General features: G+C 35.5%; 7 protein-coding genes across 8 annotated transcripts in view; 2 read left to right on the forward strand and 5 right to left on the reverse strand.

The window, feature by feature from the left end:
* The first annotated feature begins 10,730 nt into the window (after positions 1-10,730).
* LOC112084584 (probable pectate lyase 10) lies at positions 10,731-13,922 on the forward strand. Its single transcript, XM_024153755.1, has 7 exons — positions 10,731-10,842; positions 10,949-11,008; positions 11,101-11,169; positions 12,006-12,648; positions 12,956-13,059; positions 13,134-13,272; positions 13,403-13,922. Exons 1-7 carry the CDS (start codon positions 10,769-10,771, stop codon positions 13,622-13,624), a joined length of 1,311 nt encoding a protein of 436 aa, XP_024009523.1. The 5' UTR covers positions 10,731-10,768; the 3' UTR covers positions 13,625-13,922.
* A 47-nt stretch (positions 13,923-13,969) lies between these two features.
* LOC18013640 (putative kinase-like protein TMKL1) lies at positions 13,970-16,175 on the reverse strand. The gene is made up of 2 exons (XM_006418639.2): positions 14,763-16,175; positions 13,970-14,679 (listed from the first exon to the last, which is right to left on the reverse strand). The coding sequence occupies exons 1-2, from the start codon at positions 16,141-16,143 to the stop codon at positions 14,036-14,038; spliced, it is 2,025 nt and encodes a 674-aa protein (XP_006418702.1). The 5' UTR covers positions 16,144-16,175; the 3' UTR covers positions 13,970-14,035.
* A 5,272-nt stretch (positions 16,176-21,447) lies between these two features.
* On the reverse strand, positions 21,448-22,335 carry LOC112084406 (glutathione S-transferase T3-like). Its single transcript, XM_024153533.1, has one exon. It carries the CDS (start codon positions 22,333-22,335, stop codon positions 21,448-21,450), a length of 888 nt encoding a protein of 295 aa, XP_024009301.1.
* A 2,600-nt stretch (positions 22,336-24,935) lies between these two features.
* On the reverse strand, positions 24,936-28,738 carry LOC18013562 (B3 domain-containing transcription factor ABI3). Of its 2 annotated transcripts, XM_006418640.2 has the most exons (6): positions 26,528-28,738; positions 26,260-26,352; positions 25,994-26,094; positions 25,822-25,868; positions 25,638-25,714; positions 24,936-25,535 (listed from the first exon to the last, which is right to left on the reverse strand). In XM_006418640.2, the coding sequence occupies exons 1-6, from the start codon at positions 28,226-28,228 to the stop codon at positions 25,368-25,370; spliced, it is 2,187 nt and encodes a 728-aa protein (XP_006418703.1). In that variant the 5' UTR covers positions 28,229-28,738; the 3' UTR covers positions 24,936-25,367. The 2 variants fall into 2 exon arrangements, 1 of the variants encoding a protein (XP_006418703.1); XR_002898271.1 differs by lacking the exons at positions 24,936-25,535; positions 25,638-25,714 and having other exon boundaries at positions 25,842-25,868; positions 25,994-26,098.
* Positions 28,739-50,633: 21,895 nt separating this feature from the next.
* LOC112084407 lies at positions 50,634-51,617 on the reverse strand. The gene has a single exon (XM_024153534.1). It carries the CDS (start codon positions 51,615-51,617, stop codon positions 50,634-50,636), a length of 984 nt encoding a protein of 327 aa, XP_024009302.1.
* A 9,462-nt stretch (positions 51,618-61,079) lies between these two features.
* Positions 61,080-63,485, reverse strand: LOC18013563. Its single transcript, XM_024153454.1, is given in 5 exon segments — positions 61,080-61,732; positions 61,820-61,884; positions 61,886-61,947; positions 62,026-62,933; positions 62,936-63,485. Coding segments are annotated over 5 exon segments (2,130 nt in total). The 5' UTR covers positions 63,474-63,485; the 3' UTR covers positions 61,080-61,175.
* A 7,846-nt stretch (positions 63,486-71,331) lies between these two features.
* LOC18013558 (myrosinase) overlaps positions 71,332-72,089 on the forward strand; it is a 2,918-nt gene continuing 2,160 nt past the window's right edge. The window contains exons 1-4 of the mRNA XM_006418643.2: positions 71,332-71,535; positions 71,652-71,712; positions 71,808-71,869; positions 71,960-72,035. Coding sequence (XP_006418706.1) covers positions 71,362-71,535; positions 71,652-71,712; positions 71,808-71,869; positions 71,960-72,035 — 373 coding nt within the window. The 5' untranslated portion in view covers positions 71,332-71,361. The remainder of the gene's footprint in view (positions 71,536-71,651; positions 71,713-71,807; positions 71,870-71,959; positions 72,036-72,089) is intronic.

The following is a 72,089-nucleotide window of genomic DNA, read 5'->3' on the forward strand; positions in this document are numbered from 1 at the left end:
GAAAAAATTATTAGATCAGCATCTATAAGTTGTTGTTCAAGGTTTGAAAACATTCAAAAGATTTTTCTGAAATATTTTCACAATCATTTAAAAAAAAAAAAATACGGGCGCGACCCCTTTAGAACAGAGCTAGAGTGATATGATCCTGGGCTTTGATACCAAGTTGTAACAAATAAAGACGCTAACCAGATTAACAAACAATCAGTCCATATTTTAGGGTTTCATAGTTTAAAGTGTAATTCAAGTCATTGTATACCATTTCACTAACAACCATCAATCATCAACAAACAAGCAACAGAGGTCCAAGTCTTAACAGTTCTATAAACCCTAGCACGCAGATCTAAGCTTTGGTTAAAGAAAAGACTAACTAAAAATAAACATGCATGAAAGATAGGGTGAAGCAACTAGTCCTCACCTTGGCACAGAGGGATGCGATGAGGAGGAGGAGGAGGAGAAGGAGAACGAAGAGGAGATCCTTCACCACTTGATCCGATCTCAAAGGGAGGAGGAGAAGGAGGAGGAGCAGACATCTCGCAGCAAGGAGGAGAGTAGAGCTTCGGCTGAGAGGGTGAGGGAGGAGGCTGGCCGCAGCAGAGGAGAGAAAGAGAGGTTCACGGCAAGGAGAGAGAGAGAATAAGAAAACGCAAAATAAGAGGAGAAGAACTCGGCACATGGGGGGAGAGAGAGAGAGATAGAGAGAGAGAGCAATAGAGAGAGGAGAAAAGTGACTAGGGATTCTTTCTTTTAGGTTTAGAGTGAGTAATGAGAGATTAGAGAATAAAATAAGTATCTATATCTAGAGTTTAGTTTAGTTAGGCTAGATTAATTGGTTTTTAAGAAATAAAAAAGAGATTAATTAAAGATTAATTAGAGAAAATAGAAAATGAATTAGTTTAATTAAATTAAACTGGGATTAGGAATTAGTAACAACCGACATTTGGAAGAACCGAAGATCGGGTTGTTACACTGCCTATGTGAACATTATTGGTTATTCGATAAATCATGCGAAAATTGCCAAATCATTCCACTTACGAATGAAGCATGCAGTTGGTTTCATTACAATCAGAACATTTTGAAATTAGGATATATCTGTGTTTCTCTTCTCTTATGTTGGTCAACTCACCGACAGACTCACAAAATATATCCCTTGATTTTGGTACAACATTATAAAAAAAAAATTATTTACGTATATGCTCTGATTATTAGAGCCCAATGCAACTAGCATAAGGAACAAGCTTAATACAATGTTTACAAGCCCAAACACGTGCCAAGAAACCCATGCGTTTAAAGTTTTCTAGCAAAGAGATTCATATAAATATGCTAGTTATGAGAACAATGAATGTAACTTTGAGGGTTATCTCAAAACCAACCTTCATCCATAAATGATATCAATCTAAAACTTACTTATTTTGGTGTTCTTCATTTAAGTTCTCCTTTTTTTTACTTTCTTTGCACATTATAGAGCTCTAATAGATCACTATCTCATTTTATATCTTAGTTTTCTCTCTTTCTAAGCACGTTTAGGCTTGAATCTTATTTTGCTTAGGATTTACTTACACTGTTTTACATATATAGAATTATGGGGGAAATCGGCTGATTCCTACCTCAACTTTCCCAAATAGTGCAAAAACCGTACCTGAGAAATTTGATTGCCCGAATTCATACATGAACTCTTTAAAACCTGACATTTCATACCTGCACTAATTAGGTTTTGGCGAATGTATACATTGACCCGTTTCCCGTTAGTCAATGGTCTCATTCCGTTAACGGAGAAGAATCCCGTGCCATGTCGATTGTACTGTTGGCATCGGAACATAAAACGACATCGTTTAACTTTTTTTTTTTGTTCGCATTTATCAAAACGACGTCGTTTTGATATTTTTTTATTCGCAATAATCTAAACGACATTGTTTTGATTTTTTTTTGTTCGCAATAATCAAAACGACAGCGTTTTGATTATTGTGAACAAAAATAAAAATTCAGTAAAACAATGTCGTTTCATTTATGAGAACCCAAAACAAAATTTATCTTCTTCTTCGACTTATTCGTTCGTCTTTTTGGGATACCAGAAGAGAACCCGATTTAGGGCTGAGATTCATAGAGATTCTCGAAATCGAGTGAAGCAGAAGAAAGAGAAGCCTATTTTGACTTTGGAGATACATGTAATCTTCTGGGTCTGAGAAAAATGAGGTAATTCGAGATTTAGGGCTTTTAATTTTGGTGAAAAGTTTTCAATTTTTTAAAGGTTTTGAATTGTTTAATTGTTCTTTTGTAATAGTTTATTCTTAAAAGGAATTGTTTAATGGTGCATTGATATCATGGATTGCATGTTTTTCATAAACCATGGGGGGAAGTTTGAGAAATTTTCAAACGGCAATCTCTATTATGCAGATGGCTCTGTCACCGAACATCTGTCACCGGCTCCGTCGCTGTTTCAGTCTTTTTTGGTGAGTATTTATGGTCAGAGAGTATGGTACAAGCTTCCCTATGAATCTCTCAGTGATTTGAAGATTTTACTGGATGGGTTTGAGAATTTTGAGAAAATGTGTGAAGCATCGAAATAGACAAAAACATGTTGATATTTATATGGAAAAGGATGAAGACAATGAAGAAATTGAAAATGGTAACAGAGGAGATGACAATGAAGAAAGACGTGAAGATGGGCTAAGAGTTGAGGGAAATGAAAGTAATGGACGATATGATAAAAGTGGCGAAGACGAGGTAAGAGATGATGCTCGAAGAAGTTTTCATGTCAGTGGTGGAGTCCGAGAGGAGAGAAGAGGTGAAATGTGTAATGAGCTAGCTCTAGTGGAAGAGGTAATTGGGACATTTTTTGATGAAGAGGAGAACGATGACTTATATAAGAAAACACATCCTTCTTCGGACAATGAAGGTGAAAGAAATGGTGGCCGGTGCTATGAAAGTTGGAGAAAAGGAAGTGGAGAGCTCAAGATCAGCCAAGTTTTTGAAAGCATTAAAGAGTTTAGAGAGGCTGTGTTGGAGTATGCTTTTGTAGGTGGTTAGAATATTCAATACAACCGATGGGGATAAATCAAATCAGGTGCGAAGTGTGGCATAGAAAAATGCAATTGGAGAGTCTACTGCTCTTATGACGATGCGGTTGCTCAGTATATGATAAAGACATTTCAAGACATTCATACATGTCACAAAGACGGACGTTGCAAGATTTTGACCGAGGATGTCATATGCAACATGTTCATAGACGAGCTCAGATATAACCCTGACCTGATGCCTATATAGCGATGCAAGAGAGGATACATGAGCGTTACAATGTTGCTCCGTCACACGACCAATGTCGCAAGGCGAAGAAAAGAGCTTTGTCACTCATTGAAGATGAATGGGATGAGCAGTATTCAAGGTTAAAAGACTATCGAGAAGCAGTGTTAGAGTAAGTATCCTTTTTATAATTACTGGTGTATTTGATGGTTTTTTTTACTAATTACTCGTGTATTTGCTGTATGTTATAGAACAAATCTAGATTCCACAGTGGAGCTACAAACAGTTACTGCAGAAAATGGGAAAGAAGTTTTCGACACTTTTTACATTTGTTTTGATAGGCTCCGGAAAACTTGGCGGAATCACTCTCGATCCATCTTCGAAATAGATGGTTGCTTCTTGAAGTCGAACTCCAAAGGTCAGCTTTTGGCAGAGATGCCAAGAACTAGATATACCCTTTTGCATGGGCAGTAGTTCAGGTGGAGAACACTGATAGTTGGGTTTGGTTCATTCACCATCTGAAGCAGGACTTGGATCTTGGAAACGGTTTCGGTTTCACTTTGATATCTTATCGGCAGAAGGTTTTTCTTCTCTTTTTTTTTATATATTAAATGAGATATATTTTATTAGATGTTAAGGAAAGTGTATGTACTAACAAGAGATGATATTTCAGGGATTACTTAATGTTGTCACTCAAGAACTCCCACTGATTGAGCACCGGATGTGTGCACAGCATATTTACGGGAACATGAAGAAAACTCTTCCGAACAAGCCTCGGATAAAAGGGTTGTTCTGGAAAGTTATAGAGAGTTTCAATGAGGCTGACTACAAAGTAAATTTAAAGAAGATGGAGGAGTATGATGAGGAAGTCCATCGTGCATTCATGAGCAGAGAACCAGAACATTGTAGTAGAGCATTTTTCAGCACCACCTCTTGCTGTGAAGATGCACTCAACAATTTTTCAGAGTCATACAACAAGGCAATTGAAAAGGCGTGCAATGCCATTGGTTCAGTGTTTAGAGACTATGAGAAGACAAGCTATAGTAAGGATAGCACTTAGAAGGATTAAAACGGGGAAGCATATGGCGAAGCATAGTTTAAAAGTTGTTTTAGTCATAGCGTAAGAAGATCAGCATGTGGAACATTGTAGGTCTCTCCCCGGACGTGACTGTGTGTTTGAAGTTAGTGAGGGAGGTCAATCGTACAGGGTCAACATGAAGGAGATGATATGTAAATGTAGGCGATGAGATCTTACGGGTATTCTGTGCCGACATGCTTTGCGGGTTGTGTTTGATTAGAAGAAGAAATACAAGGTTGATGATCTAGTCTCGGATTGGTATTTGACTACTAAGTGGCAGGAGCAGTACATTGAATCTATTGAACCAGACAACGGTTCCAAGTTCTGGAGAGTTAATGGTGAACCACGACTTGATGCACCGAAGAGAGAAGTTCATAAAGGAAAGAAGAAAAAACCAGCAAAAAGGATGAAGTCAGTTACCGAGTCACCAACTAAAGGGAAGAAGGTCACGAATCATGGACAAACAATGCATTGTTATCGATGTAGTGCGGCTGATCATAACGCATGTAACTGTCCAAATGATGGAGTCCCACTCAAGCCTCGGAAGCCCAAGAAATCTAAAAAGGCGCCGACGGTGGAGTCTGAGTCTACGAACCAAGATCCTGAGTTTATGAATTTTGAAGGTGGAGAAGGCCCAGACCCTATTCAACCATCGCAATCTCAAGCATATGTAAGTGAATTCTCATGTTTTTCTCTTTTCATTATTGTTTGGTTTGTTGTTTGTGAGAGTTTTTTTGACATATCAATCATTTTGCAGCCAAGTTTTTTGGAGCTTTAAGAAAGGGAAGCAGTTTATGGAGCTTTAAGATGGAGGAGCTGTTTTTTGGAGCTTTAAGATGGGGTAGTAATTCATTTTATTATGATTTTATCGGTTATTTACTATGATTTTCTCGGCTATTTTGGTTTATCAAACAATGTTCCTTTTGATGTTAAAACAATGTGATACTCGGTTATTTTAGATGTTTAAAACAATGTCTAAGTTATTTTGTTGTTAAAGGCATTGGTGTCTTTTTTTAGGATAATACATCCATCGATTAATGTAAGCTCTTGCACAAAATCTAAACACCATAAAATTCTGTAAATTCTCAAAGTTGCTAACATAAGTATTACTAGCAAGAAGCTTACAACCATTTCATTACACAAAAACCCTCAAAAAACAAACTATGGCAAGATAAAGTAGGAAGAAGCAATCACAACAACTCCACAGATCATCATCTTCTTCAAAAACCGAGTATCCCCTTCCATTTGTGAAACTGCCTTCTTATACCCAGCTACATCTGCTTTCAGTGCTTCAAACTTGTTCTCATATCCACAAATTATGTCTTTCAGGAGCTCAATCTCATTCTCAGATGAACGGAGAACATCTTTCATGTCATCAATCTCCTCAATTATTGACTCATCAATCCACTTGAACAAATGATTTTTGTCCTTCAACATAATAAAAGCGTTACTAAACAGCTCCTAGAAGATTGTTCTTAGCTAAATAAATTGGAAATTCTTAACACCACTAATTCATATCAATGTTTACCGTGTCAGATCCTTTTGGACAACAATGGAACATCCTTCCTGGACTTTTAGATTTGCCGGAGGTTCTTATCACAGCAAATTCTCCACACCTACATGAAATCGAAAAGCCTCTGTCTCCTACACGAACACCACGCCTCATGCTCACACTCGACCCTGAAGTTTCCCCAACAAAATTCATTAAGTTATGAACCAAAATTTACCCGAATTCTCGAATTATGACCTGGCGAGATGTATTTTGAGAGGATTATTACCTGAATTCGCTGAGGAAGCATTGTGATTCAATGATTTACTCATTCTGCTTTGTCTTCGCTATTATCGTTAAACCTTAGCTGTTCTCCCCTAATTTCGTCACGTCGTCAAGCTCGGGGAAGAAGAAGACCTCTTCTTTATGTTTTCTTTTTTAACAGCAATATCGTTTTACTTAATTTTTTTTTTGTTCGCAATAATCAAAACGACGTCGTTTTGATTATAGCGAACAAAAAAATAAACAAAACGACGTTGTTTTGATAAATATGAACAAAAAAAAGTTAAACGACATCGTTTTATGTTCCGGTGTCAACAGTACAGTCGACGTGGCACAAGATTATTCTCCGTTAACGGAATGAGACCGTTGACTAACGGGAAACGGGTCAATGTATACATTCACCAAAATCTTATTAGTGCATTTATGAAATGTCCGGTTTTAAAGAGTTCATGTATGAATTCGGGCAATTAAATTTCTCAGGTATGTTTTTGCACCATTTGGGAAAGTCGAGGTATGAATCGGCCAATTTGCCTAGAATTATGGTCTAGCTATTTATACACTATAATTGTCTATAGTGGTTCATCAGTATACAAGAGAGAGAGAGTTCTCACCTTCACAATTTAAATACATTCCGTTGAAATTAGAATCTAGTGACGGATTAATTAATGGCTGTAGTCGTTTAACCGAGCAATCAACAAAGCCGTGCTTATAGTGTATTGAAAAAGGCATTTGCCTCAAGCCTCCAAATAATATAATTAATTTTAGGGCCCTTAAATACAAAATATCTTTTATGTTGTAGTGGTTAATGTCTCCTCCTAATTTGATATGCACATGAATTCAGCTATTCAAGCCTCATTTCCGCTTACAATAGCTACTTTTTTAATTAATTTTATATTCTAACTAAAATTTGAATGATTTTAATAATTATTTTTAAGAACAGTTTTCTATTTTTGTTTTTCTATGCTATAAGTTTAATTCTTTCTTAAGTTTTTAAGAATTTATTGTTTGTAGAAGAAAAAGATATATAACATTTATCTAAGAGATTTTTCAAAAAACTTAAAATTTATTTATAATTTTTAATATAATTTATATCATTATTGTTAAAATATTATAATGTATATGTATTTTTAAAATTTGCCTTAAGTCTCTTAAGTCTCTAAAATTTGCCTTAAGTCTCAAATATGATTGCCAATGGAAATAATAATAGATACGAATGAATTGGCTAGTTACATGAGGTATTTGACCAAACCAATGGAGTCGTGTTAGGTTGTCACTGATCGTATCACCACCAAGTTGCATTTGCAACAACCACACTTTCAATTTGGTTATATTTATTTGAAACTCAATTGGTTTTGACTTTTGAAACATTAACTTCTTTGACAATATCAGAACTTAGCTTAGATATATGGACTTACGATATGTAACATATGTCCAGTTCTATCCATAGTCCATGGCTCAAACCCAATTGCAACACTTGGAGATCACATTACAATTTTATATCATTTTAGAAAACGTGTATTTTAGTTAAGTGGTCGATTGGGTTGCGTTATTCAAACAAAATAATTGCAGCTAAATAGCTAGTTAATCAAGTGGATTATCTAATAAAATTAACCAAAGTAATATTCATGTGTCTTGATTAACGGTGATAACCGGCCAGCCATGTGGCTTGTCTTATGTGCCAAAAGTCAATGCCAAAACAAATGTGCTTCGAGTATTGCCCTCCTTAAACTTCCCACTATTTCCATATAATATAATTTTGTATGAACGTAATTTATAAGTATTTTTATTCACATAAAGTGCATAGATGTCTCTCAAATCGAAATTTCAAGTACATTCTTCTCAGGATCTATGATTTGTATGTAATTGTAACCATTCCATTGCATTTCTTTTTTCATTTTAAAAGTTATTTACATCGTATATGCGATTACGTTTTTCTTTGAGAAAAACCCTCACAAGTATCAGCAAGTGTAAATGCACATGGGGCACATATACTATGTTTTTTTTTTTCTTTTCCAGCCGCACAAATAATATGCTTACAAGATGTATAATTAATCTATGTTATATTAGTATTATATAACTACGCTTATAAAAAATTATCCATAATGAGTTGTCTTTTTCTGATTTGAAGCAAAAAAATTATCCACAATAGTGATGATAATACTCGTACGGTGCCCATATGGATGCATTGGCTTTATGATGGTGTGTATGAGTGTATCAATTAAACTTTAAGAAGTCAAATTGTTTTTTTTTTGTTTGTTGTTGTTCAAATTAATGTCAAATTGGCTTATATATATATATAGTTTTATTGTAAGAGGGTAAAAGAGTAATTTAGACCAAAATTTAGTTTTTTTATTATTAAATCAGAATAAATACAACTGAATTCGTTTATAAGTTGGTTAAAAAAGAACTAGTACTGAAATATTAAAATGTTCAGAATATTTTAAGCTCTTAATCTTTAGGTCTTTCGGGATTCTTGTGTGTCATCTTTGATATCGATTCTTCTCTATTTTATATGTGATCTAAGTTAGTTTTCGACAAGGTTTTTTTCCGATATAGGATCTTAAAAAGTTTCATTTTTCTAGTTTGAAGGTAGAAACTTTTCTTATTCTTTTATGAGGTTTCCACCGACTTTATGCTTATGGGCCTAGGTCAGTCCGGAAGTTCATCCGGCCCGTTTTCCTCGATATTTCACCATCGTTAACTAGATTTAATTATGTCGATTTTAGTTTGTACCGAAGAAAACCGGAAGTGTGGTTTTCACCTCCAATATATATTAAGGTCGGTTTCTATTTGCATTTACATTCTCATATTGTAATAGTCTAATCATCAGAACATGAAGAAGACTCAAGATAAATCAAACTTATCGATCCTCTTCATAAGAAATAAAGAAAACATAACAATGCATAAAGGTGCCTGGAGCATTTTAAAGAGGCGAGTCAATAGTTTTTTTATGTCGTGATCAGAGGATTGGAACCGCTTACTATGTTTATTTTATTTTTCCATTTGATTATACTTTATGGTTTTTTTTTTTGTCAAACCATTATATTTGTTTTTTCTATTTCGTCAATCCATCAAATTAGACATTCGTTAGAAAAACACCATAAATAAGTTCCAGTTCTATCCTAAGTTATTAACCAGTGGACCGTGTTTATCCGTCATTTCCATTTAGATTCATAAACTCATCGAGAAAAGTTAAAATGTAAGGGCGAAGAGAAATAATAGATATTCACCACTAAATCGTTGACTGTATAAATTTTTGGAAAATTAAACTGTATATATTATAATCTCTAAGGTAAGAATCCGACCAAAGATTACATTACATATGTATACTTTCATTTTTCATTCGTAGTTCATATAAGACTAGATATTGGCATATTGCATATATTTCTTATTTTATATTTGAGTTAGATTTATGGTTGGCACTTGGCATATTAAAAATAAATAAAAAACACATTAAACCTTGAATAAATTATCTGTTCGAACGTGAACTCATTGTAGAATTCGGTTCTTGTACAACCTATAAACCTTGGAACTAATACATTAAAATTGACTTTCCGTAGACAAATTAGTCACATGTTTTAGATTATTGTAATAAGTTTGGGCACCATCCCCTTTCTTTGTCAATATATTCTATCATTTATATGGGTATATACATTGTACTTGCAGCCCTGCTAAACATGCAAATATACATTAATTCATGCATGGCATTATCGGATTATCCATAACCACGACGTCAAAACTCTCTACTAAAAAACGTTACGTACCTAACCTCATATTTTCGCAAGTCGACGGTTTAATTGAGACTAGCAAATATTATAATGACTTCTCTTCCAAGTTCCAACATTATATAATATCCAAGAATAAAACTAGACGTGGTTCTTTTTTTAAAGAAAAAGAACTCGACGTGGTTGCCATGCAATTTGTAGTACCCGAAACGACGGGGCATAAAACCTTAAAATTATGTATATGATTTATTTATTATTCAAAATATACAATTTGTAGTGGTACAGAAATTTACAATTAAATATCAAACTCAAAATGATGGAAGTTTGATACCAACTTAAAATGAAGAAATTTAAAATTTCTAAGTAGCAAAGGTTGGTAATGCGGTATTGGATAGTTTTTTTTTTTTAATGATACCAACAAGCTGAGTAGTGATTAAGAACAAAGAAAATGATATACGCTTTTCTATTATTAAATAATTATAATATATATGTTTTCGGTTAAATGTTAAGCTATTATTAAATAATATTTGCTCTGATAAAAACCAAATTCAACTTAAAGATTTCAAGAAGTGTTATAGAATTCGGTAAGAACAAACTACAAGTGCAAAGTGGTTATTTAACTCCCAAAAAATAGTTAATTCGGTTAAGGCTGGAGAAATAACGTTTTGAAGTCAAACAATGATTCAATCTAATATCACGGAACAAAAAAAAAAAAGAACAGTTATGAAACGCCGTTAGCCCCGCCGTGAGAGAAATCCTAACGTCGAATCCAATAATAGTTAACGGAGTTAGGTGGCTTCTTCCTACCTTCGTTGCTTGCTTATATATATATAACCAGATTTCTCTCTTCAGCTTCTCCAAGTTACATCTCTCTCTCTCTCTCTCTCTTTCTTTCTCTCCTTCTTCATTCTTCTTCATTATACACAAAGGAGAGAGAGAGCTTCAATATAACCAACAATGGCGGTCTCCAGAAGTTTATTAGCTATCTCAGCATCACTAATCATTCTATCATTCTTTCTCTGTGTGACAATGTAAGCTCGGAGATTCTCAAAATAGTTTTAAATATTTTGTACAAATCTCGTTCTTGTGAAAGCTGAAGAAGTAACTTTTGTCTCTGCATTTTAATTTGTGAAACAGAGCTCACGAAACAGAGGAGCTAAAGTCTCAGAACTCGACTAATTCATCAATGGCTGATAAGTGAGTAGTCTACATCCTTCTCAATCTCAGCCGTCCAGATTATGCTCAAGAATGCTTATACGGTGTCGTTTCGAATGCTCTGTTTCTCTCAGGTTAAGTGACGGTGCATGGAACGAACACGCCGTTAAAACCCCAGAAGAAGTTGCTGCAATGGTCGATATGTAAGATTCTAATCTAACACTAGTTTTTAAAAGCTTCAACAAAAGTTATAAAAAAAAAAAAGAATCGATATTGGGTGTTTATTGGATGTTTCGTCGTTCTCTCCATCTCACTATCAAATATTAATAACGTTTTCAGATAGTCAAACGTTGTCATTCCTTAAAAAAATTAATAAATTTACATTAATTTCCTCTAATAATTTAAAAAGAGTTTCAACCCAACCCATAAATGTTATTGTTAGTGTCTCTTCTCTATATTATATTTTAGAAACCTCTTTATGAGCTAGAAGGTTTTTATACAACTATATATGTATATATGTTGTGACACAGACACGCCGTGATCCCCATTTAAAGCGCCTCTGTCGTCGCTATTTTCCACCGACGCAAAATGTAATTAATGTATACACATTTTTGTGTATAAATATCTGATTCTTGAGTTTCTACATTTATTTAGAGCATCATAAAAATAGAAAAGGTATAAAAAAGAAAAAAAGAATGATCTAAAATTTTCCGTATTGTCCGTATCAGAAGTCCGTATAATATTATTTTTTCAGTCACATTTATTACACCACATGAGTCTCTATCTTTCTCTTTGGTCCTCCCCACGTGATCTTGTTGAATCCATGGGCTTCTATATAAAATTAAAAGCTTCATGGGTCAATCTGGTAGTAATATAAAATACTGGGCCCTCCTCCATCAAATAATTGTTTCACTTTAGTCTTCCCTCGTGATCCAAGGGCTTTTCTTTAAAATCAAAAACTTCATGGGTCAATCTGATAATAGTTTAAAAACTTAGCTCTTCTTTCTATAATTTTGAACTAATTGATTTTCGCGTGCAGGACTATAAGGAACAGTACGGAGCGGAGGAAGTTAGGATTCTTCTCTTGCGCCACCGGAAATCCAATCGACGACTGTTGGCGATGTGATCGGAAATGGCATCTCCGGCGAAAACGTCTTGCGAATTGCGCAATCGGTTTCGGTCGTAACGCAGTCGGAGGTCGCGACGGTCGTTACTACGTCGTCACCGATCCATCTGACAACGACGCGGTTAACCCTAGACCGGGAACGCTTCGACACGCCGTGATTCAGGATCGTCCCTTATGGATCGTCTTCAAGCGCGACATGGTGATCACTCTGAAGCAGGAGCTGATCATGAACAGCTTCAAGACCATCGACGGAAGAGGCGTGAGCGTCGCGATCGCAGGAGGCGCGTGTATCACGATCCAGTTCGTGACGAACATCATCATCCACGGGATTAATATCCATGATTGTAGACGGACCGGTAACGCCATGGTGAGAAGCTCGCCGTCGCATTACGGGTGGAGAACAATGGCGGACGGAGACGCGATCTCGATTTTCGGGTCGAGTCATATTTGGATTGATCATAATTCTTTGTCAAACTGTGCCGATGGGTTGGTTGATGCGGTTATGGGATCTACTGCTATTACAATCTCCAATAACTATTTCACTCACCACAATGAGGTTAGATTCTTCGTCTACTCTGCTGCGTTACATTACCAAATTGGTTGATCCTAGATTGAAAGAACAATGGAAACAGTGTTGAATTTGTTGTGAAATCGCATTCTTCTTGACCTTTTTGGAGCCAAACTTCATATTTAGCTGCGTAATTAGTCAGTATTGTGCATTAGATTGCGTAGGTTGTGTGTAAAGGGGATGTTTTTTACGTTTGATCTTAGCCTAACCACTACAGAGAAACTCAGCTTTGAGAACATTTTTCTTATGAACCTTCAAGAGTTTGAGAAGAATTTTTCTTGATGGGTAATTGCAGGTTATGTTGATGGGGCATAGTGATTCTTACACCAGAGATAAGGTGATGCAAGTGACCATAGCATACAACCATTTTGGGGAGGGGCTTATACAGAGAATGCCAAGGTTCTTACTCCATTTTCCTCTGATCGTTTGGCATATGAATCACGATTGCTGATTCTTTCTGCTGCTATTTTCAGGTGTAGGCACGGTTATTTCCACGTTGTAAACAACGATTACACTCACTGGGTTATGTATGCAATTGGTGGAAGTGCTAACCCTACCATCAACAGTCAAGGCAATCGATTCCTTGCCCCGGCAAACCCTTTTGCCAAAGAGGTACCTTTCTATTTCTGAGATCTTCTTCTCAAACGTATAACTAAGCTAGTATACATCATCATGTTTAAAGAGACGCCTTTTTTTGAAATATTGAGAAAGGATGGATCTGATTATCATATTGGTTTGGCAGGTGACTAAGAGAGTAGGTTCATGGCAAGGAGAATGGAAGCGATGGAACTGGAGATCGCAGGGAGACCTATTGCTCAACGGTGCCTACTTCACTAAATCAGGAGCTGCTGCTCCTGCAAGCTATGCCAGAGCCTCTAGCTTGGGAGCTAAACCATCTTCCATTGTAGGTATGCTTACTTACAGCTCAGGTGCCCTTAAATGCAGGATCGGTATGAGGTGTTAGCTAATTGTATAATCTTCAAAACCAAGACCGAGGAAGATAACTGAATAGCCAAGGGAAACAAAGAAGAAAATGAACTTGTTTTCTTCGTTCCCGTATCATTGTTTTCTCTTCTTTTTTTTTCTTTCTTCTCTATTACCATCTTAGATTCCTCACTGCTTCCACTCGTCAACCTGGGCCAGCTTTCGTGAGCCACAGTGTTGTTCGAATCCAAATTGTAGTACAGTGCATTCTTCATTACACTTTTGGTGTATTATCATTGTATCATATATTCTTCTATCAATGTAACGCTTTTTTTTAACTTCTTCTGTTACACCATTCTCATGGAGAAAGAAACATAGATAAAAATCAAAATCAGAAACGGTTTTTTGCCTATGAAACAAATGCATATAGCCAAACTAAAGTAAGAAAAGCTTAAAATGGAGTTTCAGCATCGCTTCTAGTTTCTGTCGGGCTATACAATGCGGATCTATTCCTCGGTCTGTTTTCCTCCAATTGCTTCACAACCTCTTCCATGGTGGGTCTAACCGTTGTAACAGGAGCACAACATCCCATTGCTAGCTTCAACGCATGAACCAAACCTTCTTCCATTGGGCTCCTAATCCCTTTCATTGCCTCCAAGTCAAAAACCTCCATTGTTGTCTCCTCCAACACAGCAGCTTTAACCAAAGAAGGCAAGTCCACAAACTCACTACTGTTCTTCCCACTCTTTCCCGGTTTCTTACCCATCAGTATCTCCAAGAGAAGGATCCCAAAGGCGTAAACGTCGCTTCTTGGATTACACTTCTTCATCTTGTGGAGCTCAGGTGCTTTGTACCCTTCTGATTTCGCCTGCGAGACAATCTCATCAGCTACTGCTTGTACCATTATCTTGTCAAGACCAAACTCAGTGAGTCTAGCAAAGAAAAAATCGTCCACAAGCACGTTCTTTGATCTAATGTTGCCATGGACGATAGGAACTTCTTGTCCAGTATGAAGATAAGCAAGTCCTCTCGCTATTCCCAACGCAATCTTGTGTCTCCTGGCCCAATTCAGAACCGGCTTTCCTGGTTTACTCTCTGCACATCATTCAAAACAAACAAATTACAACACAACGAATAACTAAAAAAGAAGCAAGAGAGGTCAATGGAAAAGCAAATACCGTGAAGCAGATCATGTAAGCTTATGTTTGGAATGTAGTCATAGATGAGAAGCTTTTCTCCTCTCTTTCCCTGATAGAAAGCTCTCAACGGAACCAAATTCTCGTGCCTAATGCGTCCCAACTGCTTTATAACCGGCAAGCAAGAGCTTCTATCCTTGCAAGTACCTTCTCTCAATAGCCTCAATGCAATATTCCCACCATCATTAAGCTTTGCCTTATACACTGTACCATAGCTCGTCTTCTCCATAACTTGCCCCGTTGCATTCAAAACCTCTTCCAATGTCAGATTCTCACCACCTTGGAACACAATTAACTTCCCTTCACCACCACCACCATCGATTTCATCTTCTTCATCATCACCTTCTTCAAGATCATCATCACTCTCTATGCTACTTTTCCTTTTCTTGTTCTGCAGATATCCAATTAGCAACGAGGCCACAACAACAGCCCCTGACATTAAACCAATCACCAGACCAGCAACAGCACCAGGACTCAACCTAGAGGAGCCTAGACATGGTTTCAAAGGCAAACCACAAAGGCTAGGATTGTTCCCTTCGAAAGATTCTGCACCAAACTTAGATTCGCCAAAACTTGGCAACATCCCACTGAAGTTATTGTGAGAAAGGTTGAGGCTTTCGAGTTGTAATAAAGCCAGACCCTCAGGAACAAGACCTTCAAAGACGTTACTTGAGAGATCAAGTGACTTTAGACCTTTAAACCTAGTTATATACTCAGGGAACTCACCTGAGAACTTATTACCACCCAAATCAAGAACTTGGAGATTACTACAAGTTGAATTTGGCAAAGCAGGCTCAGGCAAATCCCCAAACAAGGCATTACCATGAATCTTGAGGGAGACCAGCTTATCACAGAGATTCCAAATCGATGGAGGCAAAGCACCAGTTAGGGCATTGCCGCTCAAATCAACATCAGTGAGGGAAGAAGAGTAACCAAGTTCAAGAGGCATTGACCCAGTTAAGGAATTGATGTTGAGGAACACGCTTTGAAGCATAGAGAACTCACCAAGCTCTCTAGGGAGTGAGCCAGTGAGATTAGCAGAAGGGAGCTGGAGAGAGAGAAGGTGAAGTGAAGAGTCGTTGAAGAGAGAGACGTTGGTCCATTGTGGTGAAGAAAGGTCGCTACATTGAAGAGGAGACCCATCTGAAAATACCCATTTTACCCCTCTCCATTGACAAACAGGAACAGATGAGTTCCAAGAAGACAAGAGTAAGCTCTCACTGTTTCCTTGCAGTGAAGACTTGATTTTCCCTACAAGAAGCTTTACATCAGAAGGACCAGAGGGAGATGATCCACAATGACAGTGGAGGATCAGCTCTAGGAAGAAGAAAACGTTTAGAACTCTCAAAGCATCCATGCCCATTTTTCACTGTGAGAGAGAGAGAGAGAGACCCGTTAGAGAAGGGAAAGGTGATGGCTTTGGGTTTCAAGGCTGCTCCTTTGTAGCGTAAAGAGTGTATTGACCATTTTGTAAGCACTTTAGTCAAACATATCAACGGCTATGATTCTCTAACTCAAACGGGGTTGATTGGTTATCGTCGGATGTAGCCAAAAGTTGTATCTTTATCAGAAAGCAAAAAAACGTTAAAAACTCAAAAGCGATGGACAAGAATGGTATAAATCTACTGAGTACTAGTGATTTTATAAAGTTGCTTTTCTTTATCCCTTTAATTGATTAAACTATTAGCACGCTCAAATTTCGAATTAAGACTTTTGTATATTTAGAAAGATGTTTTCAGAAACTTGGCTTTTTTCTACCCAAACTTTCGGAAAATGTTAAATCTATACCAGAACTTTTGTACGGTGCTTTAACATACTTATTCTATATTAACATTTAAATTTCATTCTCAATCTTTGTTTTAATTTGAATTTCGTCCTTAAAGTTGGTTTTTTGTGCGTAAACCAATTTTCATCGAAACGCTGTTAAATATTCTGTTAAGTCTGGTCTATGTGGCATCCACATAAGAAACTTCGTGTTTTAGGCTTTCTTAGTTTCAGAAAAAAAAAACCCAAATAATGTTGTTTGGCTCATCGGAAATTGATATAAAACAAAAGAACAAAATAATTCCTGATGAAACGCTTGATCAAGGATTGTAGTTGTACCAGACCCCATAGATTTAAGGTCTGGGTTTTCCTGTAAGAGAAAATGATTACAAAACTCAATCAGTCATTGGAAAATCTGCCATTGTTCTTGCATAATTGTTTCAATATTGGTGCTAAAAAAGAGCACTTCACTCTGAGATCTTACGGCTAAAAAATCTAAAGAGAACAGTGAGAATGAACAATCAAGCTTTCGAATTGAAGTAAGTGGCAATCTCGGCAAGTGATTTCAATTCTTGTAAATGCAAGCAAAATCAGTCAATAAGTTTTCTCCTTTCTAAATTTTAGTTCTCTCCTCTCAAGTCTATCACTAAGCTAAAGCCGTCGAAATCAGATTTAGGGTTCGGGACGATAATGTTGTTTCGAAGACAAACCACAAATAATTAAGGATTCAATAAATTAGTGTGAAATCCATTTCTCGAGGAGCGAATTCAAGTCAAAACGAGAGAGAATTCTTAAAATCTACAGTTTTTTCAGACGAGGACAAAAAAAGAAATCAGAAAAGAGAAATATGAACAATAACATGAATCTTCCATTACAGAAAATGAAAATCCCAATCTTCAGCTTCTTCTTTTTCTTCTTTCTAGTCTCTCTGTAGTAACCAATTTTTTCATCTTTGCGTTTTCTTTAACGATTCTCCCTAACGCCTGAGTTCAACTCGCTGACATATGTGTTCTTACCGGACGATACTTCACTCAAACATACACTAAAAAACCAGCGCCGACAACAGTAGCTCAGACGAATCCACAACCTCCGATTGGCTTCTGGCAAAAAAAAATAACAACATCCCAGGGAGCAAAATCTACACAACAACGTCACCGAATCTACCTACCTAAGAACTGGATTTTGAAATCCATAGTTTATCTGTGTGAAAGTCGATAGGTTTGAAGAGAAAGGAGAAAAAATAATTAACTAAAACGATGTCGTTTTGGTCGGTAGTAAAATTCGTCGTTTAGGTGTTTTTCTCTCAGAATTTGGAAATTAAAAACGATGTTGTCGCTTACATAGATGCCACATAGACTACATTTAACAGAACTTTAACACTGTTAGGATGAGAGTAGGTTTAAGCACGAAAAAACAAGATTAGGTATGAAATTCAAATTATTAAGAAGATGAAGCATGTTTAAGCACCCGATATAAGATCGGGTATAAATTTAACATTTTCGTAAAGTTTAGGTAGAACAAAGCCAATTTTCCAGATGTTTTCTTTTATAAAGGTGAAGTCTTTTCTGTATTGTGACTCACGCGATGTTCCCTACTCCTTGAATCTTGTCCGTTGAAAAGTCACCGAAGAGATGTGATGAGTGAATCAATGGTGGATAATGGGGAAGTTGGAGGAATCTTAGATAGTTTTGGTTTCTAGACGACAACTTTTTTGGAAGAAGAAAGGACCCAATGGACTCTGTTGTGGGACAAAGTGATAAGAAGTTTTTTGTTATTTTTTTTTTAAATGGAGCAAACCGGTCTTTGATCCGGTTGGTGTCCAAAAAATATTTAAATTTGTATAGATAAAATCGTATTGTTCTTGGGACGATAGTCTGTGTCCGGTTAAAATTCTTAAGAGATCATAGATCATAAAAAGAATTTTCGAACAAATCTTTGATGAAAATTTGTTGTGGCCTAATCTGATTTGGCTTGATGAGACTTAGCCCAAAAATCCTGATTTTTTTTTTTCAAATCAAATGGAGTTGCAAAGCAAGCAAATATTTAAATTCTTGGAATATGAGTGTATCTCTAAGGTGGTCACACCATCTGGAATCTAGATCCTGTTTGAAATGGGAAACAACAAAAAAGACTGGATCCTTTGTTGACAAAATGCATATTTTGATCATAATAAGACTACTTAATTAAAGCAGTTTTTGTTATCCAATTCCAGATATAAAATCTCATGCAACTTTATAAAAGAAGAAAGATAAAAACATGAGGAATCTCTGATTAGATTAGCACCAACATAAGTTTTGTCAACTGTGTCACGTCTTTATCAACATCTGAAACTGTTCCACTCCCACGCTGCTCTTTTTGTAATCAACTTCACTTTCATAATAATGAGATATTGAGATCAGATATTCTTCATTAACTCACTTTTCATTTTCTGTCTCATTAAGTCATATGTTTCTTCAAGCCTCTCATGCCTGACTGCATGAATCATGCCTTAGTAGTAGTAGTAGGTGATGGGGTAGGTGGTCAATCATCTTCATCTTGGATCTCTCTATTATATGCAAATGCAGTTTTTTTTGTTTGATTGATTAAAAGCAATGAAGAAAATGATGTACATGCAAGCGAGCAATATTATAATCCATTTTCATTTTTTATGCATCAGATAGATATTTATATATTTTGGTCATCTGGTCTTTATTGTACTTTTGAATCCGATTCGAAAAAATACAAAAGTCAAAATGAACACAAAAACCCAAACAAATAAAACGCATATCCAAATAAAGAATGAAAGGGCTCAAATAAGAGAAGCACCATCTGAACACGATACTAGAGAACTAGAGAGAAATAACCACTAAAAATCCTGATTCCTAAATAAATCTATCCCAAAAAAATATGGGCTGTGACAAAACTTTGGGCTGGGCTTTGTTTTTTCTATTCATTTTCGCACGTCTAGTGGTGATTCCTATAGAAGAGTTCATTCGATTAAAAAAACATTTTTTTGGGTTTGTGTAGTTTGTGAAGAACCTCGTGTAAAATTCAGGTTCCAGTAGTGAATCGTTCATTCCAATTAAAATAATAATTTTTTTAATTAAAAAAAAATATTTATTATAATAAAAATATAATTTATTACACATAATCTTAAAACATACAATAATTTATTACACCTAATCTTAAAAATATACAATATTTAAAATATAAAAAAAACTTAACCAAATTTATTCCAGATATTTTCGATTAAATCCTCTTTCAAGCGTTCATGTATTTCTCGGTCACGGACTTCGTTTCGTTTTGCCATCATCAAATTTAAGACATTTGTAGGCATACGTGTAGAATACGTCCTATCAACATGAGAATTTCTGCTTCCTTCTTTTTGTTCGAATTCTTCTAAATTGTATCGAATATAGCCATTCGTTTTTTTTTTGTCAACAGCCTAAGTACCTACGAGGACATAGAAGTCCAGTTTGGAGGTACTGAGTTTACATAGATCATGTCTTGAGGGTAGACTCGAACACTGCGTGCTAGGAGATCTGCCTTCATATTATTCGCTCGTGCAATAAGGGAGATAGAGAAGAAAGTGAAAACCCCTTTACTCCTCTCAAATTCTTCTAGGTGTAATCCAAACGCTGGCCACTCCTCTAGGTTTAGGGTCCAGAGTTTGAGAATACAATCAATGCTTCCTATCATCCCGGGAAAGCTCCGATCCTCTCCAATGTTCAGTAGCCGTTGAAGGTCATCAGCTGTGGGTCTTCTCAGATACTCATCTCCGAACAAGGATATTATGCCCTCAGTGAAATTCTCTAAGCATAATAATGTTTTACTAGCCCCGAGCCGGAGAATATTCGTCAACTGCATCAGCTGCCGTACCGTACACCATTACACGAATAGCTGCCGTACACTTTTGTAGAGCGAATAGACCTAATCTTCCGATAGCATTTCTTCTTTGTTGAAAATACGGAACTTCATTGGAGAGGCGGTCAACAATACGCAGGAACAAGTCCTTGTTCATTCTAAAACGGCGTCGGAATATTTGTGACGGATAAATTGCATCATCACTAAAATAATCGTTCCATAACCGCTTGTGACCTTCTTCTCGCTCTCTTTCAATAAATAGTTTTTTTTTTCTTTCAGCTTGCTGCTTACCATAGAATTGAACATGGCTTCAAACTTCTGATCGAACATCTCATCGAATTGATCATCAATTGCATCATCAAATGCATCATCTTGTGAATCATCTAATGAATCATCATATCCATTGCTTGAAGATGCTGCCATTTTTTGGTGTTTTTAAAAAAGTGGTAAGGAATGAAGAGATTTGAGACAAACACGTTGCCGGTGTGAAAGTAAGAAAGAAGAAACGCTTTGATAGCAAGGTGAAATAGAAAACAAATTTGAGAGCCAGATGAGAAAGAACAAAGTCTGGAAATCTGAATGAACATACTTATGTTATATGTCATATAAATACACGGCAGAAAGTTAAAATATGTGGCTAAAATGATAATTGAGAACATATGGTTTACATTACAACATAAAATAAGCGGTTACAATAGAATGCAGACAAAACCTTCATGGCCCCTCTAAAATTGGTGAATGTGGTCACGGATCAAAAGCCAAGTTGTACTGGCCAAGTTGCAGTGACAGTACCTGAAAAAAAAAACGTAAATAGAATTAGACATATGTGGCTGTGATAAAACAACAAAGCAACACATAGTCGACACTTTGATATATCAAAGATGACAAGAGTTTAAATACAAGACTTCATTATCTAAAAATCACACAACCCAAACCAGTAAATGCAACAAGTCTAAGACCCATAGCAAATCAAAATTTATTATCTAAATAGCATACAAACCTGATGAAGCAATAACATAGAAACTAGATCTAAAACAAAGTGAATAACAGAGTTCATACCCTAAAGATCATACATAGCACAAATTAGCTTGTTCTTGAGTGCCATTTCAATCTCAGTTAGCGGCTCTTTCTTAGCCAAAAGATTCTCAAGAATCCTCTTGTCTCTTATCTTATCTTTCAACTCTAGATCCCTTTGTTTCATTTCCCACATGGAAGAAAACTCTTTCATGTCCCTGTTGTCGGATTTACCACGTCCTGACTGTTTTGCTTTGGCCTTCGCCGCCTTCACTCCAGGTGGACGACCCTCCACCACATCTTCATTCTCGCTTGCATGTATGGAGGTTGATGACTGAGCCGAGTCTTCAACCTTTCTTCTTTTTGTTGAGGCACCGTCTTGGACTTTGCTAGTTGTGCACCATTTCTGGTCGAACCGCAACTCTCTCCAGGCATGTTCCACAGCAAACTTAATGGAGTAGTCGTTGAAAAAGATCTCATGCGCCAGCTTCATCACGTCGTTCTCATTCTGACCGCTTCTTTTCTCCTTCTGCGCAGCCGCATAAGATCCTACAAACTTACACACCTGATCATTGATCCTTCCCCATCGCTGTTTATATTGAGACCACTCTCTTCTTGGCAGCCCAACTAGATCTTTGCTGTTGTTGTAATACACCTGAATACGCTTCCAAAATGCTCTAGCTCGCTGTTCATTACCGACAATGGGGTCCTTGCTGGTGTTGAGCCACAAACTAATGAGGATCAAGTCTTCCTTAGGCGACCAGGCTTTTCTCTTCAGAGCAGATTCAGCAGGATCATCAGATCCTTGTGTACTAAACAAAGGAATATCTGATGATCCCAATTCTATGCACGGTGAGTAAGAGTCAGTGTTTAACTGAATGTTTAGGAGGTTTACAAACCCTTCGGACTGTGTGAACGAGTTCTGAGAGGCCATAAAGATTGAAACGAGGTTGAACGAGTTTGACGAGTTGAAGAAGACAAAAAGAGATAAAAGAACCTCGAGAGTGCAAGAGTGAAACAAGAAGTCAAGCGAGAGAATTAGATCACAAAAAGAGAAAAGAGTGAAAGAGAGTACAAGGTTTAAAAAGATAATGGAAGGCGAGAAGGAATTGAACAGAGTGATGAGAGGTTTATTGTGAAAGAGTGTTAATGAGAGAAGAGAGGTTAAGTGTGAAAAGAGAGAGTTAAAGAGAGTTAAATTTGTTGGTGAGTGTCTTTTAAAATTATGGTTGACAGTCTTTTTTGTGTATTTATGGCTAAGTGTCTTTTACGTTTAATGAATTAGTAGTTGGGAGTCTTTTAAAATGAGATTTCAAGTTCTCGATGAATTAGTAAACATTGTCAAACAGGTTTGTACTACCATTTAACACAAGACGTAAACCTATCCTGTCCTATCAAGCATTGATAACGAAAGTACAGTCCTAAACTACCAGTTTGAACAATTAACCATACATTCAAGTTTCAAATGAACTAACAGAGAACAACTTAACAAGCATTCAAGTTTGAAAAGAACTAACCTTCACACGGTCGGTTCCATATGCCCTCAACTACCATTTCCGCAGAGTCCAAATTTTCCTCACAAAAAAACATAACAAGATATAAGCCGAAGTTAAGTACTAAAAGTAACATTAACGAATGCATCAGTGATGCAATTTCTAAATCCTAAAGATGTAAGCAGTAGCAGCAATGACACAAACAAATAAGAGCTTCAAGATAGTGTCACCTCGGTTATCAAGCTCGTCCTTCAAAACCCTGACTTCGGACTGCAGCCTTGCTAACTCTTCACGGACGTCTCCTAATGAGGGATCCACAGAGTGGACTCTACCGCAATGAACACTGCGGATGAGATCCTCCTGATTTTCTATCCTTGTGGCGAGGATTTCGCATTGTTTGGTTACCGCGTGATCCCACCATTGGTGAATGTGGTCAAAGGTGCCCTACAACCATTAAAAACAGTAAGTTATTTGAAACATAAAAATACAACTTCAAATAAAGAAATAGATGAATGACAAAGATAGAAAGCAAACCTCGTCAATCCATTCCGGGCAAGAATAGTACTTGCGACCGGAAGCGTCGGTTTGAAGCTTCACAATACGACCACAGAAGCACTTCTCCGGTATGCTATAAGTGGCATCGGCGTATGCCCAGTACGAGACCTCTTCTTCAGAAGATCTGCAGCTGTAAGATGGCATTATCTGTCGATAAACAAAACATGATCAATAACAACATCATCATCGATAACTACTTAACATCGACAATGGCAAAAGGCAAGATGATCAAATCATATAACAGAAACCATACACCCGAATGATGCAAAGCACATATATCAAATAATATCACATATTATAAACACCAAATCATATCACATATATGAATCATCATCGATAAAGCCTCTAAACCTAAACCCGAATGATGCAACTCACATAAATCAAATAAGATCACATATTTCAAACAGCAAATCATACTACATATATGAATCATCATCGATATACCCTCTAAACCTAAACCCGAATGATGCAAATGGAAGAAACCATTAACCCATCGCATAAAAATTGAACAATTATATCATCAACCATGCAAGCGAATTTGTAATAGAGTTAAAGCACATGTATTTCACTGTAGTAAACCGCAAATGAAACCCCAAAATAAAGGCACACAAAATTTTCCCCAAATTTCAGAAAACCCTAATTTCATCGCATATAAATCCATCACATATATCATCAACCATGCAATCCAATCCGAAATAGAGCTAAACCGAAACAAAAACCATGTTTTCTACCCAAATTGCAACCCCGAAAGAAAAGCCCCAAAATTTTTCCCTATCTCAAAAAACCCTAATTTCATCGATTTGAATTTCATGGAAATCAGTCAAATACCATACAGAAAATCGATTACGGGTATCAAATAAGAGGCAAGCATCCGTAATCCACCCAAAATCCCCAAAAAAACACCGATTTTGGATTTCCAGTTTTTCCCCAAATATACGAAACCCTAATCCTACGAATTCGTTAAAAATAAACCGAGAACTGAAGACCAAAGGATTACCTTGACGATGAGACGGAAGCGCGATGCTAGGATTACCAACCCACCAGAAAAATTCGCCGGTTTGAACATAATCGACGGATTCTCTTGAATCGCCAGAGAAGGAAACGAGAGAAAGAAAAAAAAATATCGGGGAAAGAGAAATAAATATTGGGCCGATAATTTTTTTTCCTCATCCAAAATTACCTCAATTTTCCTCCAATCCCCTCAAATTACGTAGATAAGAGATGGATTCATCAGGTTCAACCGGATGAACCGATCCGTCGAATATGAGCTTTTTTCCTTTTTTTTTAATTGCATTTTGCATGGGGATGAACCCCTACTCGACATGCTCTAACTACATAAGAAATCAAAAATACTATTGCTAATCGAAATGACGTATAACTAACAAGAATATTAAGTATAACTATAAGTATAACTTTCCTTTCATACAAGTCTAACAAATGACGTAAAGACTCTTTGCGAATAAGAATAACTACGAACATTAACATTTTATTATTATTTATTAGTATCCATAAAACACATTTATACTCACAAAACATTCACATATATGTAAGCTCAACTATTAGAAATGAGCTTAATACGTAGAATAAAAAAATTACAACAACAAAGAAACTGTAATCATCTCTCCTTGAATATAACACAAACCACCATTTCCAGAATTAATCATCTCTACAATATCCAGACGGTAAAAGACCCAAAAAAAAGAGAGTTAAAAGGACTCGAGAAAGAAAAAGCAAAAAATGGAGTAAAAACCTGGACCTCGACCAAAAACTTGCCTTTAATCATGACTGTCCATTTGTCTAAGAGATCCCATGCATGCACGAGTAGTGGCACACTTAGATACGCTGCCATTTTTCCTTTTTTTCGCCTCTTTATTATTTGTTACATATAATAATAATATATTTATATATATATTTTTTTTCATTTAACAGTTTGAGAAGTTGGTGAAGTCGCGAGCACAATCGCCGACGGAGAGTTGTTGTGAATGCTCCTTTGCGACTTGCTTTGTCTCTTCGTCGCAGCTGCTGACGACGGTGGAGTCTCCGGCTTTTGTCCCGCCGGTTGTCTTACTTTAACCCCTCGTATCAACTGTCATAATATAAGAAAATTTAATTAATGATGAGAGAGTGAATATATTGAAATTGAATCAAAGAAGACGAAAACGTGATGTGTTTTTTTTTTTTGTCTTACGTATTTTCCACACTTGACATCGGAATATATGACTATGAAGTCACCTTCTTGGAGCCCATTTGTTTTCACAAAATCGCCTGCAAAATGTCAAGGAAATTAGAAAAAAAATAGATAAATCAAAAAACAAAAAACGATTTAAAGAAATGAAAATGTATTAATGTGTGTTATGTTTTCAAAATCGTACCGGTGTTCTCGAGGAGATACATCCTGCTTTTGTTGTTAGGCCAAAATCTGCAACTCATATAAAGAAGAAAATTGAACTTACCAAAGATTGGTCGAGTTCCAATTCTTGACAAATACATGATCATTGTATACATTAATTAAACACTAACAAGTTCATTGATTAATGTAATTACCTATAGCGCATGTTCCAAACACGAGAGGTTCCAATGTCTTCCATGGCGAGAGAGATGCCGTCTCTTGCCTCTAGCTCCGGCAAGTGCGTCTCAGCTTCTTTCTGTCTCACATTTTTTTTATAAATTCAGTAAAAATTAAAATTAAGCAAGAGAGTGAAACTAACAAAAATTACCAAATATATTTACATTTAACAAAGAAACTAAAGAAAAAAAAATATAGGAAAAAAAAGGAAAACAAAGTGTACAAGCAATTCGAAGTTAATTACTTTTGGCAAGACGATTCTTCCGAGATTACCCACGTCGCTTTGCTTCAAGACTTTCTGCAATAGAAACCGCAAATTCTTTTCTGGTTTCCATCCCTAAAAATGAATCAAAAACAAACCCAAAATCAAAATCAAAGTCATTTCATTTTCCATTGCAAACATAATCATCAATCATCTTCTTCAACAATCAACGATTGGTGCAATTACACAACTCTTTTTGCATGTTGTTAAAATCTTAACAATGAGAAGGATGATTTTGCATGTACCGTACCTGCCGGCGATCTGGCACCACCTGCTGACGTGGCATAGCAGAAACAGAGCCAGCTCGGTCCATGGGTGGTAATTGAGTCTCCATCGCCGGTAACTGAGCTGCTCCCGGAGGTGGCACAGCCGGAACATTAGGCCAATACATCCAAGTCCCGCCGGTAGCAGTTGCAGCCACCGGATTAAGTTGTGGAGCCACCACAGGACAGGTTTCTCCGAGTTGAGCCTGGTTTGGATTATTGTTGTTGTTGGTATGTCTATGGTGGTGAGACAAGAACCTCCTCTGTCTCGCCATCCTTTTCTTTCTTGCCTCTTTAGTTGCTGAGGAACACAAACGCAGCAACCTCTGGTCTCTTATTTGTCCGGAAGGAAGATAAGGATATTGATAAGGATTCATGTTGTATCCGTTAAAACCACCTCCAGGGTCTTGAAATGGACTATACGGCGAGTTTGGAGGCATAGCGAACTGCTGATGTGGCATGGGACCAGACTGTGGCGGTGGCCATGACGGTGGAGATTCAAGTAAAGGAAGATACTCCGGTGGTGGTGGATAGTTCGGAGCAGGCATGTATCCAAAACCTGGATCCGAGACAAAAGCCGGTTGTTGTGGTGGCTGTGGAGGAGGAACCCATGTGGAAGGTGAGAAACATGTTTGGTCAGACGGTGGGATTATACTGTTGTTGTGATTAGGGTTAGGGTTTTGAAAAGGGTCTTGTTGGTATGACTGTTGATAAGAGAGATTGTTGCTTGTGTTGGTGCGTCTTCTTTGTAGATGATTCGTTTGGACCCATTCAAGAATCAGCTTCAAAAGCTGTTTCATCGCTTCTTTACCACCGCCTAGCCTTCTCGCAGCCGACTCAATCGTCGCTTTCTTGATCTTCACTTTCCTCAAATCCTCAGCCGACACAGTCTCCTTGTTGTTTTTGAGCCACTCAAGAAACACACTCGCAAGATCATCGTCTTGTTCCAAAGACGAATTCATCATTTGCATGTCGTCTCCTCCACTGTTGTTATAGTTCTCCATCATCGGAATAACCATCTGGTCTTGTCTCTCGAGCGTTTGGTCCATCAAGTTAGGGTTTTGCGTGTCGTCGTCTTGGCTAAAGATGGCTGATGTATCAAAGAACTCGTTGCTATCGAGTAGATCCATGTAGCCAAAAGTGTCCATCATATCAATGCAATCACCACCACCTTCGCCGCAACCGAAGCCTTGACTGTTCTCTAACGGAATCTCCATGGAAGCAGTGGATTGCAATGCGGCGGCAGAAGACTCTACATCACAGTTTCCTGATCCGTATTGGTTTTGGTTATGAGCCGGATCTTCACCGTCTGATCTCAATATAGCCCAAGAAGCAGCGGAGGAAGTTGAGGAAGAAGCTGCGGAGGAGGAAGAAGCTGAGGAGACTATTGCGTTGACAGGAGCCGGAGATGTTGAAGACGATGATGATGACGACATGCATGGGAAATCAGGAAGCGTTGGTAGATCTCCGTAGAAGATTGATGGGTCATGATGAACAATCAAATCATCATCTTCATGATGACCATGACCATGATGATGGTTATTGTCTCCTCCATGGTCATCTAGCCAGATCTCTCTACTGACCCCATCCATTCCATCCATCAAAACAGCATCATCAGCGTCTCCGGCGAGTATTCCACAGTTCTCCGCCAGATCTCCGCCGTTGGCCGTCACATGCAAGCTTTTCATCGGTGTGATGGATCCGTGTATAATCCTTTCTCGTGGAAGTAGAAATGATAAGAGAGAGGGAAAGTTAGGGTTTTTTAGTATTTTGTACGGATAGATAGGGTTTGTATGTGAATGAGGAGGCAAGAAAAAAGGAAAGATTACCCAACTTGGCTTTAAATCTAATCCTCAAACAACATAAACTATCTGGCTATCCATCTCCATACATATACACATATATAATCTTACAAAGTATTATATAACCTTCTGAGAATCAAAACTTGATGATGAGGTTAAGATTACATAAAGAGAAAAAAGAGGATCCACAACATATGAATAGATCCGACTAAAGCTATTCCCATAAACTTCAGATAAACAAACACAAATTGTAATATGGTACGAATTTTGCTTGTAGATCTGAAGTACAAGGGATGTATTTTGTTCACAGAGATTGGTCCTTTTTTTCTAATGAAAGAGGTTTATGTTTCTAGAGAGGAAGAACATATGAACAGGCCAATATCTAATCAAAAACCGTTTGGGTTACTCTGAGGAAGGATAAATACAAGAAGACTCTCTTTCTTTTATTTTGACGATTATGGAGAGATACTAAAAGCAATAATATTATTATAAAACTATATAAGAAACATTATTAAAAATCACCCGAAGAAGAAAATAACTTAAATAAGAGAGGCCCATGTGTGTTCCAGTTTGTTCCATGATATATATGGAAGGTTTTTTTCACTACTATAAATTAATTTTAAAATAGTATAAATAGGTAGATTACATTGAATTGAACCCTTTTTCTGGTCGATAAGTGCAAATTTTGTTTTAAGTTATTCTATTTCTCTTTTGCAGCATTCAATTAACTCAGCAAGAAGAAAAGGAGAGAGACGAGAGTTTTTTTAAGAAAAGGAGAGAGTTGTAACAGTTTTTCAGCATTTGATTTTTCAAAGAAGACAAAAAGCAAACGTTTAAATTTGTGACAATATTGACAAAAATGTTGTGCTCATCAATGTTTAGAACATTTAAAGCTCGATTTTAGAAATTGAATTTCTCTCTTTTTGTAAGACAATGTTTTGAAGAGAAGACACTGGTCTTGGTGTTCAAAATAAAATTAAAAACCAAATAAATTGATCACACACATTTCTAATTGATCAAAAAATAAAAACCGCATAAAATAGAACTCCCCTCGTGCCGCTAGTATCTAAAGGTTAGTACAGGAGTTTGTGCCCACAAGCCATACGTTCGAACTTGAGTGGTGAGACCAAGCGGTGGTTTTTTATATTTTAATTTAGTAATAAATTATAAAATTTCCAATTATCAACTTTCTATTTCCTATGTGCACAATCTCACTTTTACAAAAGTAAAGTTCCTCGGTCGGTTTTAAATTTATGTCGCCAAAAGACTCGAAAAAACTTGCTTGCACTTTCCTATTGAAGTGGGGAAGAGGTAGATATACGGATAACCTGAAATTATTACTTTTAACATAGTTACATAGAATCAACATACGTGTTGGGAGAATTTGTTGTTGTGCCATGATATATAAAAAAAAACTAAATTCTTATGAGATTTAAGATTTTAAATTTTTTTTTTTTTGGTAAAAGGATTTTTAAATTTGTATAAAAAGCGTTAACATTTCCTTGTCCTCCGAAAAACATAACTCTAAAAAAATTAAGTAACATTGTTTTATGATAATGTAAGTACTGTTGTGAAAACTTAGAAACTTTATTAATCACTGGAATGTATATATAGAGTACATAGGGAATCTAGGTTAAGTACAATGCCCTGATGGGCCTAATGGGCCGGTATAAGAGTCCATATATGATATGTGTTATAACACTCCCCCTTGGACGAGTGAACTGGGTCAGCTACTCAATCGGGATCTCGATAATGCGCTGGGGAATGTTGCCTCATTAAAACCTTACCAGGAAAAACCCAGTGGGACAAAACCATGGTGAAGGAAAAAGAGTACAACACGCATTACTCCCCCTGATTGTAGCATCACTGCAGATCTCTAAGTCTATACATTCCTATCTGTTTGACGAGCTTCCGGTGTGTTGAAGTAGGCAATGATTTGGTGAAGAGGTCAGCTGAATTCTCACTGGATCGGACCTGCTGAACGCTGAGAGTGCCGTCCTTCTGCCAGTCTGAGGTTGAGAAGAACTTCGGTAGAATGTGCTTCGTCCGATCTCCTTTGATATATCCTTCCTTGAGCTGAGCTATGCATGCCGCGTTGTCTTCATACATCACCGTGGGCTGTGTGTCTTCGTCCATACCACAATCTCTGCGGATGTGCTGAGTCATGGAGCGCAGCCAGACGCATTCCCTACTAGCCTCATGAATGGCTAGGATTTCAGCATGGTTTGATGAAGTGGCAGTGAGTGTCTGCTTCATTGATCTCCAAGAGATGGCTGTTCCTCCATGCGTAAAAACGTAGCCAGTTTGAGACTTGGCAGTGTGCGGATCTGATAGATATCCTGCATCGACGAAGCCGACTAACCCATCTTTATTTTGGTTAGTATAGAAGAGTCCTAAGTCTTGAGTACCTCGAAGGTATCTTAGGAGATGTTTTATACCGTTCCAGTGCCTCTGAGTTGGAGATGAACTATATCGAGCGAGGAGGTTCACGGCGAAACATATGTCTGGTCTAGTGTGACTAGCCAGGTACATTAACGCTCCTACAGCACTGAGGTATGGCTTTTCAGGACCAAGGATTTCTTCATCATCCTTTTTGGGACCAAGAGGGTCATCACTTAAGCTTCTAACTACCATTGGGCTGGTCAATGGGTGAGCTTGGTCCATATTAAATCGCTTGAGTACCTTTTCGATATAAGCCGATTGATGCACAAGGATTCCTCCTTTGATGTACTCAAGTTGTAATCCCAAACAGTATTTTGTTTTGCCTAGGTCTTTCATTTCGAATTCTGCTTTTAAGCAGTCGACTGTTTGGGAGATCTCACCAGATGTTCCGAGGATGTTTAGATCATCCACGTATACTGCTATGATTACAAATCCTTTGTTTGAGTACTTCTTGATGAAGATGCATGGACTGATGGGGTCATTTTTGTAGCCTTCTTTGATGAGGTAATCGCTGAGGCGGTTGTACCACATACGCCCACTTTGTTTCAGTCCATACAAGGATTTGTTCAGCCTGATGCAGTATTGATCTCGAGATGCATTTTTGTCTTTTAGTTCAATGCCATCTGGGAGTCTCATATATATTTCGTTGTCCAGGGGCCCATAGAGATATGCGGTTACAACATCCATTAACCGCAGATCAAGATTTTCTCTTATGGCCAGACTTATGAGGAATCGGAATGTTGTTGCATCCACCACTGGAGAATAAGTCTCCTCATAATCGATTCCGGGTCTCTGTGAGAATCCTTGTGCTACAAGCCGTGCTTTGTATCGAACGACTTCACCGAGTTCGTTCCTTTTGCGCACAAAGACCCATTTGTGGCCCACTGGCTTGATGTGTGATGGGGTCCGGATGATCGGACCGAACACGTTTCTGAGTTTGAGACTCTTTAACTCCACGTTTATGGCTTCTTTCCATTTTAGCCAATCTGTTCGATGTGTACACTGTGTTATTGACGTGGGTTCTAGATCCTCTTGCGTGAGCGCAACATCAAGTGCTACTTTGTATGCAAAGAGTGCATTTAAGTCGACTTCTTTTCGATTCCATTGTATTCCGGACATATTGTAATTGATGGAGATCTCATTGTTATCTTCTGAACCTGGAGATTCGGCGTCCCGAACTTCCATTGAGGGTTCATTAGATTGAGTCTCAGCCGCGGCTATGTCTGATATTGCAGGAATCCCGGTTTCGGTTATTGCACCTTTCTTTGATTTCCGGGGATTCTTATCTTTGGAACCGAGAGGTCTGCCCCATTTGAGACGTGGTGCAGACTCTGTAGCAACTTGGGTCTGTCCCGTTGGGACAGCTATTCGTACTGGTGCATTACAAGCTGGGATGTACGATTTGGTTACTTTGGTCGGGTCAGCAAAGGAATCTGGCAATTGATTAGCTAGCTTTTGGTAATGAATAATCTTTTGGATCTCTGAATCACATTCTAGAGTCCGAGGATCTTGCCAATTTAATGATGTTTGATTCCATGAAAGATCTTTGACCAGCTTGTTTGTCTCACCACCTAAAGAGGGATATACCGATTCATCGAATTGGCAATCCGCATATCTGGCCTTGAAGAGATCTCCAGTGGTTGGCTCGAGATATCTTATGATGGTGGGAGAGTCAAAACCAACATATATTCCCATCCTTCTTTGAGGTCCCATTTTGGTTCGATGTGGTGGAGCAATGGGTACATATACTGAACACCCAAATGTTTTGAGATGGGAGATGTCTGGCTAATGACCCGAGAGTAGTTGGGATGGGAAATATTTGTGTTCACTAGATGGCCGGATGCGTATGAGTTCAGCAGCATGTAATACTGCATGTCCCCATGCTGAGGCCGGGAGCTTTGATCTCATGAGTAATGGTCGGGCTATCCATTGAATGATTCAGCCAATCCATTTTGAGTATGGACATGTGCTACAGGATGTTCCACGGTTACCCCTATGGCCATACAGTAGTCATTAAACGCTTGTGAGGTAAATTCACCAGCATTGTCAAGGCGGATAGTCTTTAGTGGAAAGTCAGGGAAATGGGCCCGCAATTTTATGATTTGGGCCAAGAACCTAGCGAAGGCTTGGTTCCGAGAGGACAAGAGACAAACATATGACCAACGGGTCGATGCGTCTATAAGGACCATGAAGTACCGGAATGGTCCGGAAGATGGATGTATAGGTCCACAGATATCACCCTGGATTCTTTCTAGGAAATGAAGTGTTTGTTTAGAGATTTTAACTGGTGAAGGCCGAGTGATCAATTTGCCTTGAGAACAAGCTGTGCACATGAGGTGTTGAGGATAAGCTCGGTTTTCTTTGAGGGTATGCCCTTGAGAGTTTTGAATTAGTTTACGCATCATATTTGCACCGGGATGACCGAGCCGGTCGTGCCAAATAGTATAATCAGTAAACCGGGCTTTGAGAGTGGTATTAGCTTCAATCATACTGACTTTAGCATGGTAAAGTCCAGTAGAGAGCGCGGGTATGGTTTCGAGGATTTGTTTATGGCCGTCTACGGTTTTAGTGACTATGAGGGATTCTTTGTTCCCTTGACCTTGGGTTTCTATGTGGAAACCATTCTGTCTTATATCCTTGAAGCTCAGAAGATTTCTCTTCGAACTAGGAGAATATAGAGCATCTGGTATTTCAAGTTGTGTGCCATTTGATAGCAACACATAGGCATGGCCATATCCTTCGATAAGGTTTGAGGGACCCGCGATGGTGCTAATATTTGCGGTTTGATAGGTTAGGTTTATGAAGTAACTTTTGTTTCTTAAGATAGTGTGGCTGGATCCACTATCTACGACTATGGTTTCCATTTGCTGGTGTGCTTTATTATGAATAGAAGATAGAATTCAGTATTGAGGAATTCAGAAAATGTGATAAATCATAAAGTAAAGCAGTGTCTGAGAATAAAGGCAAATGGAAAAAAAAATGAAACAAATCCCAAAATGAAAAAATAAAGAACAAAATCAAATTGTATCAGAGTTTCAGATGATTGAATTAATCGAGGAGATCAGCTGTTTCATAGTCCATGGGGTCGGTCTGCTCGTTTGTGGTGTTCTCATCATCAAGGAGGTCGTCACCTTCCAGGTTAGCAGCATCGACTGGCTAAGTCATGTTGGCTTCAGCAGGAGCTTTTCCGTACTTCTGGTATAGATCGCAGTGGATCTTGGGGGTGCGACATTGCTTTGTTGGGTGGTTGAACATCCCACATCTGGTACAAGCAGAGTGATCGGGGTTGGTGTGGCGGGTCGGCTTGGTGATGCCTCGACCACGACCAGGACCATAACTGAGGTTAGGTCGGTTGCCACGACCATGTCCGCGTCCACGTCTTCCATGTCCATGTCCTCGGCCATTACCACGTCCATTACCACGTCCACGGCGGTGATCTGAGGATCTATCGGGTTGAACATGGTAGGACTCTTGACGAGAAGCTGGGACAGGAGCCGATCCCGGGGGCCTCATAGCGCTGTTCCTCATAAGCAGCTGGTTATTCTTCTCAGCGAGGAGAAGACAGGACAACAAGTCTTCGTACAATGTGTGTTTCATTGCACGGTATTGTTGTTGGAGCACAACATTCTCTGTGCTGAATGTGGATAATGTTTTCTCGAGGAGATCATTATCTGTCACATCCTCGCCACAGAGTTTCCGGATGGCAACAATACGAAAGAGTTCGTTGTTGTAATCATCTACGGATTTGTAGTCCTGGAACCGAAGGTTCTTCCAGTCGAAATCTGCCTGAGGCAACTGGACCATTTTCTGATGGTCATATCGCTTTTTCAGCGCTTGCCACAATTCAAGTGGATTCTCAAGAGTGAGATATTGCTGCTTAAGGCTCGGGGCCAGATGATGGCGTATGTGACATATCGCCTGAGACTGTCCCTTACGGGATGCGGTGTTACCGTCGGTAATACACGCATCGAGTTCTTTCGATGCGAGGAACAAGCGCATGTCTAGGGCCCACTCGAGGTAGTTATCCCCGGAGACGTGAAGGGCTTCGAATTCACATTTCTGAATGTTTGACATCTGAAACATGAGATTGATTTTGTTAGGGATTGTTTTGAGAAAATTTTGAATGCTGATGATGAAACTTTCTATTTTGAGAATATTTCTATTTTAGGAAAGTTTCTAAATTTGGAAAGTTTCTAATTTGGGTAATTTTCTAAATGAGGAAAGTTTCTATGTCGGGAAAATTTCTATATGAGGAAAGTTTTTATATGAGGAAACTTTCTATTAGAGGGAACTTTCTCGGAAATAGTAAATTTTAAAGGGTATGGTTTTAGTTACCCCGAACATGATGTCGGTTTAATAGCTGTGATTTAATCGGTTAAAGCCGAATATAATTTCGGTTAATGAGAACCAGGTTTAGCCGGTTTTAGGCGGTTTAGGAGGAACCCTAGGGGAGCCGAATATGATTAGGGTTTTATCTAGGGTTTTAACGGTTTGGAAAACATATTTTGGATGTGATTTCGAGATCTATAGGATCTGTGGTCGATGGTTTTAATAATTTCACAAGGACAACAAAGAAATCACGTGAAAAGGACTAGGGTTTAAGCATTATGACTTACGATTTTGAAGATTACAAAATCGTGAATCAAGCTTAGGATTTAGGGTTGATTTTCTTAGTTTATTCAATCAAGTGTTTCAAGCAAGAGAATCAACAATCAAATAAGCTGCAACAAGCTTATTAAACATGAAGAAAATCGAATAGGTTTATGCCATAAACATGGCCAAAAACGGTTGTTAGGTTTTTGTAGATTAGGGTTTTATAAAACGAGTTTAAAACCTTTGAAGATGCATAAACTTGTAATTTAAACAATCAATCAACAAGTTATCAATCAATCATCAGAGTATCAAACACTTTCAATCAATTAGAGATCGATTTTTTTTTTTTTTTTTTTTTTATAAGGTTTTGAAGTGTTTAAACAACAGGTTCTATGGCTCTCAGTTTTAAAAGATACCTTTTCCACCTTTGGATTTCTGACAGGCTAATGAAACTGGGAGCTAATAGACCTCAGTTAGCCGCTACAAATTCCAAGGATTGATCACCAAAACTGGAGAAGCTGCTGGTTGAAGAAGGAAAAACTCGGATATGGTTTTTTTTTTTTCGATTGATCGTCGTGTACTGTAAGTGTGCGTGAGGGCGCGTCCGACGTTGGATCGACAAACGGTTTTCACCAGTAGATTCGTCTCGTCGAGGGCTTCGATTTGATATGTAGATCGTCTTCTGGTTCCTCACGGTTTGGAAGATATGCGTCTTTTAAGTTTCGACTTGCTTTTAGGGTTTTGGTGGTGGCCGGATTTATTAGGATTTTTCGCTCAGAGAGTCTTATCGTGCTGATAACGTGTTGTAAAAACTTAGAAACTTTATTAATCACTGGAATGTATATATAAAGTACATAGGGAATCTAGGTTAAATACAATGCTCTGATGGGTCTAATAGGCCGGTATAAGAGTCTTACTTATTTGTTTCTTTATTTGCTGGTTGGATTTTTCAGATGAGAAGGATTATTTTATATGTCAAACTCCCAAAATTATAGGTGTATCGTACCGATACACGTTATAATTTATGTCCACTACTATATTATTCTTTTAAATATTTTCATAACCTAATATTTTAAATATTTTCATAAAGATAAGATAGATGCATAAGAAAAACTAATAAAACCATGTTACTAAATAGTTTTAATTTGTTTCTATTTATGTAACAAAATTCATGCCTACGCATGATTGGTCTGTACTTACCTATTTATTATTAGATATGTATATATCAATAACCAATTATGTTCATGCTTATGATTTTTTGTACACAATAAAATATATGTCGTATAATTCATGTATAAACGTCTGCATATACAACACACCAATATATTGTCCAACTACCAGCATTTGTCAAAACATTGGATGTTTAATTGAAAATCATATGTGGAATACTAGTTATCTAGCAACTTTCATGATAATTAGTGGAAGAGGAAGAGGAGACAGTGGAACTGAGGTGGATCCTGGAGATTAAACAAGAATCGAAGGGGAAAAAATCAATGGTGGATTCTGGAGATTGAAAATATTAAAAACTAATGAGAAACGGCTGGTTTTGAAAGTTGAAAGTTAATTATTAACTAAAAATTAAACTATTTAGATAAAGTTAAAAAACATAAATAGTACTCTTAAGAATTCATTTAATTTTTTTGTCGATATTACTTTCGATTCCTTTGGCGTTTATATGAATATATTTAATATAAATTAAAAGTTTGAAAACGGAAAATTGTGTGCCAACTAAATTGATAATTTTGCTCTAATATTTTTAAAATATGAGAAAGTTAATTTCCTCGAGTGAATCTAAACTTATTAGTAAGTCGATAATTGTCTGTATTTGTTATCATTTTTTGAATTTTCCATTTAACTGACGAAGAGCATCGTTTTAACACAGTTTATATAGATTCATAATTTTTTTTTTGGTTCAAAAATTCATAAACTTTTAAAATATACAAATACGTCTTTACTAAATATGTAGTAACTATATGTAAAATGGATTAAATTCATTTTTTTTTGAATAATGTGTAAAATGAATTAAATGTGAAAATTATATTAAAAAAAAGAAGAATACTAAACATGTAGTAACTATATGTAAATGGATTATGATATCCAATTAATAAGTTTTATACTGGCGTTGTTTACTTTTAAATTTCTCATTGAGTTATATAAATTTAAAATTATTTAAAATATTTTATCAAACACTTTTCTACATAAAACATTTCTGTTCTAAATTTTGATTGTTAAATGAAGAGATACGTGAAAATCTAAATTTAAGCATTATGGATCACCTTTGTTTACATTTTATAGTAATATTATTATATAAATCTGAATACGCTAAACATGAACATGACACATTTATTATATTAAAATAGAAGCAATTTTAGTATTTGTTTCCAAACATTTTCAAATTTTTTTTAAAATTTTTTATATATATATATAATTTAATTTCGAAAATTAGATATAAATTTAGATAACTAAAAATTTTCTTAAATAAAGGTTATATCTATATTCTAGATATTAATTTAAATAGAATTCCTTAAATATATGTTATATTTAATTTGATATTTAAAATTTAAATAAGATTTTCAGAATAACACATATAATTAACAAATATCTTATTATATTTTTTAATTATATTCTATCAGATTAAAATTTCACATATTGAAAATAGATAAATATTAATATTATATAATAATTTGATGGGACAAATTAAGATTTTTTTTATAATTATGATCTTATGCGGGTTAAGTTATCAAAATATGCAAGATATTAGGAGAAAATTATTTCAAAATTAGTAAATATTTATATTATAAAGTAATATAAACGGTCGGGTTAGAATTAGAATTTCATAATCATGATTTTTTCTGATTAATAAAATGAACGAGTTAGAATTATATTTTTATAATAACAGTCACTTTTTTATTAATAAAATAATTGGGTTAAAATTATGTTTTTATGATTATGGTGGTCATAATAATACTGAAAAAAATAAAAAAGTATATCTAGACATATTGTTTTATATTATTTATTAAAAAAAATTATATTTATAAAGAAAACTTAAATTAAATTACAAATTTTGATTAAAACAAAATTTTCGTATGCACGGGTAAAATCTAGTAAGATAATTATAATTCACATATATCATCGTTAATTTAGACTGTAATATATGTCAATGCAATAATATAAATTTTTCATTTTTAATTATTTACTTATATGAAGATTACTAAATAAAAAATTATATATTTTTCTTATATGAAGATTACTAAATAGAAAAACAAAATAAATGAAAAAACAAAACTTACCATGTAATGGAAATTATGTAAATAATATACTAAGATTTTGATTGAAATTTTAATTATATAAATCATAGTAATGTGGATAATTCACCGGTTTGGTTTGTCGAACCGTTCTAGATATTTAGACTGTTGAAAAAAAAATATGTAAATAAATAATTTATAATCTAAATAAATTTTTATTTGTTTTTGTGTATTACACAGAGTCTAATCTAACTACTTATACATAACTAAAACAGAAACAAACTAAAAATAGAATAAAATATTTAGTTATAAATATGTTTCACCAAATTTGTTTTTCTAAATATTTCACATAGATTAAAAAACAATGAATATTTAATTATATATATATTATCTTCTCTCACTAAACACTTTTTTCTCCACCATAAAATAATAATAATTCAAAAATCTCAATCAATATCTTTTAAAATATACTATCATTTGTTATTATTAGTTTAAAAAAAAAAATCTAGAAAATCAAACATTGTGAAACATAGATAGTATAAGATTAAAAGATTGCAGAAATCTTCACTAGATTAGTCAAAGTGATGAAAAATTCAAATACAATTTCATAGAATCTCATATCTGAAGTTTTGATCTAATAAAAAAAATGAATCTTAGTGTTTAATGTATCAGAAATATTTTTATAATAATAAAATATACAATTGGATTATTATAATATAGATTAAAAGTTTCAAACTTATAAGAGATTTAATATGCATTAGGATACTTGATTGATGTGGAAAATCTTCTTGAAACATTTCTGGATTTTTAGTGTCTCATCTTAAAAGTCAAGGAATGCATCTCTTGCAAACATGCGGAGTGTTCTGCTGGTTATAACTTCTCCTCCGGACCAATCTCTTGTCAGTAACAGTTACGTTTGGTATATTGAAGACTTTTCCACCTCAGATTTCTCCACGAAGCAAACATGGATCAGCTCAAATCTTATAATAGTATTAAGCAATGGCAAAAGCAGTCTGGTACAAAAAGATGCATCCCAAAACACACATTCACATTATAATTTATAAGTAACCAACTAATTGGATCACGCTCCGGTAAGGTTCAGAATTATTTCTTGGGGTTCAGAATAGATAATTCATATTTTTGATAGATTGCTAAAATCGTTCAAATGGTGTACCACCTTTTCTTCTCTCATTCAACAAGTTCATATTATATTTCTTTCCCTGTCCATTTTTACGATTATAAAATAGAAACGTATCTTCTTTTATACACAGTCTTTTTAGTTCGGTGAAGTTTTTTTTTCTTAAAAAATATATAGGGACTTTAAAAATAAATTTCCACTTATATTTGCTGCGTTCGTGTATTGTTTACCTTTAGTAAGCGAATGGTATTTTTATGGAGTCGTGCATCACCAACATTTTAATATTTTATTTTATCTTATCTTATTTATTATTATTTTTTACTTCACCGATGTTAATGATCTATTCTTCTCTATACACTATATTAAATAGAGTGATTTGCATCAATAATAGTTTCTGGTGAACAAATTAACTGTCTATCATAAGAAAGCAGTTAATTCATTGCATAACACAAGTCAACAACAAAAAGTAGGTAGAAAAGACTGAATACCCCTTATTCTTTAATTTTGGAAAAAAAAATTTCTGACATGATTTGGGACCACAAAACTTAGAAAGATAGAGACTTTACCTGCTTCTTTGAACAATAGCAGCGAGAATTTTAACCAACATCAATATTTGTTGTCGTTTTATAATGTGTGTGTTCTCTCTCCACCATTATGTTCTTCCTCTCTGTTATTCTTCTCATCTTTTTCTTCTATGTTTCTTTCTTCTTTTATACACGGTGCTTTTTTGCTCAAATTATTTAAGATAACTTTATGGTATAGTTGACTATTTTTATTAAAAAATCATTTATTTAGAATATGCAGTTATGTAGTAGACGACTATTTTCATAAAAAAATTGCATCCACCACAGAAGAACACCCTCTCATTCTAAAATTATGAGACATTATGGACGATACTTTCTATGGTTGCACCAAGTTGAAGATAAATAGACATATACCAAGTAGTCACCTATCACTTCAGTATAGACGTTCTTTTCAATTATAATTCTTTTATTTGTTGTGTTCACATATTTATAGTAGACAACTACTAATAAGTGACTATGTTTAAAATGTAGATGGTTGTTGTCGGCCACGATGAGTATGAAGTTTACAACAAAAAAAGAGAGGTGTACATAACAAATTATCGGCAACTTCTTCTTACAACAACATTGCAAACTAGAAGCTTATGGGAGAGGTGCACAATCAGTTTTTGAAGATCCCTTTATGAAAGACCTTTCCACCCAATACCTACTCATGTATGTTCTGGTGATTCGGAACTACTTCCCCCATTAATGCGCTGACTACATGGTCAACCAAAAAAAATAAAGATCTTATCCCGAGGAGAAATGAAGGTAACGTAGTCAACTATGTAGTGTTTGTAACATAGTAAAATTTTTTTTATAATGAGTCGTAGTTGACTACTTTGTGGTCGAAATGACACAGAGAAATTTGAGGAATGCGGCAAGGTTTTGCAGCAGGTGTCTTGCAAGGGGTCACAATGGTAATTATAGGATCATAGTTGACTATTTTCATAGAAAATCATTTGCTCAGAGTATGTGGTTATATAGTAGACAACTATTTTCATAAAAAATTTGCATCTCCCTCAGACAAACATCCTTTCACTCCGAAAGTGTGAGACATTATGGAAAATATTTTCTATAGTTGCATCAAGTAGAAAATAAATAGAGATATACCAACTAGTCATCTATCACTTCAGTATAGACGTCATTTTCATTCTAATTTTTTTGTTTGTTGTGTTCATATATTTCTAGTAGACGGCTACTAGTAGGTGATTATGTTTAAAATGAAGGTTTGTTTGAATGACACAGAGACGTTGACTACTTTGTAATGTATTTCGATTAGATAGCTAGTACTCAAAGTCGATTATTAATAGTTGTCTATTTTCTCCATACAACTCAAAGTTGATTCTAATACTTAAGTAAGTATTAATAATTGTCTATTTCGATTAGATATCTACTACTCAAAGTCGATTATTGGTAGTTGTCTACTTTCACTGACTCAAAGACTTCATGGTAGCGCTTCATTAAGCTGAGTCGTTTAATGAAGGCAGATAGGTTGAGCACCCTGATGACAGATAGTTCCTTGAATTTTTGGTTTAAAACCTTATATGAACAAGCATCTTCTGCAGATGCTCTAGCAACCCTTTCAAAGACATCAACGAGTGCATCGTGAATCTGGTTCAGAATATTATTTGCGAACGGTGTAGGTTGACATTGTTGAAGAGAACACATATCCTTACAAAGGAAAAATGTCAAAAAGTTAGCTATTATAAACTGATTATTGTTGTAGCGTAGTTAACTATCAATAGTTATATTAGTAGTTGGTTATATGTGCATAGTAGTTATGTAGACTAACTGAATATGGAGTAGCTATTTATTGTATCTATTGGACGAATAGAGTAGACGATTACTAATGATGATATTCAATGTAGTTACTATTTACTAGATATGCATATAAAAATAGTTAACTACTCTAGATCTACAAATTGGAGAGAACCAGATATCGATAACAACGAAGAAGAAGACACAACTAGGTGAATACAATGAACAGAAATCGAAAGTACTATAAGTAAAGCTGATTATATATATAGAACTAAGAATCAAATAGGTGGGTCAAGAAAATAACCTTCCATAACTCGACGATGAAGAATACGGATGCTGTAATACCGTCGACGAAGATGATACGCGGAGAGGTGATGGGGTGTCTGGAAGTGTTTCTGAAGGGGAGCACTTCAAAATCAAAGAAACGTCTTCCATCGAAGGTGGAGTTAAGTGGGAGGTTTCCAGAAAAGAAAAAGCTTGCTTTTGTCGACGGTGTTACAGAGTGCTCGGCATCATTTCCAGCGGATTCATCGGCGGAGAGAATATGTGGAAATAGGATAGATCCAAGAAAAAAGGTTTTTTGGGGAGGTTCTCAAAGAAAAAAAAATCAATTTCAAATTTAAAAACAAAGAGAAAAAATAAATTCAACTAAAAGTTTTTTTAGTAAAAGTTATGGTGTTGTGGTAAATAGAAATTGTCAGAATAGATAAAACTTTGAATGGTATGGTTTAAAAGAGATGACGTAAACTTAATTTGATGGGGATTGGATGTCTTTGCCCACCATTAAAAAAATTAGTTTTAATGGACCTAAATAAGACTGTGCAGCCTGCTATCCTACTTAATTTTCCTATTAAATATCTATTTTTCTGTATAGACTATACCAAAATTAGTAAGAAAGAGAGAGATTGGTTGCAGATGCAAACAAGAAGCCTTTCGTCACCATTCGTGGTTTAAGCGGCGGGTTGTCTTCACATGCCGCCACGTGTCGACGTTTCTGACTTCAAAGGAAACCTCTTTTATCCTTTCCGCCAATAACTACGCTTTTACCTCTCCTCTTTTGTATTTTTCTTCGTGGACCTTTCTTCTCCTTCTCTCTCACCATCTTATTAGTTTCTTATTTCTTTATAATTTGTTGCAGTTTGTTTTTGTTTTATTAACATGCATGTTTAGTGTTTACATTTGTTTTAGAGTATTTGGAGTCGGTACCAAAAAAAACCCCATATTTAGCAAAATAACGAATTCACTGATTCATGCACCTGTTTAAATTATGTTAATTCCATAAGACCCCTACCTATCTATTACTCTACCAATAATAACTAAGTCCTCTTTGTCATTTTACTAATTTGACAATTTATTTTGGTTTTCCATACAATTGACTGTATTATAATCCAAAATACCGACATGTACATTAGACGTACTGCTACGGGTGGTATAGTATATATACAAATAGTGCAGCTTTTTGACTACTAATATAACGCCACGTAGCCCTTTCGTGAGCTTTGCGTATATCTCTGCGCTTACCTTATGTAATAGCCTTTAGTTTTGTCCTTTCACAAGCCACCACGTCTACAATCTACACACATTTTTTTTCTTGTCCCTTATGTCATAAAGTTTTATTGATATACAATTGCATTTAAAAAAAGATCAATTGTTTCAATACTTTCGCTTCTTTGTTTTTTTGGTGAAGTCATCTTCGTTATAAATACGGATAAAACAAATCTTCTATATACACAATATGTGAATAATATATTAGAATATCGTAATGAATACTTGTATCATGAAAAAGTTTTACTTTTTTTTGTTTTAGATTGGAAAAGCTTTTTTTTGTTTCTTTTGTTGCTTTTGTGGTAAGGTGATAAGATATAGTTATAGTTTATTAGATGATGCTACGGTGCAAGTACCAACCAGCATTAAAAACTTGTGAGAGAAGGTATTCACTTTGTTTCGAAAAAGTACGAATGTCGCTATATTTGGCATGCATGTGACATTGATATATATATATATATATATATATAATGTAATTCAATTTTTATTCGCGTTGAATTAGACTTTATTTGAAGTTCACGAGCTAAGAATCTAATCCGAAAACCATGTTTGTGTTACATTTCAAACGTTTTAAAAACATATTTCAAAACGCTTCCATTTTGCACCCTTTGCATCTTTTGATATTTCTTGCTTGTTGCCATCATCAAATTAGATCCATAATTACAAAAGGTGAACAACTGGATCGAATTGTTCCCAAAACTGAACCGAAAAACTATGAGTTTTGTAATGAACCAAACCGAAACTGTGAAACAGTCCTTTAAACTTGAAAACGGACATTAAAACGGGAACATGGGATTGACTATGTTACTTCATTGAGATATATTGGTCTTGATTTATAAATCAAATACATTTGATAATAACGTGGGAGTATTTTTTCTTTGTTTTTGTGAAAAAAAATGTGAAAGTGTTTTGTCGTGATATGGAAAGGAACTGTGGCCTGTGGGAGTTGCACCTGAGATGAGTGCTTGTTGCGAAGGAAAGCTACGATGGATAAAACTTGCCATTTTGGGCTTCTCTTTTGTCGTCTTCTGACTAAGTAATCAAAATTGTGATTGTTATCTTAATTTTAGGTTTCATTTTTGGGATTTATAACTAATAAAAATTAGGTGGTAGTCCGCAGTATGTGCGGGCGAAATGTGTTAAAAATGAATCTTTTACTTGTTCTAAAAGTGATGATCATATACTCTAATTTTTATAAATTTGAACAGTTAATATTAATGTATAAAGAAATCGTATTTAACTGTTTAACTTAAACAAGCGAAAAAACTAATACTGTGAGTAATTTACATAATACTATTAAACGTGAAAATAATAAAACTTGTAACTAATCAAACTAAAAAACAATAACAAAGGCAAAGAACATATCGGTCCAATATCCCAAGACCCCAAGATAGAATAATTGATATGGTTTTAAATTCGCTAAAAAATATAATGTCAGAAGATTTAACACAAAATATAATTGTGTGATTACATCATTAAATTATTAACTTTGTTACAAATAAAAAACCAAACAAAAATATAGCAACAATGTTAGACATTCAACCAATAAAAAAAATCTAACAACCATAATAAATATATTATTCTATTTACTAAAATATTGTAATTACAGAAGTTTCTTTTTCTGTAATTCTTTTTACCTCTCCCTCGCCAGAGTTTTCTCTTCATTTTCTCGTAAATGTTTGTCATTCTAGTCGGTTATTCCACATGTTTCCGTTCTTCTTCTTTAACGTATTTGATTTATGTTTTTTCTTCCACTTAATTGTCTTTGACTTTGACTTATTCTTTATCATATTTTTTTTACGAACAATTGTTCTTCTCCATTCTCTTTTGGTTTGTCATTGTCTTTTTCTCTTCCGATTATTTTTTTTCATCGTTTTCATCTTCTCTAACTTATTATTTTTTTGGTTTTCTTCATCTTCTACATTTTCATCTCTATCTTCTTTTTTTTTTCTTCCTCTTCTTTATATTCTTATTTTTCTTCTTCATGTTATTTTTCTTAATTTCTTAATCATCTTGGGCTTCTTGTTTTTTATAATCTTTGTCTTCTTCGATTTCTTCTTCTTCTTTTCCTTTGTTTTTTATCCGTCTTGTTTTTGTTCTTTTTCCTTCTTATAATTCATCACATTTTTCTTCTTTGTTTTCTTTAATTTCTTGTTCTAAGTTTCTCTTAGCTTCATTTCCCATCTTCATCTTCTCATACTTTGTCATCTTCAACTTCCGTTTTCCTTCCTTATCTTGAACATATATGTCCTCGTATTTTTTGAGTTTTTCTTAATCAGCTCTCTCTTCTCCTCCTCCTCTTTTTTGCTCTCATCTTCCTCGTTTCCTTCTTCATCCACTACAAGAAAACATGTGATTTCCAACGACCATATCCGTCAGAAATCCGTCTGGAAATGGCCTTTCCGACGAATTTCCGACAAAATATGGTGGTCGGAATCATCTCGTCGGAAAAAACAAAATGGTCGAAAATCGGTCGGAAATTTCCGACTGATTTCCGACGGACTAAACTTTCCGACGGATTTCTGACGGGCTTAACTTTTCTGACCAAACTCCGAGGGACGTGGTATTTCCGACCCTTTTCGGACAGCTCCACAATTTCCGACGAACTTCCGACAACTCTACAAATTTGTCAATTACCGACGAATTCCCGATGGATTTAGTTTTCCGACGGAAAATCGAGAGATATAGAATTCGATAATTTCCGACGGATTTCCGGCCGAATATTTTTATTTATTTTCCGACCGATTTCCGACCACTCCTGTATTTTAATAAAAAAAATTATTTATAATAATTTTTAAATTTATATATATAATTAAAATGCTAAATTAAAAATTCGAAAGTCATTTTTATAAATAAATCTAATAATTAAACAAAATCCAATATATACAATATATCTAAGAAATCTAATAATTTTACCAGATAATATGTTACAATTCTAATTTTAAAATCTAACATAGAAAAATCTAACAATTTGCTTATAACAATCCTAACAAATAAATTTAAGAATTCTAATCTAGCATAATTTCTAACAAATAACAAAACTGTTGAGAGAAAAACTTAGATCTTATTATTTCCATAAGCAGTGTATATATATATTACATAACTAATGTATCAGAAACCCTAATGGGCCATGAGACATTAACCTGATGGTTAATGGGCCGGTTACTAGAAGTCCATTTGTTTATAACACTCCCCCTTGGACAAGGTAACCGTGCCTGTCACAAAACCGAGATCTCTATAATGCGCTGGGGAACGTTGCCTCATTAAAACCTTACCAGGAAAACCCAGTGGGAAAAACCATGGTGAAGGAAAAAGAGTACAACACGCATTACTCCCCCTGGTTTAGGCATCACTGTAGATCTCTAAGTCTACGCATTCCTATCTGATGAATGAGCTTCCGGAGTGTAGAAGTCGGTAATGATTTAGTGAATAGATCGGCTGAATTTTCGCTTGATCGGACTTGCTGAACCTTGACCTGACCATCCTTCTGTAGCTCATGAGTGAAGAAGAATTTGGGCAGAATATGCTTCGTCCGGTCACCTTTGATGTAGCCGTCTTTGAGTTGAGCGATACAAGCTGCATTGTCTTCATACATCACCGTAGGCTCCTTATCTTCGTCCATACCACAATCTGATCGGATATGCTGAGTCATGGACCGCAACCAAACACACTCTCTACTAGCTTCGTGAATGGCCAAGATTCCGCATGGTTGGATGAGGTAGCGGCAATAGTCTGCTTCATGGATCTCCAAGATATGGCTGTTCCTCCATGCGTGAAAACATAACCAGTTTGAGACCGGGCACAATGCGGATCTGACAAATATCCTGCATCAGCAAAACCAACTAGACCATCCTTGTTATGGTTAGAATAAAATAATCCCAAGTCCTTAGTATCTTGAAGGTATCTAAGGATGTGCTTAATACCGTTCCAGTGCCTTTGAGTTGGACACGAACTAAAACGAGCTAAGAGGCTCACGGCAAAGCAGATGTCTGGTCTAGTGTGACTAGCCAAGTACATTAATGCTCCTATGGCACTGAGGTATGGCATTTCAGGACCGAGGATTTCTTCATCATCCTTCTTTGGACCGAATGGATCACTATCCAATCCAAGGCTCCTCACAACCATTGGGCTGGTCAATGGGTGGGCCTGGTCCATATTGAATCTCTTGAGTACCTTTTCAGTGTATGCCAATTGATGCACAAGGATTCCGTCATTGACGTACTCAAGTTGTAATCCCAAACAGAATTTAGATTTGCCTAGGTCTTTCATTTCAAACTCTGCTTTTAAGCATTCAACTGTTTGGGCGATTTCACCAGATGTTCCGAGGATGTTCAAGTCATCCACGTATACTGCTATGATTACAAATCCTTTGTTTTGATATTTTCTGATGAAGATGCATGGACTGATCGGATCGTTTTCGTAGCCTTCTCTGATGAGATATTCGCTTAACCGGTTATACCACATACGTCCGCTTTGTTTCAGTCCATATAAGGATTTGTTCAGCCTAATGCAGTGTTTATCACGAGATGCATGCTTATCTTTGAGCTCAATACCATCTGGTAATCTCATATAGATTTCACTGTCCAGTGGTCCATAAAGAAATGCGGTTACAACATCCATTAACCGCAAATCTAAGTTTTCTCTTATGGCCAGACTTATGAGGAATCGAAATGTAGTTGCATCCACCACTGGAGAGTAAGTCTCCTCATAATCGATTCCAGGTCTCTGTGAGAATCCTTGTGCTACAAGGCGTGCCTTGTATCTAACGACTTCGCCGAGTTCGTTTCTTTTACGCACAAAGACCCATTTGTTTCCCACTGGTTTAACATCGAATGGTGTCCTTAAGATCGGACCAAACACATTCCGTTTCTTTAAACTATTCAACTCCACGTTTATGGCTTCTTTCCATTTCAGCCAATCTGATCTACGAGTGCACTCAATTATAGACGTGGGTTCTAGATCCTCTTGCGTGTGCGCAATCTCAAGTGCTACTTTGTATGCAAAAGTTTCATTGATGTCGACATCTTTTCTGTTCCATAGAGAACCGAATATGATATAATTGATTGAGATCTCATTATTATCAATCCCTTCAGAACCTTGAGTTTTGGCGTCCCAAACCTCTTGAGATGGTTCGATAGGGTAAGTATCAGCTGAGGCTGTATCCGTGTTCTCTTGAATCCCGGTTTCAATCATTGCACCTTTCTTTGATTTCCGGGGATTCTTATCTTTGGAACCTGGTGCTCTGCCACGTTTCTTACGTGCGTCAGACTCTGTAGCAACTTGACTTTTCCCTGAGGGGACATCTATTCGTACTGGTGCATTACAAGCTGGTATGTACGATTTGGTAACTTTGTTCGGGTCAGCAAAGGAATCTGGCAATTGATTAGCTAGCTTTTGTAAATGTATAATTCTTTGGACCTCTGAATCACATTCTAGAGTCCGAGGATCTTGCCATTGTGTGGATGTTTGATTCCATGAAAGTTCTTTTACCAGCTTGTCTGTCTCACCACCTAATCTAGGATATACCGATTCATCAAATCGGCAATCTGCATATCTGGCTTTAAACAGATCTCTTGTAGTTGGCTCGAGATATTTTATGATGGTGGGAGAATCAAAACCAACATATATTCCCATCCTCCTTTGAGGTCCCATTTTAGTCCTCTGTGGTGGTGCAATGGGTACATAGACTGAACACCCAAATGTTTTAATATGGGAGACGTCTGGCTCATGACCCGTTAGCAATTGGGATGGTGAATATTTGTGCTCACTAAATGGTCGTATGCGTATTAGTTCAGCGGCATGTAAGACTGCGTGTCCCCAAGCTGAGACCGGGAGTTGTGACCTCATGAGTAATGGTCTAGCAACCCATTGAATTCGTTTAAAGAAGGATTCAGCTAATCCATTTTGTGTATGGACATGTGGAACGGGATGTTCAACACTTACCCCCATGGACATACAATATTCATTAAACGCTTGGGAAGTGAATTCACCAGCATTATCAAGACGTATAGTCTTTAATGGGAAGTCTGGAAAATGGGCTTGTAATATGATGATTTGGGCCAATAACCTAGCAAAAGCCTGGTTCCTAGAAGAGAGCAGACAGACATGCGACCAGCGGGTCGATGCGTCAATGAGGACCATGAAATATCTGAATGTCCCACAAGGTGGGTGAATTGGTCCACATATGTCTCCTTGGATTCTTTCCAGAAAGTTCAAGATCTCTTTATACACTTTGACTGGTGAAGGTCGGGTAATCAGTTTCCCTTGTGAGCAAGCTGTGCACTTGAGGTGCTGAGGGAAAATACCATTTGGTTTAAGGCTGTGCCCTTTAGAATTCTGGACTAATTTATGCATCATGTTCGCACCGGGATGACCCAGGCGATCATGCCAAATAGTGTAATCTAAAAACCGTGCTTTGATAGCAGCATTAGCCTCAATCATACTGACTTTAGCATGGTAAATGCCAGTAGATACGGCGAGTATAGTTTCAAAAACTTGTTTATGGCCATTTATCATTTTAGTGATAATTAAAAACTCTTTGTTCCCTTCATCCTGAGTTTCGATATGGAAACCATTCAATCTTATGTCTTTGAAACTCAATAGGTTTCTCTTAGAACTGGGTGAGTATAAGGCATCAGAGATTTCTAGATATGTGCCATTTGATAACAACACATTAGCTTGGCCATGGCCCTCTATTAGGCTCGAACTACCCGCTATAGTGCTAATGTTTGCGGTTTTGATTACTAAATTTATGAAGTAATTCTTGTCTTTTAGAATGGTGTGGCTCGATCCACTATCCACAATGATATTCATATTGTCTTGCATATCTTCATTAAACAAGAATTATAATTCAATAACATGCAAAAATGAGATGTAAATAAAACATTACTCCATAAATTAAAATGTAAAAGCAAAAGGTCTTAAAAATCCAAAGTAAAGACAATAAATCCCAAAAACAAAAGATAAAAGTTTAAGGAGTAATGAAAAACAAATTCAGATTTTTGAGATCAATCAAGAAGGTCGGAGAGCTCATAATCCATGCCATCAATCTTATCATCCTTTGAGTCATCTTCATTGACTTGATGAACCAGGTTAGCCTCATGATTATCTTTCCCATACTTCTGGTAGAGCTCAGCAAGATATTTGGGAGTACGGCAGTTCTTGACCCAATGATTAGTCATTCCGCATCTTGAGCAAGGAGTTGGTCTAGATGAACTGCCTCTTTGGGTCGGTTTGTTGATACCACGACCCTTACCCCGACCAAAACTGAGGTTAGGTCGGTTATCTTGGTTCGGTCTACCGCGTCCTCTGCCGCGCAGTCCATGTCCATTTCCACGTCCACGTCCACGATCTGAGGATCTGTTACGTTGGACGAAGTTGGACTCTTTTCTGGTTCCTTCTGGCAATGGGGCTGATCCTGGAGGCCGCATGGCACTGTTCCTCAACAGAAGCTGATTGTTCTTCTCAGCAAGCAGTAAGCAAGATATCAAATCCTCATAGGTGCTATGATTCATGGCACGGTATTGTTGTTGGAGAACAACATTGGGAGTGCCAAAAGTAGAGAATGTTTTCTCTAGCATATCCTTATCAGTGACCTCCTCGCCACATAGTTTTATGAGTGCAACTATCCGAAAGAGTTCGGAATTGAATTCTTCGACGGATTTGAAATCTTCGAACCGTAGGTTCTTCCAGTCGAACTTGGCTTGGGGCAGTATGACCGTTTTCTGATGGTCATATCGCTTTTTCAGTGCCACCCAAAGTTCGAGTGGATCCTCAAGAGTGAGGTATTGTTGCTTGAGAGACTCAGCGAGGTGATGGCGGATAATAAATATCGCCGAGTACCGTTCTGTTTGAGTCGCGGTGTTGGGATCTTTGATGCATTCACCCAGACTTTTTGAGTTGAGGTAGATCTTGGTGTCAAGGGCCCATTTGAGGTAGTTATCCCCGGAGACAGTGAGTGCCTCATATTCGACCTTCTGAATGTTTGACATCTGAAACATATAATATTTTATGTTAAATAATCAATAATATGAGACTATGATCATTGGAATAAGGGATTTAAGGTATTCTTGGGAAAACTTTCCATTTCAGGAAACTTGCTATTTTAGGAAACTTGCTATATAAGGGAACTCTAAAATCGAACCTTAGGGTTTATAACCTAGCCGGTTTACTAGGGTTTCCAAATTTAGCTCTAATAGATAAACATTGGTTTATCTCTTAACCATTTTTAAAAACCTAGAGATTGATTTTAGAAACTAATTTGAAATTAACCGATTAAGCTTAAACCGATCGGATTGATCGATTAAACAACAAAACCGGTTAAATTAGATTTAATTTTGGAAACCGGTTATTAGGGTTATTAATCGGTTAAGGGATTAAACTAAACGGATTTGCTAGGGTTTAATTTTTTTTTTTTTTTTTTTTTTTATTAGGAAAAACCGATCGGTTTAAACTTAAACCCTATCGATTCAGGATTAGAATTTATCGGTTTATAAACGGTTTAGGTGGATCGATTGGTTTAGAGTTTAAGGGGTCGATCGGTTTTAGGATTTAGGAGCTTGCATGGACCGGTTTTAGGGTTTTAACAAAGCATTAGGGTTTAGGTTTTATATGATAAAGCCGATTAGGAAAAATAAAACCAATTAGGGTTTTGACAAGAAGAAAGAGGATCGGTTTGGTTATGGTTTTAAAAACGAAAAAAACGATGAAGAATCATGAAAAGAACCGATCCATATTAGGGTTTTCAAAAAAAAACAAAACTTTGATTAGGATCTATAGTTTTAGATAATACCTTTTCGCCAAATGGATTTCTGACCGGCTTATGATCTGGGAGCTAAAGACCACAGATATCTACTGGAAACTCCTGAGAATGATGGCCAGAAGGAAGGACGAACAGCTGCTACAATGGAGGAACCACCGCTTGGAAAGAATCACCTGCTAAGGTGGGACAGCGCCGATTGTTTTGAGTCGTGAGGGCGCGTCTGGTGTCGGATTGAGGAGCGGTTTTCACCACTAGATTCTTCTTTTCCAGGGCTTCAAAATGATATGTAGATCGCCTTCTAAATCCTTGTATTTTGAGAGATATGATCGTTTGAAGTTGAGCTTCGTGCTGATAACGTGTTGAGAGAAAAACTTAGATCTTATTATTTCCATAAACAGTGTATATATATATTACATAACTAATGTATCCGAAACCCTAATGGGCCATGAGACATTAATCTGATGGTTAATGGACCGGTTACTAGAAGTCCATTTGTTTATAACAAAAATTAATTTTTTCTTAAAATTCTAACAAAATCCAGAATAAATTCTACTTAAATTCTAACAAATTCTAACATAAAACAACCTAATTCACAAAACTATCAAAACTAACAATTCCTATAATTCATCCTAAAATTCATCTTAACAATCCTCTAATTTTGTTTTGGATATTCAATCAATCAAACTAACAAACAATGAAAAAAACATACAATTTTCAGGCTGATGAAGCAGATCTACGACTATGGAAGCTTGGCGGGTCGACGGCGGCGGCGGTGGCTTCAGATCTGGCGGCGGTGGTGGTGGACTTCAGCCTGCAAAAATAAAAACCAAAAAGAGAAGCTGAGGAGAAGATAAGAAAGAAGAAAAGAAGGTGAGGAGATGCAAATCAATACCTGAGAGCTTGAGTAGCAGATCGGCGGCGAGAAGTACCAGATCTGGGATGAATTCTGGCAGTGCCGAGCAGAAGAGCAAGAAGAAAAATGGAGAAGGAAGAAGAAGAATAGAAAGGGAGAAGAAGAATCGTGTGTAGTAAATAAAAAGAGGGGTGGTCGGTAATCGGTGGGGAATCATTAAGACTTCCGTCGGGATGCGGTGGGAAATAATTTAAAAATTTGGGAAATTTTACGCGGTTCGGTTTATGCGATTTTATTTCGCGGGCAATTTTCGGAATCCGTCGGAAATCCGTCAGCAACTTCTGACGGATTTCCGACAGACAATTAAAAAAACCTTAAATTCTATAGAAAAATTTGGGAAATTTACAAAGTCCGTTAGAAATCTGTCGGAAATTTCCGACGGATTTCCGACGGACTATGGAAATAAGATAATTTTTTTAAATCAACATAGTTATACATCAATTTTTATAAATTATGATTTTGAAATCTACTAATAACAAACATATAAACATCATATATATATATATATATATATATATAAAATACATCAATATGTTCATATGGATCTATAATTCTTTATACACTTAGGAAAATTTGGGAAATTCACAAAGCCCGTCAGAAATCAGTTGGTAAATTCCGACCGATTTCCGATGTACTATGATAATATGATGATTTTTTTTTAAAAAAAAAATCATCATAGTAATACATTATACTTTGTAAATTAAAATTTTGAAATCTACTAATGACAAACATATAAAATACATCAAATTTTTGTTCAAATTTGGAACATTTATATATTCCGTCGGAAATCGGTTGGAAATTTCCGACCGATATCTGACGGATTAATGATTAGGGCATAAAAAATTGCAAAAATTAATGAGATTAGTCTTTACAATAGATGATTAGATTCATATAACAACATTTCCCTTACAAATCAACATAAAACAAAAGTTATGATGAATTTTGAAATCTACTAATGAGCAACATATAACTTTCTTAAAGATATATAGAACTTAAGGTTATGTTTTAGGGTTTGATATATATTTTTGGTTAAATGATGAAAATAATCTAATTTTGAGATAAAATAACATATAACTCAATTATAATAGCTAATATCATCATAACAACCATAATTGTCAAAACAAAATTCAATTTCGATGTTTCTGAACCCTTATTCGTCGCATTTCCGTCGGAAATCCGTCAAAATATTTTTGTTTTGTCGGAAATCCGTCGGAAATTCCTGACGGATTTCCGACCATTTTAAAAAACACATGTAAAAATCGATTTAAGCACGTGTTTTTATCATTTCCGACGGAAATCCGATAGAATATCTATCTAACGGTCAGAAATCCGTTGGATATCTCCGACGGAATTCTGACGGATGATTGTTTAATGTTTAGGGTTTGGGAATTATTATTATTATTGTTAAAATAGTGATCATATTTATTATTAAAAATTATAAAAACATATAATCTCAATATATAATGATATAGTTCTATTTTTCTTTTTGGTAAAATGGTGCAAAAATTATATTTGACTAAAGAATGCATACATTAGTATTTTAAAATCTTGAAAACATAATAAAATTACATTTTTCATAATAATATAAATAGTATTACAAATTCATCGGAAGAATATTCAGAACTCTCGTCAAATTCGCCAATCTCTGACTCCAAATTGTCAAAAGTTTAATTATTTTTATTATATCCGTCGGAAATATTATCAAAGTTTCAACGACTTTCCGACGGAGTTTTCAAAATCGACAATTTAAAGCATCCGTCGAAAATCTGTCGGAAATTTGATTAAATTTCTAACGGATTTCCGACGGAAATAATAAAAAAATAAAAATTTTGATTATTTTTATTACTTTCGTCGGAAAAATAATCAAATCTCCAACTATTTAAGTATCGGTCGGAAATTCGTCAGAAATTCCAACCGATTTTCGATGACATCTGAGCCGTCGGTTATTTTAAGTTTTTGGTCGGGATTCTGTCGGAAATTTCCGACGGCAAAAAAACCGTCGAAAATTCCATCAGAAATCATGATGTTTTCTTGTAGTGATCTTCATCCTCTACAACTTTGACTTCTATTTTTTTATCGTCTTTGTCTTCTCCAACACCTGGTTCTTCTTTTAGTTTTGTTTTTTTCTTTGTCTTATTTTTTTTGAATTTTCTTTAATCTATCATTATTACTTATCTCGTTTTTGTCTTCTTCCTCTTCTGCTTCCTCTTCTGATCTTCCTCATTGTATTTTTCTTCTTCTTTTTTTCTTATTTTGTTTGACTTATTTTTCACAATATTCATAATCTCAACTTCTTCTTTTTTCCACTTTCTTACTTCCCCCTCTTCTTCCTCTAATTCTTCTACTACTTTGTTTTCTCATTTTTTTTTTCTCTAACCTCTCAAGCGTCTGATTCTTTTTCTTATTCTTCTTCAACTTCCCCATCTTGTTATCCTTATGTGCCTTCATTAGTTTGAGTTATCCACCTTTTTATTTTTCTTTTTGAAATTAATTGATATGACTTTGTCTTTGTCTTTTTGACTTCTTCGTTGTCTATTCATATTCTTTTCTGCTTCTTCTTCTTTTATATCCTTCGACTTCTTCTGTAGTTTTTTTCTCTTATTTTGAATAGGATTTACAATTGATAGTTGTATTGATTTGTACAGAATCAATTTCCTTAAAGATAGTATAATAATTATTGTGCAATAAAAAAAAGAGAACATAAGATTTGTGGGCTAACATGTTTTTTTCATCGTTGTTTGCTCTGATTATGCTACTTCTAATGAGTTTTTGTAAGACTTTTTTCATTCAATCAATATAAAATTCAGATGAAATACTTTTACAATACACAACTTTTCAAAAAATATATCTCATATTTTTCAAGGGAAATTTGACCAGTCCGTTTCACATGTATAATAATAATAAAAAGATAGTTGCAACAAAGTTGTAGAAGTTCAGGAACAAATTTTCCTTCATGCTAATTTCCTATTTTGTTCTCTTAGTTTACTTTCAACCATCTTGGCCATCTCTTCATTCTCCTTCTTCATATCAGTCACACATTTTTTTGACATCAAATTAAACATCTTCATCATTTCAAGTATTATTTTCTTGTAGCTTACGTTCATGAAACGACTTATATATTTAAATTATCTAAATTTAAAAAACAATTACAATTAATATATAAACGTATTATAGTATCTATCATATATAAATAAAATGGTATTTATATGTGTTACCTCCGAAAAAAATATTGTACAAAAAAAAACAAAATCCTAAAATATGTTTCTTCCTTAATTTCTTCTTCTTCAATATCTGTGATTTCTTCCTGCTTGTTTTTATCATCTTCATTTCTTCCGACTTCTTTTCACTGTCTCCAATTTCTTCATTTTCTTTCTTATCTTTCTTTATCATATTCGTCGTCTCGATATACTATTATTCAGATTTTTCTTCGTCTTTACTTTTCTGCTTTGTCTAATTTAACTAATTTCTTTTTGCTGTTATCATGTATTATATTAAATTGATGAGAGTGTTGTATCTTTTAAACAAACAAAAAAACCATTAAGACCGTTTTAGATTGATCGGTTGAATTGACTTTAAAAGCTATATTTTTAGTAAGATTAGTGAAAATGAATAAAAAATCTATTTCTTAGGAAAAAGATTAATTAAACTGGTTTCACTTAACCGATTTAAGAAGGATCTAGTTTTTTGATCCAAAATCTCAAGCCTTGTATATATATATATATATATGTCAAGACTAATGCAATTAAAAAAAAAACATAAAGTAAAGCTCAAAAAAATGGAGTTTTTTTTCTTTCTTTTGTATGTTTTTCTTAATACATATGAAAGGGGGAAAGTCGATCAAGTAGTGTCCCTGTTCTTGTTATGCTCATCAGATACAATTCCTCAAGTATATATTTTTTATTTTCAAACATCTGATAAGCTAATATCAAAACATAAACATATTTCAGAGTCCTCGGTTAAAGAAATAATATCAACAGAAGGACACAAAAAGGATTATACGTACTAATGTTTTGTAAATGTTAAGAATCAGAGAGATTCAGCAGTCAGTCACATTGTTGTCGCTTCTAAGTTTGACAGATTTTAAATCACGGCGGTGTTTACTTACACACACGCACATTATAGGTGTCACATAAAGCACCAGACACAAAATACAATGACCAATTTTAGCTCATGATTTTAAAGCTAATGTGAGCTCCAATCTAAATCAAAGAATGCTATTACTCTAACACTGTTTACATATACACATTTCCCACTTTTGTATATTTGAACTGGTAAACCGTAGTTATGGAACACCCTAATCCTACCGTCCCAAGTTGCTGTCACGATCACAAGCCCCCACAGGTGCGGCGTACAAGGGTTGACGTTCTCGCACACGTTCCTCAAGAGCCTCAGCTTAGACCTGATGCTGGATTTAGCTGAAATCGCTGTTGCACCTGCACCTGTTACTACGCCAAGCTTCTCTTCTTGCCACGTTGTTGCTCCTTTCATTGGAGAGAGATAGTGCATCCGCAACAGGAAATGAGCAACTTTTTTTTGCAGATCAGCAATGAAACTGTCCCCCTCTTTCCCTTTTCCTAGTCAAGGTATGGCAACCGACATAAGACCTGATCGTTTTTGGTTTAGAATAGTCCCATACATGAATCACTGAGCCCTCTACTGCTGACACAATGTGTTTCCAACAAAGCAGAGGTTGGTCTCAGTGTTCTCCTAAGACTGGAAGCTGCAAAACATCCACCAAGAAAATAAGAAAAAAAATTATATCAAAACAAACTCATAGAAGAATTCATCTCAGCACTGAAATTCCATTGTCTTTAGAACTTCATACAAAACCGAAGCAATTATGCGTGCAAACCCTCAAATGTGATACACAAGAACTTGTACCTCGGTAAACTAAAAAAAACAACAAAGAAAAATGATCCAATATTCCAAGAGTTAGATCCACCAATAAAGAAACAAAGTTCTTTTATCAAACACAGTTTTGTCTAATAATACATGGACTATATCTGCTTGTGTCATAAAGAGAACCCGAGCCTAAATTTAATAAAGAAACAAACAAACAAAAGTTTCCTTTCAGTAAAACTGAGGACTGTGAATCTCTAAGGCAGATATCAAGTGACATCAAATCAAGTGTACACCGATCCTCCTCATGTATTCTGTTAGGATCTAGAACATAAGTAAATGTAACAATGGAAGAAATTAACGACAGAACCATGTGTTAAAAAAAAAAAGAGGAGAGAGGCGCACATTATACAAATGTTGTTATGAAATGTCTCAAGAATCTAGTAAACAAAAAACAGAGACAGCAGAACAGAATACACAAAGATTGTGCCATTAAACGTAGAGTGATGGGAATTCTGAATACTGGAGAATTCGAGCTTCGCGAAACAAACGATTATAATCCATCCAACCCATAAATTGTGTGCGCCTCTTAAGGTGTAAACCTTGACATGCCAAAATTGTAATAATCTTTTAGAAGAACATCAAACTATATATGTAAGTGAATAATAACGAAATACAAATGCAAGTAATCATGAAGAAAAGAAAGTCGTGGAGCCAACTTACTTTTAAGGAACAATCACGTTGTAATAAAAAAATAGGAATATGGACTTATGCTTACCCTTCAGGTTCACGATCAGGTTGAGGCAGGTGGAAGCTCAAAACGGGAACATCTGAATTAAAGAGAGAGAAAATTCAGACAAATTACTTGAAGCTTTGTAATTCAAACGATGCATCATTCAACTCGACTTTGCAATATCAGCGATGCATCTTAAAATCATAACCGCGAAGTATAGAATTAGAATTTTTTTAATACAAAACGATGCATCTCTAAAAAATATAAGTGATACATCATAAGTTGTCTAATTGTATAAAAAGTTAATCGAATGAATATGACAACAGAACAAATCGATAAGTCTACCTCTTGACATGTTGTCCATTGTATAAACCACCAACGAAGATAACCTAATCAAATCAGCATGGTGGAAGGTATATATCAATATAAGACTATAAACTTGAATTAAAAGAAACAAATTCAAACATAAAACAGTGAAAAGAACATAACTTAACGAAATATGTGCTCATCATGAAGATTGCTTTAAGAAAAAACAATAAAGAAGCTCAGATCAATTTATATTTACGAACAATAACTGATTAATCCAAAACATTTACGAACACGAATATATAAAAGATGTTTAGGAAAAATAAAGAAGATGAACACTATACGAGCATATATAGAGTAGAATAGATGCTTTAAGGTTTAGAGTTTTTATGTTAGTGACTCATTTAACAGATTTGGTGGCTATGATCGAGATAAAACTGCTGGTTCATTAATAAATTTAATGATTTATAATCGATGAAAAAAGCCGTATCACACATATTGACACGTAGGATTAATGATCGTTTTATCAGAATTAATTAAAAAGATATATATATATATATATTTTTTAATAATGATACATCAACGAATTGCTTTGGAATTTTTGACTTTGTAATAATAGTATAGCTATGAAAATCACAAAGGAGTTGATGAAGACACGTCACGAAGTCTTGAGGGAGACGTGGCGTGTTTGAATCGGAGGGTCCACATTGAGATTTTTCAGTTATGCTTTGCTAATTACAGCTGTGCTGCCTGTGCAACCAATTTCTTGCGGCTCCTTTTCCTTTCTTTCCACATTTACTCGACTATGCAACAATTTCGTATTTGTTTTTGTAAAATTTTGTTTATTTGTTTACTAACAACCGATAACAAGTAAATTAATATATTTCCATGGATGCAAATGAAAGCTATATTTTTCAAGTAATGATCCTTTCTGTTTTCTGTTCCTTTCGAATATATAGCAAATAAATCTCATTTTGTATGGATCATGAGAACGTCATGATTTATGTATATTTAAAAAACGGAGCTTGTTGTATCTTTCACCAATTGCCAAAGTATATGATCTTAATGCTCCATAAGATTTATTATGATATAGAAAATAAAACATTTAAAGAAAGTTTGTAATATTTGAACACAAGAACCTTGTGTAACATGCGTTAAAATAATACCATAAAACCAAAGCTACACCAAAGCTGATTAATATCGAACCGGGGGTAAGCAAGCCCTTTGGCGCCAAATTTGTTAACTTTGTTCATGACACCGGAATAGAAATCCGTTGTTTTGTTGTTGTTGTTGTTGTTAAAGTCGTTGTTTTTATTACTAGGAAATAAATAAGAGTATTGATGTTTTCACATTTGTTGCATGATTATATTTATATATGTTGTGAGTTGATATTTTCTTTTTCCAAATTATCCTACCATCCACATGAGAGTGCAATGGAGCACCTATATAACACCATATATGGATGATGACTTAATACGCAGTAGAATAGTATATTTGTAGAATGTTTTTGAACATCAATAGCAAATAAAAACTATGTTTTTAGGGATTTCTTTATATCTCAAAATGTCATAATTTAACAAATATATTTCTACATTTCTCAAATCGAAGATTTTGTAGAATAATATATATTTTGTTTTTTTTCGACAGAATAATATATATATTTTGTGATAAAAAGAAACACTTTTGGTCAGACATGACATACAAAAGAACATTTTAAAAGTTTTGTCAAGAACCAAAATTTTACCTGAAAAAATCATAATAGCAGCTAATAGCCATCACAGTTCTTGTCCAATTCTTTTCTCTAGCAGCAATCTGCTTGCAAACTTTCATTTCATGGCCGAGACTTGGTCAATCCATATTGACCCTTTCTTGTTTGTTGCTAAAATTTTGAATAAGGCTACAATTATATAAATACTTTGGTATTTAATTGGTTACAAAGAATTTAAATAAACAAAAATACAAAAAGAGGAAAAATATTTGTATTGGTGGCTCAAGAGTCAAGAGACAATTTCTTGGATCAAACCAGACAAGATAAGTTTCTCTAAGTCAACTACAGCTTGATAAGTTTCATCAATCTGAAACTCACTTCTCCAACCCAAATCCCAAACTCCACTTGTCATCTCTGTCTTCTTACTCTTTAAATCCTTCTCCAACACCATGTGAATGCCCTCTTTAACAAAGCTGCTCTGTTCTAAAAACGTGTCTCTATAACTACTCAGGGACTCAAGCCCATCACATACTTCCGTTAACAAATCATCAACGTGCACAGAGCTTCTTAGGGGACAAGTTGGTTCCGTAATGAGAAGAAGGCTTCTGCGTCTGGCTACTTCTTTGGCAAAGTCTAGTGCATGTCTTTGGTCTGAGATTACAATGCTGTCACTATTTCGAAAGGTTGATTCTTGGCTTCTTTTGCTATTACTGTCCAAATTGAATAGATTCTCTGCGTAGCTGATGAAATCTTGGGAGCTAGATAGGAAAGCTTTAAGAGGGATTTGGCAGGTTTCTTGCTGAACTGTGGCAGCACAAGAAGTAACTTCTCCGTTGTCGCAATGGGCTTTACAAGAACAAAAGTAACAGGAGATGCTTTAAAGAAACAAACTTTGAAAACATCCTGAAAGGTTAATAACTTTGTGTTACTAACCTTGAATGTTAAGATCTGAAGAAGTGGTTTCCTCTGCAGAAAGTTGGTTTATTGATCGATTGGATAATCGAGCATGCCGTGCGTATCTCTGAAGCGAGTCATGTCTCGTGATGCAGTTTCTTCTTGGCCTATATGAGAAACAGAGTTACTGAAAGTTCTACAATTTATAAAACTATGCATTGAGGCAGTGAGAAAGATTTGCTCACATTTGTTCTATTAGCCTCACTAGACTTCTTTTCCCGACCACTACTACTAGAGCTGGAGCTCAACCTGGAACGTCGAGTTTTGTTTCTTGACATGTCTGAAGGACTGTTCGGTTTCTTGTGCGTTGCAGGATTATTCGGTGGCTTAAGAGCTCGGTCATGAGGTCTATATCTATCTTTACCTTCACCAGTATCCTCCTTCTTGACAAGAACCTTTTTATTAGTTTCAACTGGTTTTCGATCTCTTGTTACAGCTTTGGCATTGGTAGGAGACATAAGCTTGATCACCTTAGCTTCATTCTCTTCTACTTTGCGCAACATTTCTTTCGGTTCTCTGTCTTTCTTAGTCAGACTTGACGGTAATTTCATTTTGTTGCTGCTCTTGGCTTGATGATCTTTCCTCTGGTTAATCATTCTTGGATGAACCTCACCTTGCATTCTCGGTTTCTTGGGTAAAACCGGCCTTTTGTTACCCGGTTTTTCTTCCATTTCCGGTTGTACAACACGCATAGGTCTAATGAGTACTATAGTTGAAGGATTCTCACTCGGAATCTCTTGTAAAACAGCTTCTCTTGTAGAGTTGCATCTCACAGTTTCAGGACTCTCTTTGATCTTCTTCTTCAGCTGCTCTTGTCTTGGCTTATCAATATGATTCACGACACATTTGCTCGGTTCTTGAGTAGATACATCCAAACCCATAAGCCTAGCAATCAAACTTGGAGCTCTCCTTGTAACATCAGACGACGCAGATGACTTTGTAGAGCCAGAAACCATAGAAGATTGGCTCGAGCTCGTTGATGAAGACGCAGCTCCAGAAGAGGAAGCAAAATCACTTCTAGAAACCCGAGTTTTAGTCCCTGTAGTTGTTGTTTGTGGAAGAAGATTCTGTCTAAGAAAGCTCTCTTTAATAACTTTCTTAGCTCTTCATAACAATCTCTTGATGCTACATTCTCTTGACTCATCATACGTTTCTCAATCCTCTCTCCAAATCTATCAGACATCGATCTCTGAAACCGTAAATCTTTACTAATCCTCGGTTTCTGCTTAATATCACCATCTTCTTGTATACTAGTAAGCATAGCTAAAGACTCTTCCAAGTCAAGTGCTCCTCGTAACAAACCTTTAGCTATATCCTCAGGCCTCATAGTCTCATAACTCAAACCTTTAGACCATGACTCAATTGCAACGTTAAGTTTCTGAATTCCTTTAGATACTCTCAAGAGCTGCAATGAAGAAGGAGGAGGAGGAGCTTCCTCTGTGCTCTTCCTTGGCGCAATTTCGGATTTATCTTTTGATTTTGAAGGATTGTCAAATCTTTGGTTACTACTACAAATGCTGCTACTACGGATCTTACTTTGTTTCTTGATTGCTCCACATTCCACAACTCCTCTTGGATCATCACACATTATGAATGATCTGTAAACTCCTGATCTCAGTTTCCCTTCAGGCATTGTTTTTTTTTTTTTTTTCTGAAACAAAAATTTACAAGAATTGAGTCAAAACTCTAATGACCCATTTTAGATCTCAGACATTGATTCATAAACATTGCAAGATCTTCAAGAAAGATTAAACCCTAGTGTCTGAATTTTTCGATCTGGTTTCAAGATTGAAGCAGAGAGGGGTTTGAAGAAAAAAACATGCTTTCTTGTTTTAATACAAAGATAGAAAAAAAGCAATTTTTAAAAATTCTCATAGCATAGCATTACAGACACAAAAATGCCATGTAAAAATCTGGAAACACTTACCAAAATTGAAGCTTTGTGCCCAATTTCTCTTCCTCTGAACCAAAATTTGACAACTTTTATCAAGAATTCCCAAGAAAAGTCTGTAAAATTACTTGGGGGGAAATGTAAAACTCAAATGAAGAGAGATTCAGATCAAACACAAGGAATAGTCTTTATCTTGCACCGCCTGCAAGTGACAAGAAGAGAGAGAGAGAGAGAGAGAGAGAGAGAGAGAGCGAGAGAGAGAGAGAGAGAGAGAGAGAGAGAGAGAGAGCGAGAGAGAGAGAGAGAGAGAGAGAGAGAGAGAGAGAGTTAAGCAAGCGAGTCAAACTCAAGATCCAGTTTTTGACTTCGTCGAGGTTTCGTGAGCTTACACGATAGGATCCTCTGGGGACAAGCGGATTCAATGTTTCTGCAGAGAAATTGTCTTAATGAATTGAAATCTAAAGAACATTGAATTATCTTCTTTCTTATTTTTTTTTTCTTTTCTCTTTTTTTTTCACTACATTAAGAGATAGGAAGATGAAGCGAAGGTCCACGTCATTAGAAGTTTGATGTTATGGTTTCAAAAAGAGACAAAACTACCTTCCGTTATTCTATAACTAATCTAGCTTTTCTCATTATTCGTTTGTTTATTTATTTAATCATGAGTTTTTTTTTTGTCGGCAAAATTTAATCATGACTACTTAATCTCTTATTTTCGTACCAAATTCGGATTGTTTATTTAGTTTTATAAAATTACAGTGTTATTTAATTGCTGGCAAGAGAATCAAATGTGAGTTGAAAAAATCATTAGATGAAGAGAATATTCTCTCTAAAAAATGAACTAGTTATATATTTATGTGAATAACTCGTGTTGGTTTTTATTTATTTAACAGCTGCAAACGGACATATATAGAGTAACAATTAACGAATAAATATTATCAGACTATTTACATATATTCGCAGTTTGATTTTCAATCGGTGATCCGTGGAACGTTAATGGAATTAAACGGCTAGCTGAGCTAAATTTATTTTACAGAATAAATAGTTAAAAAAAAGTTGGAGGATAAATACAAGAAATGCAAACAAGTAAACAACAAAAGACATTGGATCTCTTTAGTAAATAATTGGGTGTGTAATCAAATATTCCCCATTTTGGAGAATCCCATTTCAATGACACTTTTTGTCTAGTTTCTCTAAAATTGTGCACATGATTAGGTTTAACATTTATTGAAGAATATCACCATTCTTTATCATTTATGATGCAACGACTTCTCAATATATATAGTTAATTCGATTGGTTTTGACTAGCGGTAGGATGCAACGTAAGTCTACCCCCAGAAGTAACGATTTCACTCATGAACATGAGTTTATAATTAACTACGGAGTTAAATTTACTTAAAAATCCACTCAGTTATTCTTTTTACTTTTTTTTTTTTTTGAATATCGGTTTCTATTCATTTAGCCGGTTTACAGTGGGATAATAAGCAAGAGTCCCTGAGTGACTGTTTTGCGATTGCATCTGTAAACAAATTGGCTGAGCATGGGATGTAATTGAAAAAAAAAAAAATAGGAAACAATTTGATAGAGCTTTGATTTCGTCGACGATTCCAATTTCCAAGTTTCTTTGATTTCATTATCCCGAGTGAGTGATGGAGCGGATAAGTTTTTTAGAATCGGAATTCACCTGCAGCTTTCGAAAATCCATCTCCAGATCATGTTTCAGAGCAGCTCGGCTATTTTACTATAAGCTGCATTTGCTTAACCACAATAAACTTTTAGTGGTCGATATTTGACGTTGATAAATCGATAGCATTAAATAAAGGGGAAACTTTCTAAATTCAAAAGTAAGGCAATGGAATGTAGTTTTTGAATTGTACACATTTATTATAGGGTTTACAAAAGTTGGAAACATTTTCAGAACTTGCACTGAGTATGAACCGTGACAAGAAATGGCAAACATTTCAATTTTGAATATTAATATTACCACAAGACTGTTATATTTTGCTTCCTCTTTTAGCTCTAATTGTTACCAGGAAGATGTGTAAGAAGAGCAAAAATCTTGAGAAATGTGTTAGAATCTCACATCAGAAGTTTAAAGGGATAATTTGGACCTCTCCACTTATCATCAATTGGTTTTAAATTGAAAGTCCTAAAAACTTAATATGGTATTAGAACCTCATTTGTTGACCCAATAAAGGTGGTCCAAAAAATGTTTATTATCAGTCTTAAAGTGAGATTCGGTTCGAAATAAACTAATAAAAGTCATCATCTCGAAAGGGCATGTTAGAATCTCACATCGCAAATTTAAAGGGACTAATACTAATATATATGGAATTTGGGCATCTCCACTTATCGCCAATTGGTTTTTAATTGGAAACCCAAAAAACTTAACAAAATGCTTAGAAAATGTTATGTACTCCTATTCCTAATTAAAAAAGTTATCAGTAGTCATAATTTATAAATTTCAAAAGGATTGATTTAAAATTTGAAATAAGGTTAAGTGATCATGTATTTGATACAGTCACATGGTTCTTGCAATAATGACCGCTTTTGTGGCGGCAATAAATGCCTAAACCCCTCTTTGGTTACTTTGGGTGCAAGCGTGAAATTATTGAAAGATTTTATTTTATTTTCTTATATAGTAAAGTTGAATAAAGACCATTCATGTGCAGTGTTAGCTTAGATTCACATTGCCTATTGAAAAATCTTATGGTACAAAATCGTAACATATTCTCAGCTGCATTTAATCAATATGATGCATCATGATTTTTTACCTTATGGAGTACAAGAAGTTCTCGACAAAGAAAAAAAAAAGTACGAAAAAATTTGACATGCACAAGTAAAAAAGTAAAAAAGCGTATCTATCATCTAAAAACATGGACATTAGTGAATCCTTAAAAGAGGTTCATAGCATTTAAATATTGTTAATTTGTGGATATATGAACAGTGAAGAAATTGAGCTTGTTTTGGTTTTCATTAGTGAACCTCAATTATAAGTTTTTAGGAATAAAATAATAATTTTAAAAAAAATTTCATTTTTTTTTGTCTTAAATTTGAACTTCTATTTCTTATAAATTTTTTTTTTTTAATTCATTACAGGAAATTAAAATATAGATAAAAATACTGCTGTTTACTATAAATTTTTTTTTTAGAGAGAATCTATTATGGTGTTGATTGGTTCACCCGCTATCACCCGCAAACGTAGCGTTTGCGGTTGGTAACGGTTAGTGGCGTTTTATCACAATCATAAAAATCACTGCAAACCGCTCTGTATCGTTTTATACCGTTGAAATCTAAAAGTTGCTTCTCGCTAGCGTTTGTGGTTGCGGACGATAGTAATTGGATAAAAAATAAAAAATAAATAAAATCACGCTAGAAAAAAAATAAAAGATCACATTAAAACAATTATAAAACCCTAACCCTACTAATCTTCTCCTATATATAAACTCTAACCTCTCACTTTTTCTATCAAGTTATAGTTTCTAATCATGGCTTTTATATCAGTTGAAGAAAATTAAGATACAAGCATAAGTGCCATAATACTTTGGTTTAATTCATTTATATTAATTGTTCTGTTTCCACTTTTAAAGTAAGAAATTATAAATATGTATCTTATTAATGACAAAATTAGTTTATTATAATTTTTTTTTTTGTTTTCCAGAAAATTACATGATCAAACGAGATGACATGTGCGTTATTTCAACGGATAATTGTGAAAAAACAAACTCAAAACAAATATCCTAGATTTTTAAGTGCACTCCAGGAAGAACGTATTTTGAAAAATACTAATGGGCAATTTGGAGTTGGGATCGTGCAAAAATCAATTAGATCAATTGAAGAAATTTTACATCATGCATAAGAAAGATCCAGAAGATCTATGTATTGGAGCAAATTTTCCAGTCTATTATATTACTAGACATAATTTTGGGTGATGTTCCCAATAATTGAAATAAAAAATATTATTATAAAATTTAATAGTTTTTAAAATAATTATTTAGTATTTATTTATAATTTTTATTAATTATTTTGAACTAGTGATTTTGATTTTAATAATAATAATATAGTTTTCTGTTTTTTGTTTTTATAATATATGATGTTTATTTTGGTAATTTTCAGTTTAACCACTAAAACAACCGTTGGTTTGCCAGTCAAAAATTTCCCGCAAACGGATCCACTTTAAAAAATTGAACCAATCGTGCAAACCACTGAATAACGCTAAAAATCGCAATTGTCCGCTTCCACAAACTTCCGCACTCGCAACCGCAACCGCTGCGTTTAAACCAGTCAAGCCCTATGGGTCTGCGTAGAAATGCAGAATATATACCATCACCATATGATATTTGATTTTTTCCACAAAGCAGAGTTACAATATGCGAGAAAGATTTATAAGACGTAGAGCAACCAAATAAAAAAATCAAGACGTTACAGAAAATTAAATATCATGATATAGTTATTTGTATGATATGATTTAAGGCGGTGGCTATTTCTGATTAGATGTGAGCGTGCTTCTCTTGGTGGAAGCTGGTAAGACTCTCTGTGTCGTTCCTTTGTTCAGAGTTCTGTTTGGCGCGGTGTTGGCTCGGTTTTCTCTTGGTTAGATCCCGTCGGTGGTGTTTTGCTCAAGGTGGTGGCTATTTCTGGTTAATCTGAGTGTGCTTCTCTTGGTGGAAGCTGGTAAGACCCTCTGTGTCGTTCCTTTGTTCAGAGCTCTGTTCGGCGCGTATCTGGCTTGGTTTTCTTCAAGTCTTTGCCTCTGGTGGCTCCTTGTCTCATCGCTGATGGGTTTGCTTTGCCTGTTTCTCTCGGTTTGGTGTAAGTGTTTCCCTGGTGTTGTTTGATTAAGATTGCTTGGAGTAATGTTTTGTGTCTTGTATATCTTGCTTTTGGAGGAGCTAGTAAGGCTGATGAACTGTGAGGTTGCTCGGTTCTGTGCTGCTGACATCGGGGTAGTATCTTGGCAGAGTAAGCGAGTGCATCTGGTTCTGATAGTTAGTGTAGTCCTGTCTTTATTCCGAATCTTTGTTCGTTAGTTGAGCGTCGAACTGTATATTGAGGACTTTTTCCGTTCGGGCCTCCTCCGACTTCTTAGAGGAAATGTTTTTTTTTCAGGCTAGTGGATGAAAGAGCTTCTGATTTGCGAGATGGACGTTTCCGATCTTTTCTTCCGTGATTTTCCATCCGACCCTATCTTAGTCTCATATTTCCTTCGGGTTTTCAGTCTCCGTATCGCTACTCGATTCCTGTTGCTCCTGAGCTTCGGTTTCGGCAAAGTACCGATTAAATTTGCTTCCATGTTTTTTTATTCTTTTTTTGTCATGGGACCAAAAATCTTAGGTCGATCGATTGTTAACTTAATTTGTAACACTTAAACATTTTATTTTAATGAATATATACAATTTAGCCAAAAAAATGATATGATTTAAAATAATTGATACGAAGAACACATATTATGTGGAAGATGGAAGCAAAAAAGTTAGGTAAAGGATCCACTTTCCCATGAGGAAATGCTTATAATAAAAAAAAACTCTAATAAAAAAAAACCCAGAAAAACTTAGAAACAGAGAGATTCAACCCAGAAAAACCCAGAAAAACTCTAATAAAAAAAAATCCAGAAAAACCCAGAAAAACTCAGAAACATAGGCCAAAAGATTTAAAAAATAAATGAAAAAGCTTTTTTCTTATCAACCCGTATTTTTTAATTCTGATTAAATTTGGTCTGTTTGGGTTGTGTTTATGACATACCGATATACTTCATCCAAAAAATATATTATCATAAATCATAAAAATAATTAATCACAGTGATAACAAACGGAAACTATGTTTTGTGAATACTTTTTATAGTAATTTATCAAAATATTTTTTAAAAGAAAATCCTTTAATTAATCAAAATATAAACTGAGTACAACTTTAAGTTTAAATAATTTATTTATAATAAAATTCTAAAAATTTTAAATGTAGAAATCTAGAATAATCGTAATTAATTATATAAAAAGATAAAAATATGATATATTCCAAATATTTCGCTGCATTCGCCGGTCAGAAAAGATTCATCTTCGAATCTTGCAACTGTGCTGCATCAACAACTAAGCGAGAAGTCACAACGACAAGTCATAGAGACTAATCGCACGACAATGAAACAGATAACAAATCTAATTACAGTCGCTAGTTGGATTCGCTGGCAACGAGTCTTATTTACACCCGTCACCCGTTAAAAAACAAAAAATCCTCATTTTTTTGGGCTGTTGCCAACAAAATATGGGCTTCACTCCACAAATCCTCTAAGGTTGACGTTCATAGTCTTGGCTCAATTTATATAGATCAACAAAATTAAAAAAAAAACTTTTTATTAAAAAAAAAATAATCATACGAATTTGGGATAAAACGTAAATCAAAACCACAACTTAATATAAACTGAAAGCAGAGCCTTATTAAAAAAACCACACAAATAGTAGCATGGAACTATGGAAATAACACCACCTTGTCATCAGATCACCGGGGTTTTAGTCTAAGGAGTAGCGAAGAGATATGATTGGAATGTGTATGGTTTTGTTGATGATCATACGAGTGAGAAGTGGAATGGTGAGTAATGGATTTGATTATGCATGCCGCATGCGTCCATTTTCTTTCTTCCCAAATGAAATAAAGCTTTCGTTTAAAACTACAGCCTACTGAGGATAATGTCAATAGGATTGTATTTGATTCATAATTTCTTTTTAATTTCAGCCAAACATTATAAGAGACGAAACAAGCAAAGAAAAGATGATCGCCAGTCTCGTCTGGCTCGCCATAGAGCAAGCAAGCTTGGGTGATGCCACATGGCGCACATCCTATGTATTAGGACCAGTAGCAAACCTGTGTCCTTTTTTTTTATATATCGCTAACCAAATAACAAAGTTGGTTGGTTTTCGTTTTCTTTAGTCTTTTGGAAACTCTGGTTTCATGTGATAAAGCATCGAACGGCAAAATCAATAAAGAAATGTTGTGATTGTTAGCGGTGAGGCTCGTGATGAGTGTGGCCTTGGATTAATATTGTAATTATTTTTTTCTTCTTCACCAACGCATGGTTACACTAGATTGAACACTTGATCATATATCTATAGAACTTTTCTATGACTTTATAAGGCATCAATTATAACTACAATAAGTCCAACTTAAGAGGGTTTGAACATCATCTACTACAAGGAACCTTGATATATACTAGTTTTGCGCGAACCTTCAATATATGCGCAGTGCATCAGTATCGACGATTAATTGAAGATGTGCCGTATTCCTATAAGTCGTGTTAGGAACACCTAATACATGTGCTTAAAAAAAGTATTTGCATTAGATAACAATAGAAATAATGATAACAAGACAATGACAATATGATTTTTTTTTTTCTCCAAAAAGTAAGACAAGTTAAAATTACATTTCCATTGGTGGAAGAGAAAGCCACTTTAACAAACAAAACAATAAATATAACTAATATCGGTGAACACACACGGGATTCATCTGACCTAAACCTCTCCCAAATTATCAAGACACTAAGACTAGAAATGCATACGTACACTCTTCTTAGAAGAGGCTATATAAACCCTAGATTGGTACAAGGTTCAACACAACACAACACACATACATCTACAGATTAACCATGAAGCTTCTTGGGCTCGCCTTGGTTTTTCTGTTAGCTGTGGCGACTTGCAAAGCTAATGAAGAAATTACTTGCGAAGAGAACTTGCCATTCACATGTAGCAACACTGATCGTTTAAACAGTAAAAGTTTCGGAAAAGACTTCATCTTCGGTGTTGCATCTTCTGCTTACCAGGCATGTAACAAATCACACATTGTGTTGGCAGACCCCAGTTTTCACGTATTATGAAAAAACCACCATTCAAAAACACTAAAAATCCAACGTTGCATGGTCGTTTATTTATATTTCAGGTCGAAGGAGGCAGAGGTCGTGGTCTTAACACTTGGGATGCATTCACTCACCGGTACCCAGGTATGTCGTTTGCATGGTTACATATATATGAGAGGAATGTTGGTGATATGTCACTATTTATACATTCATAGTAACGTATTTGTAAACACTATCAGAGAAAGCCGGACCAGATTTGGGGAATGGAGACACTACTTGTGAGTCATATACGAGATGGCAGGTTAGTTTCTCAGTATATATACTCACTGAATTATCTATCAGCTACTGAGCTACATGTGGATTGACATGCAATTGTGTACGTAAACTGCAGAAAGATATAGACGTTATGGACGAACTCAATGCTACTGGCTATAGATTTTCTTTTGCGTGGTCAAGAATCCTTCCAAGTATGTACACATTATCGAACCATGTATATATATGTTGTTGTATTCAACTATGAT

Source organism: Eutrema salsugineum, unplaced genomic scaffold (genome assembly GCF_000478725.1).
Source record: "Eutrema salsugineum unplaced genomic scaffold, Eutsalg1_0 scaffold_4, whole genome shotgun sequence".
In the NCBI taxonomy this organism is placed as follows: Eukaryota; Viridiplantae; Streptophyta; class Magnoliopsida; order Brassicales; family Brassicaceae; genus Eutrema; species Eutrema salsugineum.

Excerpts from the sequence above, each read along its gene's own strand:
- LOC112084584 (XM_024153755.1), top strand. The coding sequence starts at position 10,769 with ATGGCGGTCTCCAGAAGTTTATTAGCTATCTCAGCATCACTAATCATT. Across the intron at positions 11,009-11,100 it reads AATTCATCAATGGCTGATAA|GTTAAGTGACGGTGCATGGA; the intron begins GTGAGTAGTCTA and ends TGTTTCTCTCAG. Across the intron at positions 13,273-13,402 it reads CAAACCCTTTTGCCAAAGAG|GTGACTAAGAGAGTAGGTTC; the intron begins GTACCTTTCTAT and ends TTGGTTTGGCAG.
- LOC18013640 (XM_006418639.2), bottom strand. The coding sequence starts at position 16,143 with ATGGGCATGGATGCTTTGAGAGTTCTAAACGTTTTCTTCTTCCTAGAG. Across the intron at positions 14,680-14,762 it reads CTTACATGATCTGCTTCACG|AGAGTAAACCAGGAAAGCCG; the intron begins GTATTTGCTTTT and ends AATGATGTGCAG.
- LOC112084406 (XM_024153533.1), bottom strand. The coding sequence starts at position 22,335 with ATGGCCTCTCAGAACTCGTTCACACAGTCCGAAGGGTTTGTAAACCTC.
- LOC18013562 (XM_006418640.2), bottom strand. The coding sequence starts at position 28,228 with ATGAAAAGCTTGCATGTGACGGCCAACGGCGGAGATCTGGCGGAGAAC. Across the intron at positions 26,353-26,527 it reads TGGTGCCAGATCGCCGGCAG|GGATGGAAACCAGAAAAGAA; the intron begins GTACGGTACATG and ends ATTCATTTTTAG. Across the intron at positions 26,095-26,259 it reads GAAGAATCGTCTTGCCAAAA|AAAGAAGCTGAGACGCACTT; the intron begins GTAATTAACTTC and ends AATGTGAGACAG.
- LOC112084407 (XM_024153534.1), bottom strand. The coding sequence starts at position 51,617 with ATGTCAAACATTCAGAAGGTCGAATATGAGGCACTCACTGTCTCCGGG.